This window comes from Rattus norvegicus, chromosome 17 (genome assembly GCF_036323735.1).
Source record: "Rattus norvegicus strain BN/NHsdMcwi chromosome 17, GRCr8, whole genome shotgun sequence".
NCBI classification, from domain to species: domain Eukaryota; kingdom Metazoa; phylum Chordata; class Mammalia; order Rodentia; family Muridae; genus Rattus; species Rattus norvegicus.
This window is the reverse complement of record NC_086035.1, coordinates 11,587,535-11,659,623: the sequence shown is the minus strand read 5'-3', so window position 1 is coordinate 11,659,623 and position 72,089 is coordinate 11,587,535. Positions and strand designations below refer to the sequence as shown.

Sequence of the window (72,089 nt, the reverse complement as noted above, 5' to 3'; positions counted from 1 at the left end):
GTTGATGTCCATCCCAGGGGCAGCTTATACCATGAAAGCTTATACACAGGTGCAGGAAGTGCTGGTGGGTGGTTGGTTCATGTCCAAGCTTATCGTGTATAACTATACAAAATAGTTCTACTGACTTGTATCATGGTTGTTTCCAAGGGCACTGAACAGAACAGAATATGTAATCGATCTTGCCATTAGAAAATTTCCTAGTAATAACAGAAACACATGAGAAAGTTTTTTGTTTTTATCATGAAAGGCTAGCCAGGTAAGTGTTACCTAGGTTTTAACATTTCACTTAGGTCTCAACATTCCATGTGACATCGTCACTTTGTCTTTTCTCAAATTAGATGCTGCTTTCCAACATGACTGCTTCCTTCTACAAACTCACTTTACCTTCATTGTTTGGGATTAAATGTGTGCACTAAGTGTGTGCCTATATTCCATCCAGAAGCATTAAAAGTGTGTCATTCCAGCTGGATCCCATAGACCTAGAAGGCCTTTGGATGCGATCCCTTGCCAGAGAGAGCAGCCATGTTGCTGGATTAGACTTCCTGTACACGGGTTGCTAATGTTGTCTTCCTGTGGAGCTGCGCCTTCACAGTCCACACTGTTCTCAGTCCTTCCAAGCCTGTATAGGACTGCCCGTTAAGCCATCTTTACAGCATGCAGTCACTTTCCTACCCCACAGTCTTCCACATTCCTCAAAAATCAAACAAACAAAACATCCCAGCAAGGTCACGGTCACATTGACATCTTCTGGGTCCACTGGCATAACCATGTGATTGTTCTTGTTTGGGGCATTTCTAGTGTCATTTCTGTAGCTGTATAAAATACCTAGCAGAATCAATTTAGGAACCATGGAGTTTATTTTGTATTACACTTCTTGATTAAAGACCATCATTGTAAGGAAGTAAAGGCCAGATTTTCAAGCAGCTAATTACACCACATTCCTAGTCAAGAACAGAGAGAAATGGCTGCACCCATGCTGCCAGCTTGCTCGCTCTTGCTCTCCCCTGTCCTTTGGAGATCAGGACAACGTGTGCAATGAATGGTGCCACCCACAACGGTCTACAACTTCTCACTTGATTAGGAATTCAGACAGTGGTCCCACAGGCCAATTGACCTAGGTAGCCCTTCAACAGAGACTACTTTGTGTGTGACTCTAGGCCAGTGGTTCTCAACCTTCATAATGCTGTGACCCGTTAATACAGTTCTTCGTGTTGTGGTGACCCACCCCCAACCAAAAAATTAATTTTGGTACTACTTTATAACTATAATTTTGCTACTGTTATGAATCATAATATAAATATCTGTATTTTCTGATGGTGTTAGTCAACCTCATCAAAAGAATCATTCAAAAACCAGAAGAGTCACAGCCCACAGGTTGAGAACCACTTGTCTAGACTGTCAAGGTGACAAAACTAGCCATCACATGGAGAGTGGCATTCAGGTCAGTTCCAGCTCAGGGCTCTCTGAGCCATGTTTTCTTCAGCAACAGAAACTTACTCTCTACCTCTAGGGGATGGCGGAGAGTGGTCGCGGACATCAGAAATAAGCTGTACATGTTGGATCTCTCTTAGATAATTCCCACCAGCAACTTAAAAGAGAGCTTTTATGTGTAAGAAGGTGAGATATTTTTTGGTTGGTCCTTTGCTCTTGAAGGGACCACCATCAGCCCAGGTGAAAAAAAGTTATGAAAACTATATGTCTATAATTTATATGCAGAATTACATTTGTTATAGTTTATGTAAATAGCTAATAGTATGATTGTTTGTGTCCTTTACAAACACACTTGTTATCTTACCTTTGACCATATACTTAGGCTCTTCTATGAGCAGATCATAACTTAGATAACTCAATTATATTAACCTACATTCAGCCACATGGCTGGTTATCTGTGCTCAGGTAACATTCATCTGTCTCCTCACATTTTCCTGGGTGCCTCTTCCTACACCTGCACTATCCCAGAATTCTTTCTGCCTCCAGATGTCCCTTCTCCCCTTTTCTGCCTAAGCTCTAGGCCATAGGCTTTTTAAGTGACAGGGTGATGCATCCAAACAATATACAAGAAATTCTCTTTACAATTCTCTTTTTTAGTCCAAGAAGAGGCTCTTTTTCCATCAGATATAAATTGAATACACTTACAACAATGAAGAGACAATTATGGAAACTGTTACATAAAAATTACATTCATAATGTTTAGTCCATAGTATTTGGCAACTTCAAAAATATTCTAATATCTTCCTATTTTGGCATGTTTAAAGTTTTATATTTAATTCAATTACTATCCTAATTTGTATTACCATCCTAAAAACTATCTTCTTATACCTAGAACATCTTCTCAAATCCTAAATAACTTAAGTTTATATTAGGAGTATTATTGTTTAGTCTTCAACCCTATCAGAGACTTGAGAAGGAATAAATATTACCTGAGCATGCAGGGGGCATTGGGACGCAGCTTCCAAAAATTATAGAAATGGCAGAGACAGCTGACAGCCTGGACAGTGCCCAGTAGTCTCTGTAACGTTGGAGCATCTATCTTCAGCCTTCTGGCCCATAATATTTGATAGACATCTTGTGAAGCAGGAATTATGAAGGACTTACTCACCCTGTCTTGGCAGAAGTTGGCAGTTGACTTCCCTGAGCCCTCTTCTCCTCTGTAGACAGATTTGTCTGTAGGTGGAGCATGGGCCTTTTCTTTGCCCAGTGGCTGGCCTGCCACAGTTGAAGCGACTCTATATGGAGGCTATTGGTGCTCATCCTCTGCTTTGAAGTGCAATGGGGTACTGTTGAGAGTTGACATGTCTCAGTGTCAAAATGATCTGAAATTCATACATTGTGTTTCAATGCCATGTTCCATGAGTCTCCGAGGTTTCTGAAGGTCATCTACTCAGAGGATATGTGACCAAGCAAATATCGCCTGTCTCCAGCTCCCTATTCTCTGTTCAATGCAGGCTGCATATTCCTGTGATAACCTAGACTAATATCTAACACGACTATGAGTTTAAGCGTCTGGACATTCACTTGCACTATTTAATCATCCTAAACAGTTTGGAATAACAGCTGTTAAAAAAGCTGGGACTACACCTTGCATATTTAAATGAGTTCTATAGACATTTGCCCATCTAAGAGTTAAACATACATTTATTATTTTGTAACAAATTAATCTTAAATTTATATCAATATAAAAAGATTTAATGTGGGGGCACTCAAGCAGCAGGTCCACTGCGGTCCAGACACCGCCCGGACATGAAGGGACCTGGTCAAAAGCTCCCTGCACCCAAATCCCGTGGGAGTGAGAGCTAAACCTTCAGAGAGGCAGACACACCTGCGCAGCCAGAAGAGACCTCACTCTGCCCCCATTTCTGACTCGAGATGAAAACAGTTAATGCCATCTGCGACCCCGGTGCATAGGGTTCTGGGAAAGGGCGGCACAGGCCCTCCTGGTTGCCGCCTTCATGGGGAGCTCAAAAGCAGCCCCCCAGGAGCAACTTAGGCCAAAGGACCAGAGGTAAGACCAATTTTTCTGCTCTAAGCGACCTGCCTGGTGGACTCTGGACACACTCCTACAGGAACAGCTGAAGACCAAGAGACAGGAAAGACTAAAGGCCTGAAAGCAGAACACTCTGTTCCCATAACTGGCTGAAAGAAAACAGGAAGACTGTTCCACAGCACTACTGACACACAGGCTTATAGGATGGTCTACCACTGTCAGAAATAGCAGAACAAGGTAACACCAGAGACAACCTGATGGCAAGGGGCAAGCGCAGGAACCTGAGCAACAGAAACCAAAAGACTACATGGCATCATCAGAGCCCAATTCTCCCACCAAATCAAACACAGAATATCCAAACACACCAGAAAAGCAAGATCTTGATTTTAAATCACATTTGATCATGATGATGGAGGACTTCAAGAAAGGCATAAAGAACACCCTTGGAGAAACGCAGGAAAACATAAAAAAACAAGTAGAAGCCTATAGAGAGGAATCACAAAAATCCCTGAAAGAATTCCAGGAAAACACAATCAAACAAGTGAAGGAATTAAAAATGGAAATAGAAGCAATAAAGAAACCACAAAGGGAGACAACCCTGGAAATAGAAAACCAAAGGAAGAGACAAGGAGCCGTAGATACGAGCAGCACCAACAGAATACAAGAGATAGAAGAGAGAATCTCAGAAGGAGAAGATTCCATAGAAATCATTGACTCAACTGTCAAAGATAATGTAAAACGGAAAAAGCAACTGTACCAAAACATAGAGGAAATCCAAGACTCAATGAAAAGATCAAACCTAAGGATTATAGGTATAGAAGAGAGTGAAGACTCCCACCTCAAAGGATCAGTAAATATCTTCAACAAAATCATAGAAGAAAGCTTCCCTAACCTAAAGAAAGAGATGCCCATAAACATACAAGGAGCCTACAGAATTCTAAATAGATTGAACCAGAAAAGAAACTTCTCCTCTCACACTACATTCAAAACACCAAATACACAAAACAAAGATAGAATATTTAAAGCAGTAAGGGAAATAGGTCAAGTAACATATGAAGGCAGACCTATCAGAATCACACCAAACTTCTCACCAGAGACTGTGAAAGCCAGAAGATCCTGGACAGATGTCATACAGTCCCTAAGAGAACACATATGCCAGCCCAGGTTACTGTATCTAGCAAAACTCTCAAATAACATAGATGGAGAAACCAAGATATTCCATGACAAAGCGAAATTTATTCAATATCTTTCTACAAATCCAGCCCTACAAAAGACAGTATATGGTAAAGCCCAACATAAGGAGGCAAGCTACACCCTAGAAAAAGCAGGAAACTAATCGCCTTGGCAACAAAACAAAGAGAAGAAAAGCACACAAACATAATCTCACATCCAAATGCGAATATAATAGGAAGCAACAATCACTATTCCTTAATATTTCTCAACATCAATGGACTCAAATCCCCAATAAAAAGACATAGATTAACAAACTGGATACACAATGAGAACCCTGCATTCTGCTGCCTACAGGAAACACACCTCAGAGACAAAGACAGACACTATCTCAGAGTGAAAGGCTGTAAAACAACTTTCCAAGCAAATGGTCTGAAGACGCAAGCTGGAGCAGCCATTCCAATATCGAATAAAATTGATTTTCAACCAAAAGTCATCAAAAAAGATAAGGAAGGACACTTCATATTCATCAGAGAAAAAATCCACCAAGATGAATTCTCAATCCTAAATATCTATGCTCCAAGTACAAGGGCAATTACCTACAGAAAAGAAATCTTACTAAAGCTCAAAGAACACATTGCACCTCGCACAATAATAGTAGGAGGTTTCAACACCCCACTCTCATCAATGGACAGATCATGGAAACAGAAATTAAAGAGTGACATAGACAGACTAAGAGAAGTCATGAACCAAATGGACGTAACAGATATTTATAGAACATTCTATCCTAAAACAAAAGGATATACCTTCTTCTCACCACCTCGTGGTGCTTTCTCCAAAATTGACCATATAATTGGTCATAAAACAGGCCTGAATAGATACAGAAAGATAGAAATAATCCCATGCGTCCTATCAGACCACCACAGACTAAATAAGGGAAGAACGCCCACATATACGTGGAAATTGAACAATGCTCTACTCTACGACAACCTGATCAAGGAAGACATAAAGAATGAAATTAAAGACTTCTTAGAATTTAATGGAAATGAAGGTACAACATACCCAAACTTATGGGACACAATGAAAGCTGTGCTAAGAGGAAAACTCATGACCGGAAGTCCCACACCGGCGGATCCCGGACCGCAGCAGCTCTCTGCTCCCAAACCCCGTGCAGAGAGTCCTCACCGCCTGATCAAGTGGGCACTCCTGAGGCTGCAGAGCGGAGGAGACCTCCAACACTGCCCACCCCTGCCCACATCCCTGGCCCAAGAGGCAACTGTATAAGGCCTCTGGGTTCCCGTAGGGGAGGGCCCGGGAGCGGCAGGACCCCTGCGCCTGAGACACTGCCGGAACCTGAAGGAAACAGACCGGATAAACAGTTCTCTGCACCCAAATCCCGTGGGAGGGAGAGCTGAACCTTCAGACAGGCGGACACGCCTGGGAAACCAGAAGAGACTGCACTCTGTGCACATCCAGGCGCCAGAGGAAAACACCAAACGCCATCTGGAACCCTGGTGCACGGAGGCTCCTGGAAAGAGCGGCGCAGATCTTCCCGGTTGCTGCCACAGCGGAGAGGACTTAGGCAGTACCCCACGAGCAAACTTGAGCCTTGGAACTGCAGGTAGGACCAACTTTTCCCCTGCAAGAAACCTGTCTGGTGAACTCAGGACACACAGAGGCAAAATTCCTCTAGGGCCGGGCACTTCCTGTGTTTACCGGAAGTCCCACACCGGCGGATCCCGGACCGCAGCAGCTCTCTGCTCCCAAACCCCGTGGGAGAGAGACCTCACCGCCTGATCAAGTGGGCACTCCTGAGGCTGCAGAGCGGAGGAGACCACCAACACTGCCCACCCCTGCCCACATCCCTGGCCCAAGAGGCAACTGTATAAGGCCTCTGGGTTCCCATAGGGGAGGGCCCGGGAGCGGCAGGACCCCTGCGCCTGAGACACTGCCGGAACCTGAAGGAAACAGACCGGATAAACAGTTCTCTGCACCCAAATCCCGTGGGAGGGAGAGCTGAACCTTCAGACAGGCGGACACGCCTGGGAAACCAGAAGAGACTGCACTCTGTGCACATCCAGGCGCCAGAGGAAAACACCAAACGTCATCTGAAACCCTGGTGCACGGAGGCTCCCGGAAGGAGCGGCACAGATTTTCCCGGTTGCTGCCACAGCGGAGAGGACTTAGGCAGTACCCCACGAGCAAACTTGAGCCTTGGAACCACAGGTAGGACCAACTTTTCCCCTGCAAGAAACCTGCCTGGTGAACTCAAGACACAGGCCCACAGGAACAGCTGAAGACCTGTAGAGAGGAAAAACTACACGCCCGAAAGCAGAACACTCTGTCCCCATAACTGGCTGAAAGAAAACAGGAAAACAGGTCTACAGCACTCCTGACACACAGGTTATAGGACAGTCTAGCCACTGTCAGAAATAGCAGAACAAAGTAACACTAGAGATAATCTGATGGCGAGAGGCAAGCGCAGGAACCCAAGCAACAGAAACCAAGACTACATGGCATCATCGGAGCCCAATTCTCCCACCAAAGCAAACACGGAATATCCAAACACACCAGAAAAGCAAGACCTAGTTTCAAAATCATATTTGATCATGATGCTGGAGGACTTCAAGAAAGACATAAAGAACTCCCTTAGAGAACAAGTAGAAGCCTACAGAGAGGAATCGCAAAAATCCCTGAAAGAATTCCAGGAAAACACAATCAAACAGTTGAAGGAATTAAAAATGGAAATAGAAGCAATCAAGAAAGAACACATGGAAACAACCCTGGACATAGAAAATCAAAAGAAAAGACAAGGAGCTGTAGATACAAGCTTCACCAACAGAATACAAGAGATGGAAGAGAGAATCTCAGGAGCAGAAGATTCCATAGAAATCATTGACTCAACTGTCAAAGATAATGTAAAGCAGAAAAAGCTACTGGTCCAAAACATACAGGAAATCCAGGACTCAATGAGAAGATCAAACCTAAGGATAATAGGTATAGAAGAGAGTGAAGACTCCCAGCTCAAAGGACCAGTAAATATCTTCAACAAAATCATAGAAGAAAACTTCCCTAACCTAAAAAAAGAGATACCCGTAGGCATACAAGAAGCCTACAGAACTCCAAATAGATTGGACCAGAAAAGAAACACCTCCCGTCACATAATTGTCAAAACACCAAACGCACAAAATAAAGAAAGAATATTAAAAGCAGTAAGGGAAAAAGGTCAAGTAACATATAAAGGGAGACCTATCAGAATCACACCAGACTTTTCGCCAGAAACTATGAAGGCCAGAAGATCCTGGACAGATGTCATACAGACCCTAAGAGAACACAAATGCCAGCCCAGGTTACTGTATCCTGCAAAACTCTCAATTAACATAGATGGAGAAACCAAGATATTCCATGACAAAACCAAATTTACACAATATCTTTCTACAAGTCCAGCACTACAAAGGATAATAAAGGGTAAAGCCCAACATAAGGAGGCAAGCTATACCCTAGAAGCAAGAAACTAATCATCTTGGCAACAAAACAAAGAGAATGAAAGCACACAAACATAACCTCACTTCCAAATATGAATATAACGGGAAGCAATAATCACTATTCCTTAATATCTCTCAATATCAATGGCCTCAACTCCCCAATAAAAAGACATAGATTAACAAACTGGATACGCAATGAGGACCCTGCATTCTGTTGCCTACAGGAAACACACCTCAGAGACAAAGACAGACATTACCTCAGAGTGAAAGGCTGGAAAACAATTTTCCAAGCAAATGGTCAGAAGAAGCAAGCTGGAGTAGCCATTCTAATATCAAATAAAATCAATTTTCAACTAAAAGTCATCAAAAAAGATAAGGAAGGACACTTCATATTCATCAAAGGAAAAATCCACCAAGATGAACTCTCAATCCTAAATATCTATGCCCCAAATAAAAGGGCACCTACATATGTAAAAGAAACCTTACTAAAGCTCAAAACACACATTGCACCTCACACAATAATAGTGGGAGATTTCAACACCCCACTCTCATCAATGGACAGATCATGGAAACAGAAATTAAACAGAGATGTAGACAGACTAAGAGAAGTCATGAGCCAAATGGACTTAACGGATATTTATAGAACATTCTATCCTAAAGCAAAAGGATATACCTTCTTCTCAGCTCCTCATGGTACTTTCTCCAAAATTGACCATATAATTGGTCAAAAAACGGGCCTCAACAGGTACAGAAAGATAGAAATAATCCCATGCGTGCTATTGGACCACCACGGCCTAAAACTGGTCTTCAATAACAATAAGGGAAGAATGCCCACATATACGTGGAAATTGAACAATGCTCTACTCAATGATAACCTGGTCAAGGAAGAAATAAAGAAAGAAATTAAAAACTTTTTAGAATTTAATGAAAATGAAGGTACAACATACCCAAACTTATGGGACACAATGAAAGCTGTGCTAAGAGGAAAACTCATAGCGCTGAGTGCCTGCAGAAAGAAACAGGAAAGAGCATATGTCAGCAGCTTGACAGCACACCTAAAAGCTCTAGAACAAAAAGAAGCAAATACACCCAGGAGGAGTAGAAGGCAAGAAATAATCAAACTCAGAGCTGAAATCAACCAAGTAGAAACAAAAAGGACCATAGAAAGAATCAACAGAACCAAAAGTTGGTTCTTTGAGAAAATCAACAAGATAGATAAACCCTTAGCCAGACTAACGAGAGGACACAGAGAGTGCGTCCAAATTAACAAAATCAGAAATGAAAAGGGAGACATAACTACAGATTCAGAGGAAATTCAAAAAATCATCAGATCTTACTATAAAAACCTATATTCAACAAAACTTGAAAATCTTCAGGAAATGGACAATTTCCTAGACAGATACCAGGTATCGAAGTTAAATCAGGAACAGATAAACCAGTTAAACAACCCCATAACTCCTAAGGAAATAGAAGCAGTCATTAAAGGTCTCCCAACCAAAAAGAGCCCAGGTCCAGACGGGTTTAGTGCAGAATTCTATCAAACCTTCATAGAAGACCTTATACCAATATATCCAAACTATTCCACAAAATTGAAACAGATGGAGCCCTACCGAATTCCTTCTATGAAGCCACAATTACTCTTATACCTAAACCACACAAAGACCCAACAAAGAAAGAGAACTTCAGACCAATTTCCCTTATGAATATCGACGCAAAAATACTCAATAAAATTCTGGCAAACCGAATTCAAGAGCACATCAAAACAATCATCCACCATGATCAAGTAGGCTTCATCCCAGGCATGCAGGGATGGTTTAATATAAGGAAAACCATCAACGTGATCCATCATATAAACAAACTGAAAGAACAGAACCACATGATCATTTCATTAGATGCTGAGAAAGCATTTGACAAAATTCAACACCCCTTCATGATAAAAGTCCTGGAAAGAATAGGTATTCAAGGCCCATACCTAAACATAGTAAAAGCCATATACAGCAAACCAGTTGCTAACATTAAACTAAATGGAGAGAAACTTGAAGCAATCCCACGAAAATCAGGGACTAGACAAGGCTGCCCACTCTCTCCCTACTTATTCAATATAGTTCTTGAAGTTCTAGCCAGAGCAATCAGACAACAAAAGGAGATCAAGGGGATACAGATCGGAAAAGAAGAGGTCAAAATATCACTATTTGCAGACGACATGATAGTATATTTAAGTGATCCCAAAAGTTCCACCAGAGAACTACTAAAGCTGATAAACAACTTCAGCAAAGTGGCTGGGTATAAAATTAACTCAAATAAATCAGTTGCCTTCCTCTATACAAAAGAGAAACAAGCCGAGAAAGAAATTAGGGAAACGACACCCTTCATAATAGACCCAAATAATATAAAGTACCTCGGTGTGACTTTAACCAAGCAAGTAAAAGATCTGTACAATAAGAACTTCAAGACACTGAGGAAAGAAATTGAAGAAGACCTCAGAAGATGGAAAGATCTCCCATGCTCATGGTTTGGCAGGATTAATATAGTAAAAATGGCCATTTTACCAAAAGCAATCTACAGATTCAATGCAATCCCCATCAAAATACCAATCCAATTCTTCAAAGAGTTAGATAGAACAATTTGCAAATTCATCTGGAATAACAAAAAACCCAGGATAGCTAAAGCTATCCTCAACAATAAGAGGACTTCAGGGGGAATCACTATCCCTGAACTCAAGCAGTATTACAGAGCAATAGTGATAAAAACTGCATGGTATTGGTACAGAGACAGACAGATAGACCAATGGAATAGAATTGAAGACCCAGAAATGAACCCACACACCTATGGTCACTTGATTTTTGACAAAGGAGCCAAAACCATCCAATGGAAAAAAGATAGCATTTTCAGCAAATGGTGCTGGTTCAACTGGAGGGCAACATGTAGAAGAATGCAGATCGATCCATGCTTATCACCCTGTACAAAGCTTAAGTCCAAGTGGATCAAGGACCTCCACATCAAACCAGACACACTCAAACTAATAGAAGAAAAACTAGGGAAGCATCTGGAACACATGGGCACTGGAAAAAATTTCCTGAACAAAACACCAATGGCTTATGCTCTAAGATCAAGAATCGACAAATGGGATCTCATAAAACTGCAAAGCTTCTGTAAGGCAAAGGACACTGTGGTTAGGACAAAACGGCAACCAACAGATTGGGAAAAGATCTTTACCAATCCTACAACAGATAGAGGCCTTATATCCAAAATATACAAAGAACTCAAGAAGTTAGACCGCAGGGAAACAAATAACCCTATTAAAAAATGGGGTTCAGAGCTGAACAAAGAATTCACAGCTGAGGAATGCCGAATGGCTGAGAAACACCTAAAGAAATGTTCAACATCTTTAGTCATAAGGGAAATGCAAATCAAAACAACCCTGAGATTTCACCTCACACCAGTGAGAATGGCTAAGATCAAAAACTCAGGTGACAGCAGATGCTGGCGAGGATGTGGAGAAAGAGGAACACTCCTCCATTGTTGGTGGGATTGCAGACTGGTAAAACCATTCTGGAAATCAGTCTGGAGGTTCCTCAGAAAATTGGACATTGAACTGCCTGAGGATCCAGCCATACCTCTTTTGGGCATATACCCAAAAGATGCCTCAACATATAAAAGAGACACGTGCTCCACTATGTTCATCGCAGCCTTATTTATAATAGCCAGAAACTGGAAAGAACCCAGATGCCCTTCAACAGAGGAATGGATACAGAAAATGTGGTACATCTACACAATGGAATATTACTCAGCTATCAAAAACAACGAGTTTATGAAATTCGTAGGCAAATGGTTGGAACTGGAAAATATCATCCTGAGTGAGCTAACCCACTCACAGAAAGACATACATGGTATGCACTCATTGATAAGTGGCTATTAGCCCAAATGCTTGAATTACCCTAGATCCCTAGAACAAACGAAACTCAAGACGGATAATCAAAATGTGAATGCTTCACTCCTTCTTTAAATGAGGAAAAAGAATACCCTTGGCAGGGAAGGGAGAGGCAAAGATTAAAACAGAGACTGAAGGAACACCCATTCAGAGCCTGCGCCACAGGTGGCCCATACATATACAGCCACCCAATTAGACAAGATGGATGAAGCAAAGAAGTGCAGACCGACAGGAGCCGGATGTAGATCGCTCCTGAGAGACACAGCCAGAATACAGCAAATACAGAGGCGAATGCCAGCAGCAAACCACTGAACTGAGAATAGGTCCCCCGTTGAAGGAATCAGAGAAAGAACTGGAAGAGCTTGAAGGTGCTCGAGACCCCAAAAGTACAACAATGTCAAGCAACCAGAGCTTCCAGGGACTAAGCCACTACCTAAAGACTATACATGGACTGACCCTGGACTCTGTCCCCATAGGTAACAATGAATATCCTAGTAAGAGCACCAGTGGAAGGGGAAGCCCTGGGTCCTGCTAAGACTGAACCCCCAGTGAACTAGACTATGCGGGGAGGGTGGCAATGGGGGGAGGTTTGGGAGGGGAACACCCACAAGGAAGGGGAGGGGGGAGGGTGATGTCTGTCCGGAAACCGGGAAAGGGAATAACACTTGAAATGTATATAAGAAATACTCAAGATAATAAAAAAAAAAAAAGAGGAAAGCTCATAACTCTGAGTGCCTGCAGAAAGAAAAAGGAGAGAGCACATATCAGCAGCTTGACAGCACACCTAAAAGCTCTAGAACAAAAAGAAGCAAATACAACCAGGAGGAGTAGAAGGCAGGAAATAATCAAACTCAGAGCCGAAATCAGCCAAGTAGAAACAAAAAGGACTATACAAAGAATCAAGAGAACCAAAAATTGGTTCTTTGAGAAAATCAACAAGATAGATAAACCCTTAGTCAGACTAAGGAGAGGACACAGAGAGTGTGTCCAAATTAACAAATTGAGAAATGAAAAGTGAGGCATAACTAGGGAATCAGACAAAACTCAAAAAATCATCAGACCCGACTACAAAAGGCTATATTCAACAAAACTTGAAAATGTGCAGGAAATGAATTTCCTAGACAGATACTAGGAACCCAAGTTAAATCAGGAACAGACAAACCATTTAAACAACCCGATAACTTCTAAGGAAATGAAAGCAGTCATTAAAGGTCTCCCAAGCAAAAAGAGCCCAGGTCCAGATGGGTTCAGTGCAGAATTCTATCAGACCGTCATCGAAGACCTCATACCAATACTATCCAAACTATTCCACAGAATTGAAAAGATGGAGCGCTACCGAATTCGTTCTCTGCATCCACAATTACACTTATACCTAAACCACACAAAGACCCAACAAAGAAAGAGAACTTCAGACCAATTTCCCTTATGAATATCGATGCAAAAATACTCAGTAAAATTCTGGCAAACTGAATCCAAGAGCACATCAAAACAATCATCTGTAATGATCAAGTAGGCTTCATCCCAGGCATGCAGGGATGGTTTAATATATGGAAAACCATCAACGTAATCCACTATATAAACAAACTGAAAGATAAAAACCACATGATCATTTCATTAGATGCTGAGAAAGCATTTGACAAAATTCAACCCCCCTTCATGATAAAAGTCCTGGAAAGAATAGGAATTCAAGGCCCATAACTAAACATAGTAAAAGCCATATACAGCAAACCAGTACCTAACATTAAACTAAATGGAGAGAAACTTGAAGCAATCCCACGAAAATCAGGGACTAGACAAGGCTGCCTACTCTCTCCCTACTTATTCATGAAGTTCTATCCAGAGCAATCAGACAACAAAAGGAGATCAAAGGGATACAGATTGAAAAAGAAGTCAAATATCACTCTTTGCAGATGATATGATAGTATATTTAAGTGATCCCAAAAGTTCCACAGGAGAACTACTAAATGTGATAATCACCTTCAGCAAAGTGGCTAGGTATAAAAATTAACTCAAATAAATCAGTAGCCTTCCTCGACACAAAAGTGAAACAAGCTGAGAAAGAAATCAGGGAAATGACACCCTTCATTATAGTCCCAAATAATATAAAATACCTCGGTGTGACCTTAACCAAGCAAATGAAAGATCTGTATGATAAGAACTTTAAGCCTCTGAAGAATGAAATTGAGAAAGATCTCAGAAGATGGAAAGATCTCCCATGCTCATGGATTGGCAGGATTAATATAGTAAAAATGGCCATTTTACCAAAAGCGATCTACAGATTCAATGCAATCCCCATCAAAATTCCAACCCAATTCTTCAAAGAGTTAGACAGAACAATTTGCAAATTCATCTGGAATAACTAAAAACCCAGGATAGCTAAAACTATCCTCAACAATAAAAGAACTTCTGGGAGATTTACTATCCCTGAACTCAAGCAGTATTACAGAGCAATAGTGATAAAAAAAACTGCATGGTACTGGTACAGAGACAGACAGATAGACCAGTGGAATAGAATTGAAGACCCAGAAATGAACTCACACACCTATGGTCACTTGATTTTTGACAAAGGAGCCAAAACCATCTAATGGAAAAAAGATAGCATTTTCAGCAAATAGTGCTCATTCAACTGGAGGTCAGCATGTAGAAGAATGCAGATCGATCCATGCTTTTCACCCTGTACAAAGCTTAAGTCCAAGTGGATCGAGGACCTCCACATCAAACCAAATACACTCAAACTAATAGAAGAAAAGACAGGGCAGAATCTCGAACACATGTGCACTGGAGAAAATTTTCTGAACAAAACACCAATGGCTTATGCTCTAAGATCAAGAATCGACAAATGGGATCTCATAAAACTGCAAAGCTTCTGTAAGGCAAAGGACACTGTGGTTAGGGCAAAACAGCAGCCAACGGATTGGGAAAAGATCTTTACCAATCCTACAACAGATAGAGGGCTTATATCCAAAATATACAAAGAACTCAAGAAGTTAGACCGCAGGGAGACAAATAACCCTATTAAAAAATGGGGTTCAGAACTAAACAAAGAATTCACAGCTGAGGAATGCCAAATGGCTGAGAAACACCTAAAGAAATGTTCAACATCTTTAGTCATAAGGGAAATGCAAATGAAAACAACCCTGAGATTTCACCTCACACCAGTGAGAATGGCTAAGATCAAAAACTCAGGTGACAGCAGATGCTGGCGAGGATGTGGAGAAAGAGGAACACTCCTCCACTGTTGGTGGGATTGCAGACTGGTACAACCATTCCGGAAATCAGTCTGGAGGTTCCTCAGAAAATTGGACATTGAACTAGCTGAGGACCCAGCTATACCTCTCCTGGGCATATACCCGAAAGATGCCCCAACATAAAACAAAGACTCATGCTCCACTATGTTCATAGCAGCCTTATTTATAATAGCCAGAAGCAGTAAAGAACACAGATGCCCGTCAACAGAGGAATGGATACAGAAAACGTGGTACATATACACTATGGAATATTACTCAGCTATAAAAACAATGACTTTATGAAATTCATAGGCAATTGGGTGGAACTGGAAAATATCATCCTGAGGGAGGTAACCAATCACAGAAAAACACACATGGTATGCACTCATTGATAAGTGGATATTAGCCCAAATGCTCAAATTGCCCTAGATGCACAGAATACATGAAACTCAAGAAGGATGACCAAAATACAAATGCTTCACTCCTTTAAAAGGGGAACAAGAATACCCTTGGGAGAACATAGGGAGACAAAGTTTAGAAAAGAGGCAGAAGGAACACCCATTCAGAGCCTGCCCCACATGTGGCCCATACGTATACAGCCAGCAAACTCGATCAGATGGATGAAGCAAAGAAGTGCAGGCCGACAGGAACCAGATGTAGATTTCTCCTGAGAGACACAGGAAGAATACAGCAAATACATAGGCAAATGCCATCATTAAACCACTGAACTGAAAATGGGATCCCCGTTGAAGGAATGTTAGAAAGGAGTGAAAGAGCTTGAAGGGGCTTGAGACCCCATATGTACAACAGTGCCAACCAAGCAGAGCTTCCAGGGACTTAGCCACTACCCAAAGACTATACATGGACTGACCCTGGGCTCCAACCTCATAGGTAGCAATGAATAGCCCAGTAAGAGCACCAGTGGAAGGGGAAGCCGTTGGTCCTGCTAAGACTGAGCCCCCAGTGAATGTGATTGTTGGGGGGAGGGCGGTAATGGGGGGGAGGATGGGGAGAGGAACATCCATACAAATGGGGAGTTGAAGGGGTAAGGGGGATGTTGGCCCAGAAACCGGGAAAGGGAATAACAATCAAAATGTAAATAAGAAATACCCAAGTTAATAAACACGAAAAAAAGGATTTAATGTAAACTTTACACCTGTATTAATACACAAAATACCAATGTAACAAAATATAATTTTTCATCAAAGTTTAAAGGTCTCTACCAATGTACGATTATAAGTATAAAATATTTTTCGGTTTAAGTGTAGGTTTAATAATCTACCCCAATTATTTAATTTCTTAAAATATTTCTGTGTCTTCATTTTTTCTTCTCCTCCCCCTTCCATTTAGGAAAGAAGGAAATATGTAGGAGAGGAAAGGGAAGATAGAATTGCCTGAGGCCAGGCTCCCTGTTTCATTTTCTCCACTTTCAATCATCCTCTAAAATGACAGTATATCTATAATTCATAAAATGACCAGAACCATTTACCCCCAGCTTAATGGCCTGAGATGATGGTCTTCTGATAATTGCAAAAAATTCCTTTTTAGGGTCCAAGAACATTAAAAATTGGTTAATCTTATGAAAGCTAACTGTAGCTGGATTTGTTGTCCAATCTCTGTGTGTTGAGAAAGTTTAGGGTTTAATTAAAGTCCTGACTGGACCAGTCTAAAAGGCTGGATGAACTAAGGATATCTGGGATTAGCATTCCTTCCTGAAACCGTTGTAGATGCAATTCTCTGGAAACAGCATCAGTTTGGGGCAGGATCAGTCAGGGAGCTGGAACGGCAGGTCTCAGTACCTCAGCATCTCTGAAGGTAAATCCTGTCAAGGTTGCGCTCCTGGTCTTCTATGCTTTATTCTGTAAACCTTACAAGCAACACATAGAGCCAGGTGGGAGATTCACCGGAAGATGCAGAGAGCACCTGTGCTTTGGCCAAGTCCCTTCTGCTGTGTGAACAAGTCCTGTGAGAAGGCCTGTTCTGCTGGTCTCCTGGAAAGACAAAGGCTGGGGGCCTAGCATGGCGAGATGTGAGGTCACAGTGCATCTTCTCCAAAGGTCATTCGATTCTTCTGCTTTGAACTCAAGGCTTTCAAGCAACCACTGCATGGGGCCTTCGTGACTGTTCTTTCTTTCTTTTTCTCTCTTGTAAGCCAAGGAAGAAGAGCCTCAGCAGGGGCGAGATATTTAGGGTTGCGGTTGGATAGTAAAATGTTTACCTTTCTAAGTCTAAGGCACTTTGCTGAGGTAGCTGACCTGCCTTTTGAGTTCTTCTGAGGCCAGAAACTGTAGTCTCTGGCGTTTAGCACCTCAGAGCAAAGCAGGGTGATTGAGTAATGCAGCCTTTGTTCTGTCTTTACAGAAACTGCTCAGCTCTAGCTGCCAGCATGCTAGTTGAAGTCACAGGAAGAACAATGGACATGTTCAAAAGTTATTTTAGCTTTTATTCCTAAGTTCCTTAGTTCTCCACCATGTTTCTACAAAAATTCTCCTTTCAAAAATTCTAAAGACTCTCCAAAAAGTTCTCTAAGAAAGTTTTCTCCTGATCTCTGAAAAGGTCTCTCTGCTCTTTTCTTCTCCTCATCTTGCTCCTTCTGCCTGCTCTGATGCTCCAGTCATAATGCTCTCACTCCCACTGCTATGCCTTTCCTTCTCAGTTCTTCTTGAGTTCTGTAAGAAAAAGGGATCCCTTCTTTTTGTCCTCAGCACTTATATGTGTTTCTCAATACGTGATAACATCATAAGAAGTTCACAAGTTTACATATAAATTCAATCCATATATTGAGTAAGTTCAGAGCGGAATGTTTACATGCATATCCATTAGGAGTAATTACCTAGCCCAATGTTATCTGTCACAAGCTCAGCAGGTTCATTGAAAATTAAAATCCATCATTCTGTAACTAAGTCATTAGTGATGTTTCATGTAGATCAACCCAGTCAGCATTTTAAAACCTTCCGTCCTTGCACCTATAGTAAATTGTTTGTTCCCTTTTGTGACCTTTGGCTCATTGTTTCACAGCCTCTTGGAACGGGCTCTGAGCTGTAGGTGAGTGCTCCTTACCTCAGCAGCAATTGCCTCAGGATACCTGAACACTGACTGGCAGAGCTCACATTGCAGATTCAATTGTCCGAGAAGACTAAATAGCAGTCTTATTGCAAAAGCGCTTAATAATTACTAATATTAGAATTTTAGGAATTCTTAATCATCAAGAATTAAGACATCATCTATCAGCATGTCTGTCTATACAGCGTGTCTGTCTACACAGCATCACTACAAGGCAGTACATCTCTGTATTTCTGCAGACATCTGCTCAAAAGCATGGCTAATACTGAGTGGATGTTATATCTATTTAACCATAGCAGGAAAAGCATATTAATAGCAGGAATCTTTCCTAAAATATAATCTTCTTGGCCTTGCCTAGAGAAGCAAGTCCATCATTAACTTCATAGTCCACGACAGAACCATCTCAGGAAGATCACCTGCTAGCTGTTAACTTCTCCTTGATGGCTCCTGGCAAACCACCATCCTCCTGGTGCCTAATTTGTGACTTGCAAAGGCACTGGGCTCCTGGTGCCTCTCTAGCCCCATCCACACAGCCTACACAAAGGTCAGATTAGAGCAAATGAAAAGGCGTGGTGAAGTAGCCCTTAGGTCGAGCCTTGTATGGTTGGTTTCTCACCCCTCTAAATCCTTAAGACTTCCTGTTATTTCCATAATTACAGGATTATTAACACAACAGTGATGGGACTGGAGATGAGGGGACTTCAAATGGCACTGTCCCCTCCCTGTGGAGGTGTGTGTCTTCCAGAAGCAGATGCACATGTTTCCTGTTGTCTAACACTGTAGTTATAACCTGAGAGAAAATGTGTACGAAGAAGTAATGCCTACCTTGGAAAACAGAGTTTTCAGAAACCATGAATTGCTAGGAAAAAAAAGTGTAATTTTTCATGTGGTAAATTTCCTGTCAGGATAGGTGTAGAAAAGCTTTTGCTTTCCTAGATAATTCACTATTGCAGAGACAGTGCCAGAGAGAGTGGACAGGGGTGCCTGGTACATCTGGTGGGTATACCCTGTGGTGACAGACATTGGCTTTGGTCACAGCCTCTCTGGAGAGATGGCCCTGGCTGTTTTAGTCTGCCCATTTGTCTGTGGAAGGTTGGCTGTGTACCTTGGGAGTGTTTCCTTGTGTTTTGTGTCTTTCTGCAGTGGCAGTCCTGTAGAGGCAGACATGCCTACCCATAGGAGCCTGGGGTGGGTCTTTGTGCAAACTTTTCTTTGAGGCTGTCCTGGCATGGCCAACCCCCACTTTCTCCTGTAGAATAGGCCTGACCGAGATCGTTAAGTCCTGAGCCTCAGCTACGTGTGAGGCAGAAAAACCCTGCTCATGACTGAGCCTTGACTGATGAGGCCTTGAGTTTTTGCAGGGAGTTCTCCTGCACTTTACTTTTACCTGACATAGTTTGTCATCAATCCTTTTATCCTGTCCCCAAATGTCTTCTCTGCAAGAGTGGAGGAATTTCTTTCTTGAGTATCTGACTTGTAAGCTTGGGCAGGTCTCCTCCGTAAAAGGTGTCTGTCTTGCCTGGGGCCCCTCTAGCTTTCTTTGTTGTCAGGTAGATCAAGGATATGACTAGTCCATTATTCTTCATATTTAATATTCTTGGGCACATTGCCTCCTCTTGAATAGTAAGGGTACATGTCCTTGGAGGGTATTTTGCTGTTAGTGGACGTAGACTTGACGCTAGACTGTGAGGCTTGAGAGGCTAGGATATCTGCCGCCAGCAGCCCCTCTTCAGGTCTTCAGTGCGGAACTTTGAGGTGGGTTTGTCTGAGTCTCTGAAAGTCTGTAGGTGGTGTCTCTCTGTGAGGGCTCCACAGTGCTCTGTCTGTGGGGTTTTGCATGCATGACTGTGGGGGCCTGGGTAGACTTCTGAGGATCCATATGTGGATTAAATCAACAGGTCTCCCCAGGAGGAACGTGATGAGTGTCAGTGGATTTCTAAGAGGACTTGTACAGATCTTAAGTCACTACTGTTTCATACTATTTTCCGCATGTCTGGTGATATCTGTGAGGCAGTGTGTGCTTGTGTGTCTGTGTGTGTGTGTGTGTGTGTGTGTGTGTGTGTGTGTATGTGTGTGTGTGTGTGTGTGTGTGTGTGTGTGTTGTGTGTGTGTGTGTATGGGGGAAGATCTCCGGAACTCTAGGATGTCAATCTCTCAGGGTCATGAAAGTCGTCTTGGAATGTCTGTCATTCCCCTCAAGAACCCTGGGACCCAGTCTGAGAATTTCCTGTACCCAAATGTGACTCCTGAGCTCCTGAGGTACCACACAGTTTCTTCCTCAAGGTCCTGGCTTCCCTCTGGACTCTGGGACACGCTGAGGCTGCTGCCACTGATACAGTGTTGGCTCAGAAGAGGATTGTGTGATTCTCTATGAGTTCTGTGTTGGGGGAAATTTTGGGTCTCTTCCTGCCAAGGATTCTGTAGCAATCTCTGTGGCGTTCTCCATGGAGGTGTCTCGGTAGACGTTCCAGTTCTATCATGACCCATGTGGTTGTCGAGAACTGTCAGGAATTCTGGGGTATTTCCCAGTGTAGATTGTGTCAGAGCCCGTGTAGTGACCTCTTTGGGAGTGTTATCAGTGAACATTACTGTGGAGGTCTCTGTGAGGTTCTCCAGGCCCACATTATGGTCCATTATGGTTGACGGGGATAAGCTGGGCAGAATGTGTTCTGCTGGTTGCGTGGTCTCTTAACACCACTGTCTCTAGCACTTGTACCCTCAGGTATTGCTTGTAACCCCAATCAAGAACCTTGCAGGCAGGCATACAAAGGCTCATAGTCAAGAGCACAGATTCTGGGACTTGGGCAAGTGGCAAAACTACACTGGTTTATTAGAGGAACTGGGCAAACCCTTATAATCACGTCCCAGCGTTTCATTGGCTCTCGGGCAGCTGGATATGACACTGTTTCCTCAGTGGATCGCTCCATCATCTGATCCAGCATCATCAGCCTCTACCTGTGCTGGCAGATTCTAGGTTGGCTCAGGGAGGAAGTATCAGAGGCACATATGCCAGCATTGCAACTGGGCCTGCTTGGATAAGTTCCTCCTCCACTCAAGAACCCTGGGACCCACTCTGAGAATTTCCTGTACCCAAATGTGACTCCTGAGCTCCTGAGGTACCATATAGTGCCTTCCTCAGGGCCCTGGCTTCACTGTGGCCTCTGGGACACGCTGAGGCTGCTGCCAGTGATACACTGCTGGCTCAGAAGTGGACTGTTGGTCCCATATCCACCCATAGGAGCTGCTGGGTCTCACCCAAGGACCTCGGGAACACGTGTTGGCACTGGGCCCGCGGCTGAGTCCTGTACGTTCGTGGCACCACAGGGAACAGGGTTTTCTATCAGGGAATAAACGCTTCCATGGGAGCTGTCCCCTGGTTGCTCTCTTCAGGGAACAGTGCAGGGCTCACTGGAGATTGGCTATCCTCCTATTCAGTTACCCCCATGTGTTTACAAAGACTGAGGTAAGGAAACCTGGGCAAGTAGCTGAGGGGGTCCTAACAGAGACACTTCTTTGCCTGCGCAGAGTTCCAGAGAGCACCTGTGCTTTGGCAAAGTCCCTTCTGCTGTGTGGGCAAGTCGTGTGAGAAGGCCTCTTCTGCTGTTGTCCTGGAAAGATAAAGGCTGGGGGCCTAGCATGGCAAGCTGTGAGGTCACAGTGCATCCCCAGCACCCTTCTCAGGTGTCCTTTCCTTGGGACTAATGCTGGCACAGTGTGTGTGTGTGTGTGTGTGTGTGTGTGTGTGTGTGTGTGTGTGTGTGTGTGTCCGGAGTCCTCCGGGCTGTGAGTGACACAGAGAATATCTAGCTTGGCTTTTCCCCCATCTCAGTGTCTAGAATTCAGGAAGCCTGATCATGCGGATGATCAGATGTGCTGTTAGACAATCTTCTGGGACTGCTTTCTGGGTTGGCATCCAGACACTGGAAAGATAAAGGGCTCCTCCAGCTTGCGGTGGAGCGCCAGCGGACGGGTCCCTGAGAGTCCATAGTCTGTACTGGAAGCACAGGGGCTGAACCTACATGCACGGAACCTTTCAGGTCATCCTCCTGCTGCATGACCCCCTGCCTGGGCCCCGAACATTTTATTTTCTACCTCCCTCCATAGGCTCAATTAATGCATGAAGTCATTCAAATGTCACTGAACCGACCCTGTGGAGAGCTGTCTTCTCCAGAAGAAGATGGAGATGTTCCCTGTGGTCAAGCCCTGCAGACACAACCTCCAGAGTAATGATGCACAAGAGGAACTAATGCCTACCTTGGGAAGCAGTCAATTAGCACTCGGACACCATGGTTTTGTTTTCTTTTTTCTTTTTTCTTTTGTTTTTGTTTTTGAAAAGACTAGTTTTTCATGGGGAAATTTCCTATCCCGATAGGTGTAGAAAAGCTTTTGCTTTTCTAGACAGCTCACTTCTGCACAGGCAGTGCCAGGGAGAGTAGACAGGGGTGCCTGGGTAACATGGTGGCTGTAACCTGTGCTGACAGGCTTGAGTTCTGATCACAGACTCTCTGAGCAGCTGGGCCTGGCAGGTGTAGTCCATCCATTTGTCTGTGGAAGGTTGGCTGTGTACCTTGGGAGTGTTTCCTTGTGTTTCGTGTCTTTCTGCAGTGGCAGTCCTGTGGAGGCAGACATGCCTGCCCATAGGAGCCTGGGGTGGGTCTTTGTGCAAACTTTTCTTTGAGGCTGTCCTGGCATGGCCAACCCCCACTTTCTCCTGGAGAATAGACCAGACCGAGATCGTTAAGTCCTGAGCCTCAGCTACCTGTGGGGGCAGAAACACCCTGCTCATGACTGAGCCTTGACTTAGGGAAGGGACTGATGAGGCCTTGTGTTTGTGCAGGAAGTTCTCCTGAGCTTTACTTTTACTTGACATAATGTGTGTCATAAAACTTTTTATCCTGTCCCCAAATGTTTTTTCTGGAAGAGGGGAGGAATTGTTTTCACGAGTATCTGACCAGCAGGCTTGGGCAGGTCTCATCTGTGAAAGGTGTCTATCTTGCCTGGGGCCCCTAAAGCCCTCTTTGTATTTAGTTAGATCATAGATATGGCTAGTCCATGGTTCTTCAGATTTAATATTCTTGGGCACATTCCCTCCTCTTGAAAAGTAAGGGTACATGTCCCTGGAGGATGTTTTGCTGGTAGTGGACCTAGTCCTGAAGCCTGACTGTGAGGCCTGAGAGGCTAGGAGATCTGCCTCCAGCAGGACCTCTGGGCCACAGTCTTGAAAGATCATGCCAGGGCTACAGTCCTGCAGGAAGACAGCAGTAACAGAATGTTCTGGCTCCTGGGAAATGGCTCTGGAAGGGGACTGTTTTTCATTGACTTTCAGGGATTCTATACCTTTCAGATGTTCTTTACTCTGAGTGGGTGACATTTCCCTGGCTTCTGCATTGAGAGCCCATTCACAGGACCCCTCCTCCTCCAGCTCCCTTTTATCTCTGCTAGTTGTTGGGCAGGCGTCTACAATGGTCCCCTGAACTGACAGCCCATGGGAGAGGTCTAAATCTGCACCCTCACTCTCCTGTGAGGCATGGTCACTCTTGAGTAGGTTTGGACCTGGCACTGGGTTGTCATTCCGAGGTCCTAGAACTGTGTCGCTGTGCCGGTCTCTGACTACAAGGCTGCGTGTCCTGTACAAGGAAGCCACTCTGCTCTTCTGGACATTTGAAGGGGACTCAGAGGGGCATAATTTGTCACTAGGACGAGTTCCACTTGGAAATTCAAGGTTGAGGGCAGAGGGAGGGGTTTGACTCTGGAAAACTGTTTTTCTTTTCAGATCTCCTTCTGAACCTTTCTGAAAAGGGTCTCCCAGGACAGCAGCAATTTTTGTAACAGAGTCGTCCCTAGATTTCAAAGATGTCTGAGAGGGACTTGGGGGTTGTGGAAGTGACAAAGCTACAGACTTGTTCACCTTGAAGAGTTGTAGGGCCCTGAGGCCTCTGAGGGGCAAGATCCATCTGTGCCTCACCAGGTGTTTTGAAACATGAGTCTCCAGCACCTGCTGGACGTCAGGATCTAGCAAGGGAGACCCAGGAGAAGTATCCTTGAAGGTGGACCCATCATTCAACGACTTCTGCTTCTCCGTTTCGATATTTGTTTCTGGTTTTTCAATTTCTGAGTTGTCCAAATGGGTCTCTGAGTTTTCACGAGGGACCACCATGTGGTCCCCCGGAATTCCAGGGCAAGTGCCCACAGGCACCATACTGTCATTGTCATGGCTGTGCTCACTGAAGTGGTTCCTCAGTGTGTCTTGTAGCTGCTGCTCTCCTGGTCCTCCTGGCTGGGGACCTGCTGAGTTGCTTCTTGGCTGTCTCACAGAGTTCTCCACCTCTGTCACAGCGATCGAGTCTAGAACTGTGCCCAGTGATCCCTCTGTGATCCCATCAGTATCTCTCAGAGGTCTTCCCGGACCGTTTGTCAGATCGCAGCATGGGTCCTTCCCTGTCTGGAGTATCTCTGGACCTTTTGCTGAGACCCTCTGTGCATGCGGGCTGCTTTTTCCTGCCAGTGCTGAGGAACATGAAGTCCCTCGATTATCTTCTGCATGACCCATCCCTGGGAGTTTGTCCTCAGACTTCATGAGATAAGTAGATAGCTGGATCTTTTGGTCCTCATGTTTCCAGAACCTGGTTTTTAAGTGTTGCTCTAGGTGCTCTTTGAGCTGGGGGTCAGTGAAATCCTTCAGGAGGTGGAGAACAGAGTCTTGTCCCTGGGAAGCTAAACTGGTGGAAATGAGTTGATGAGAGACTTCCTGTGACATTTTCACTACACTAGGTAAATCGCTCCTACTTTCTTGGTTCTTCTTCAAAAGGTGCTGTTCTAGGTGTTGAACAGCAACTGGGAAAATAAGTTGGGATCTTGAATCTATGGGGCAGGAAGCCCTGAAATCCCTAGTTGGAGGTGGATCGGGTTGTAGGCTTGGGAGGGAGGTTGGGTCAGGGGCCAGGGTTTTGACTCCAGACCCTGGTGGAGAATGGGGGCACGGCACGTTTGTAGTCAAAGGATTGGAAGGGACCAAGTGTTGAAGCAAGGGCTTTGGAGAGAAGAGCAGTGGAGCTGCATTCCTCTCAGCTTGTCTTAAGTTGTAAGGAGAGAGTTCATTGAAAAAGATGGCAGGGGAGTCGAGTGGTGAGCCCACCATGCTGACAGTAGCCATAAGGGACTCACTGTGAAGAAAGGGGAGGCCCCAGTAAAGCTGCCTGCAGTCCTTCTGAGACTTGTTCCATAAGACCCTGGGGGAAAAGAGCTGATGGAGACCTGACAGCTGCTCTGACTTGCAGGTGATGGCCTGCTCGCTGCTCCAGGACTGCAGCATATCACCCACACAGCTCAAGGCGTGGTCAAAGCTCTCCCTTCCTTGCTCTTTCCAGAGCTTCAGTTCTACCCTCTTGCTAATCTGCAGCTCCAGTATCTTCTGCACATCAGGCCTGATGAACGGGGGTACTCCAGCCTCTAGCTGCCTGTATCCAGGGTCTGTCCACAATGAGGCCTATTGGAAGCTGAAATGGAGATCCTCTTGCAGGGTCTCATCCTGTGACCACTTAGAATGACACCAGGTCCTGGCAGCCGCCTTGTACCAGGAAGAGCTTGTACGAGACATGTTTGAGTGCTCAAGGCCTGGGGGGCTTGCCATGGGACAAGGCAAAGCTGGAGGAGATGTGCTTCGTGAGGTCACTAGTTGTGTTTTCCACTCACATTGACGAGGAGGAGGAGGAGGAGGAGGAGGAGGAGGTGGAGGAGGAGGAGGAGAAGGAGAAGGAAGAGGAAGAGAGAGAGGAGGAGGAGATGGAGGAGGAGGAAGAGGAAGAGGAGGAGGTGGAGGAGGAAGAGAAAGAGGAGGAAAAAGAGGAAGGGGAGGAGGAGGAAGAGGAGGAGGAGGAGGAGGGGGAGGAGAAGGAGAAGGAAGAAGAAGAGGAAGAGGAGGAGGTGGAGGAGGAAGAGAAAGAGGAGGAAAAAGAGGAAGGGGAGGAGGAGGAAGAGGAGGAGGAGGAGGAGAAGGAAGAGGAAGAGAGAGAGGAGGAGGAGATGGAGGAGGAGGAAGAGAGAGAGGAGGAGGAGGAGGGGGAGGAGGAGGAAGAGGAAGAGGAGGAAGAGGAAGAGGAGGAGGAAGAGGAAGAGAGGGAGGAAGGGAAAGAGGAGGAGGAGGAAGAGGAGGAGGAGGAGGAGGAGTCATGCTTTGGTCTGTCTTGGATGTTTCGACATACAGTGGTGCAGAGTACGTGTTTCCATTCTGAAACCGAAGAAAGAGGGCACAGTGAGGAAATATGAGATCAAGGTGGGACTGAAGCCAATCTAGCAGATGCCAAACTGCATGTCCATGTGTGACGGCACAGGGCTCTTCAACTCTCCCACGCCTTCCAGCTTTTTTACTGCAATGATATTATCCCCCTTGTGTCGATTCCATACCCTGCGCACAGCCGTCCAGGGGCAAGTATTCCTTAATTCTGGCCTTTAACTCTTGTGGTCCCCAATACAACCCAGTCATAGGCCTCATAGCTTCATGCAATGGCCTCTCGGTGCCTCCATGTGAGGTTGTCCCTAGGACAGGCAGGCCCGTCCACAACACCTTTCTTTAACCTCAGAGGGTGATTCCACAGCCCCGTTACTCATGTATCCTTCATGGTTTTAAAGGAAGAATTACACAGCCAATGAGGCCATGTTCTTCTGCCTCCTTGGGATAGAACCAGGACTGTCCTTGAATCTCACTTGTATAAACTTTGGATTCCTGATGCTCTTTAATAACTGGTAATTTGCTTTTTCCCCTCAATATTTTGTTTGTTCACTTTGCATTCTGATCACAGCCCCCCTTTCTCTCATGTTCCCAGTCATGCCCTCACAAATCCCTCTTTCTCTATAGTAATCCCTCTCCTGCTCCTCAGAGAAGAGGAGGCCCTCCCTGGGTACCATCCCACCTCAGGACATCTAGTTCCAGAAGGACTAGACACATGCTCTCCCACTGAGGTCCAATTAGATGGTCCACCTAGGGGAAAGGGATCCAACTGTAGGCAATAGAATCTGTGACAGCCCCTGTGTCAATTGTTAGTGGACCCACATGAAGACCACACCCCACATCTGTTACAAATGTGTAGGGATCCTAGGTCCAGCTTCTGCAAGCTCTCTTGCTGGTGGTCAGTCTTTTTGAGCCCCGGGAACAGAGAATCCTTTAGGTCTTTTCATAAGTTGCAGAATTAGTTTGGGTAAAAGGTCTCATCCTGAGGGCATCACTCCCTTTCATCCATTTTTTTTATCCTTTTCAGCACCGAGGCTACAACATCAAACTTCCTGTGCTCTTTTCTTCCTCAAAGTATACATTTTATATTTCTTTTTGCCCCACTTGTTCTTTTTTTCACTGAAGATCTGCTAACGGTAATCACTAAGAACCACACAACAAAATCATTATTAAACTCTATGAAAGCTCTAGTCCAAAACCCTTCAATTTAGCTTCAGCCGAGACAGAAAGCAACCTTTCTCCCGATACTATGACAAGAATTGTCTGTCTCTAGCCTGGTTTGTAAAGCTAATGTTTGTTCACCAGATGTAATTTATGTCTCAGAGGCTTAATGCTGGATAAGCTCACTTTTTTACGATCTCTCTGAACTCTGGCTGGCTGATTCAACTCAATTGTTCAGACTCAAACTCTTTTCTATTGGGGTCTAGTAAGTGCCACAGAACTACACGGACACCAGTCTCAGTCAGACAGGGATAGTTTATTAAGCATATGCCCCAGGACTAGTCCATCAGGGTCATTGTCTAATTCAGAAGCTGGACCATGATCCCTTTTATAAGCCTCAAATCTACAAACACATGTGTCAAGTTATCCCACCAATCAGGATTTAGGGATAGGGGATTTCCTTAGGAACATTTCTCTTTTGTACATTTATCCTGTTCCCGTTGCCTGGGGAATTCCACAGTGGCAGGGGACTTGCCTTGTCTAGAATTCATGTCCTAAGTTGTCTACCAGGATGGGACTTGTCTAGCATTCGTGTCTTAACTTGCCAACCAAGATTCAATTACCCACATACATGTGTCTTCCTGCCAAGTAGAATGTGAGTTCGCAGGGAGGTCTTGGGAACTTAAACTTTACTTGACCACTACTCAAAATGGAAGTCTCATATCAAATTGTCTCTTATGTTGGTGCAGGTGTTTCTCTTATGTTGATGTCCATCCCAGGGGCAGCTTATACCATGAAAGCTTATACACAGGTGCAGGAAGTGCTGGTGGGTGGTTGGTTCATGTCCAAGCTTATCGTGTGTAACTATACAAAATAGTTCTACTGACTTGTATCATGGTTGTTTCCAAGGGCACTGAACAGAACAGAATATGTAATCGATCTTGCCATTAGAAAATTTCCTAGTAATAACAGAAACACATGAGAAAGTTTTTTTGTTTTTAGCATGAAAGGCTAGCCAGGTAAGTGTTACCTAGGTTTTAACATTTCACTTAGATCTCAACATTCCATGTGACATCGTCCCTTTGTCTTTTCTCAAATTAGATGCTGCTTTCCAACATGACTGCTTCCTTCTACAAACTCACTTTACCTTCATTGTTTGGGATTAAATGTGTGCACTAAGTGTGTGCCTATATTCCATCCAGAAGCATTAAAAGTGTGTCATTCCAGCTGGATCCCATAGACCTAGAAGGCCTTTGGATGCGATCCCTTCCCAGAGAGAGCAGCCATGTTGCTGGATTAGACTTCCTGTACACGGGTTGCTAATGTTGCCTTCGTGTGGAGCTGCGCCTTCACAGTCCACACTGTTCTCAGTCCTTTCAAGCCTGTATAGGACTGCCCGTTAAGCCATCTTTACAGCATGCAGTCACTTTCCTACCCCACAGTCTTCCACATTCCTCAAAAATCAAACAAACAAAACATCCCAGCAAGGTCACGGTTGCGGCAGCCATACACCACTTCTGCTACCAACTTCTCTCTTATTTTTCTGTTGCTGTGAAGAGACACAATGACCAAAGCACCTTAGAAAACAAGGCGTTTAATGTGGTGGCCCTTGATTTCAGAGAGGGAGTGAGTCCATGATCATTAAGGAGGGGAACATGGCGTCAGGCAGGCAAACATAGCAGTGAATTGGTAGTTGATAACTTACTGACCTATGAACAAGACATAGAGGGGATAGGGCTGCGGCACAATGGGAATGGGGTGGCCTTTTGAAATCTCAAAGCCCTCCTCAAATGAAATACTTCTCTAACAAAGCCACACCTCCTAATCCTTCCCAAACTGTTTCACCAACTGAGGACTAAGCATTGACATAGATGAGGCTACGGGACCAGTATTATTCAAACCACCACAATACTGGGTTGTTTTGCCCCGTGTCCACATAGCAAGTAGATAAGAGCTGCTGTCCTTACAATGTTGAACCTTTTTATCTATGTGAACGTGAACCAGTTTTCCATTTCTTCTTTGATTCCTTCAGACACAGTGTTTTTTCCTCAAATAGATCTTGTGTGTGTTTAGATTTTTATTTGAATACTTAATTTGGAGCTAACAGGATTGGTTTTCCATTTATTTCATATGTTCATAGAAGGAACTGACTGCTTTTTATATATTAATCTTAAAACCTCTCAACTCTGCGTCTGTTTGTTTGTTGGCCACTTATCCCTTCAAGACGTTTTCTTGCTGATTCTAACAGAGTTTCTGTCTGGAAGTATTCTTGTCTGCAAGAGAGAAAACTTTCCTCCTTTTCAAACTATGCACTTTCTATTTGGTTTTCTTGTCTCTAGTTCAATAACTAAGCGTTTCAGTGTGATGCCGAAGGAGCTCTTTTTTTTTTTTAATGATTTGTTTACCTAAGAAAACTCTGTCATCTGTCAGCGTTGCCCTTTGTCAAAATGAAGAATACGGTTTCTAAACTGCTCAGTGTTTGTGCCATTGACATCTTTTGAGTCTATTGGCATAACCATGTGATTCTCCCTGTTTGGGGCATGTTCTACTTTCATTTCTGTAGCTGTGACATAATACCTGGCAAAATCAATTTACGAGACAAAGGAGGTTATTTTTGTATTGTACTTCTTGATTAAAGATCATCATTGTGAGGAACTAAAGGCCAGATTTTCAAACAGCTGATCACACCACACTCCTAGTCGATAACGGAGAGAAATGGCTGCACCCATGCTGCCAGCCTCTCGCTCTAGCTCTCCCCTAACTTGGAGTTCAGGACAACGTGTGCAGGGAATGGTGCCACCCACAATGGTCTATGTCTTCTCACTTTATTAGGAATCCAGACAGTGGTCCCACAGGCCAATTGATGTAGGTAACCCTTCAACAGAGACTGCACTCTGTATGACTCTAGGCCAGTGGTTCTCAACCTTCTTAATGCTGCCACCCTTTAATACAGTTCTTCGTGTTGTGGTGACCCTCCCAACCATAAAATTACTTTTGTTACTACCTTATAACTATAATTTTGCTACTGTTATGAATCACAATATAAATATCTGTATTTTCTGATGGTCTTAGTAAACCTCATTGAAAGAATCATTCAACAACCTGAAGAGTCACAGCCCACAGGTTGAGAACCACTTCTCTTAGACTGTAAGTTGACAAAACTAGCCATTACATGGAGAGGGCATTCAGGTCAGTTCCAGCTCAGGGGGTCTCTGAGCCTTGTTTCCTTCAGCAACAGAAACTTATTCTCTACCTCTAGACGATGGGGGGTGAGGGGTGGAGGACAACAGCAATAAGCTGTACATGTTGGATGTCTATTAGATATTTCTCAGCAACATCTTAAAAGAGAGCTTTTATGTCTAAGAAAGTAAGGTTTTTGTTAGTTGGTCTTAGGGACCATCATCTGCCGAGGTGGAAAGAAGTCATGAAAACTATATGTGTATAATTTATATGTAGAATTACATTTATTACAGCTATAGGAAAATATTTAATAGTATGATTGTTTGTGGCCTTTACAGACACCCTTGTTATCTTACCTCTGACCATATACTTAGGCTCTTCTATGAGCAGATCATAACTTAGATAACCCAATAATTTTAACTTATATTCAGCCACATGGCTGGTTATCTGTCTCCTCACATCTTCCTGGGTGGATCTTCCTACACCTGCTGTATCCCAGAATTCTTTCTGCCTCCAGATGTCCCACCTCCCCTTTTCTGCCTAAGCTCTAGGCCTGAGGCTTTTTAATTGACAGGGTGATGCAACCAAACAATATACAAGAAATTCTCTTTACAATTCTCTTTTTTAGTCCAAGAAGAGGCTTTTTGTCCATCAAATAGAAATTGATTACACTTACAACAATGAAGAGACAATTATGGAAACTGTTACATAAGATTTACATTCATAATGTTTAGTACATAGTATTTGGTAACTTCAGAAAATATTCTAATATCTATCCTATTTGGCATGTTTTAAGTTTTATATTTAACTCAATTTCTATCCTAATTTGTATTACCATCCTTAAAACTATCTCCTTATTCCTAGAACACCTTCTCAAATCCTAAATATCTTAAGTTTGTATTAAGAGTATTATTATTTAGTCTTCAACCCTATCAGAGACTTGTGAAGGAATAAATATTACTTCAGCATGCAGGGGGCATTGGGACGCAGCTTCCAAAAATTATAGAAATGGCAGAGACAGCTGACAGTCTGGATAGTGCCCAGTAGTCTCTGTAACATTGGAGCATCTATCTTCAGCCTTCTGGCCCATAATATTTGATAGACATCTTGTGAAGCAGGAATTATGAAGGACTTACCCTGTCTTGGCAGAGGTTGGCAGTTGACTTCCCTGAGCCCTCTTCTCCTCTGTAGACAGATTTGTCTGTAGGTGGAGCATGGGACTTTTCTTTGCCCAGTGGCTGGCCTGCCACAGTTGAAGCGACTCTATATGGAGGCTATTGATGCTCATCCTCTGCTTTGAAGTGCAATGGGGTACTGTTGAGAGTTGACATGTCTCAGTGTCAAAATGATCTTAAATTCATAAATTGTGTTTCAATGCCATGTTCCATGAGTCTCCGAGGTTTCTGAAGATCATCTACTCTGAGCATATGTGACCAAGCAAATGTCACCTGTCTCCAGGTACCTTTTCTCTGTTCTATGCAGGCTGCATATTCCTGTGATAACCTAGACTAATGTCTAAAAAGACTATGAGTTTAAGCGTTTGGACATTAACATGCATTATTTAATCATCCTAAACAGTTTGGAATAACAGCTGTTAAAAAAGCTGGGACTACACCTTGCATATTTAAATGAGTTGTATAGACATAATGACCATCTAAGAGTTAAACATACATTTATTATTTTGTAACAAATTAATCTTAAATTTTATATCAATTTAAAAATATTTAATTTGGGGACATTCAAGCAGCAGGTCCTCTGCGGTCCAGACAATGCCCAGACCTGAAGGGACCCAGTCAAATCCTCCCTGCACCCAAATCCCGTGGGAGTGAGAGCTAAACCTTCTGAGAGGCACACACGCCTGGGCAGCCAGAAGGGACTACACTCTGCCCATATTTCTGACTCCAGAGGAAACTGCTAACAAAATCTAGTACCCCCCGGTACACGCGGGCCCTGGGAAAAGGCTGCACAGGCCCTCCTGGTTGCTGCCCTCATGGAGAGCTCAAAAGCAGCCCCCCAGGAACAATTTCAGACAAAGGACCAGAGGTAAGACCAACTTTTCTACTCTAAGCGACCTGCCTTGTGGACTCTGGCCACACTCCTACAGGACCAGCTAAAGACCAGTAGACAGGAAGGACTAAAGGCCTGAAAGCAGAACACTCTCTTCCCATAACTGGCTGAAAGAAAACAGGATGGTCTAGCCACTGTCAGAAATAGCAGAACAAGGTAACACCAGAGACAACCTGATGGCGAGATGCAAGCACAGGAACCCAAGCAACAGAAACCAAGACTACATGGCATCATCGGAGCCCAATTCTCCCACCAAATCAAACACAGAATATCCAAACACACCAGAAAAGCAAGATCTTGATTTTAAATCACATTTGATCATGATGATGGAGGACTTCAAGAAAGACATAAAGAACTCCCTTGGAGAAACGCAGGAAAACATAAAAAAACAAGTAGAAGCCTATAGAGAGGAATCACAAAAATCCCTGTAAGAATTCCAGGAAAACAAAAACAGGTGAAGGAATTAGAAATGGAAATAGAAGCAATAAAGAAAGCACAAAGGGAGACAACCCTGGATATAGAAAACCAAAGGAAGAAACAAGGAGCCATAGATACAAGCAGCACCAACAGAATGTGAGAGACAGAAGAGAGAATCTCAGAAGCAGAAGATTCCATAGAAATCATCGACACAAGTGTCAAAGATAATGTAAAACGGAAAAAGGAACTGGTCCAAAACATGCAGGAAATCCAGGACTCATTGAGAAGATCAAACGTAAGAATAATAGGTATAGAGGAGAGTGAAGACTGCCAGCTCAAAGGACCAGTAAATATCTTCCACAAAATCACAGAAGAACACTTCCCTAACCTAAAGAAAGAGATGCTAATAACCATACAAGAAGCCTACAGAACTCCAAATAGATTGAACCAGAAAAGAAACTCCTCCTGTCACACTATAGTCAAAACACCAAATGCACAAAACAAAGAAAAAATATTAAAAGCAAAAGGGAAAAAGGTCAAGTAACATATGAAGGCAGACCTATCAGAATCACACCAGACTTCTCACCAGTGTTTCCAGAAGATCCTGGACAGATGTCATACAGACCCTAAGAGAACACAAATGCCAGCCCAGGTTACTGTATCCAACAAAACTCTCAATTAACATAGATGGAGAAAACAAGATATTCCATGACAAAACCAAATTTACACAATATCATTCTACAACTCCAGCCCTACAAAGGATAATAAATTGTAAAGCCCAACGTAAGGAGGCAAGCTACACCCTAGAAAAAGCAAGAAACTAATCATCTTGGCAACAAAACAAAGAGAAGAAAAGCACACAAACATAATCTCACATCCAAAAACGAATATAACATGAAGCAACAATCACTATTCCTTAATATCTCTCAACATCAATGGACTCAAATCCCCAATAAAAAGACATAGATTAACAAACTGGATACACAATGAGGACTCTGCATTCTGCTGCCTACAGGAAACACACCTCAGAGACAAAGACAGACACTATCTCAGAGTGAAAGGCTGGAAAACAACTTTCCAAGCAAATGGTCAGAAGAAGCAAGCTGGAGTAGCCATTCTAATATCGAATAAAATAGATTTTCAACCAAAAGTCATCAAAAAAGATAAGGAAGGACACTTCATATTCATCAAAGGAAAAATCCACCAAGATGAATTCTCAATCCTAAATATCTGTGCTCCAAATAAAAGGGCACCTATATACAGAAAATAAACCTTGCTAAAGCTCAAAGCACACATTGCATCTCACGCAATGAGAGTAGGAGATTTCAACACCACACTTTCATCAATGGACAGATCATGGAAACAGAAATTAAAGAGTGACATAGACAGACTAAGAGAAGTCATGAACCAAATGGACGTAACAAATATTTACAGAACATTCTATTCTAAAACAAAAGGATATACATTCTTCTCGGCACCTCATGGTACTTTCTCCAAAATTGACCATATAATTGGTGATAAAACAGGCCTCAATAGATACAGAAAGTTAGGAATAATCCCATGTGTCCTATCTGACCACCACAGGCTAAATAAGGGAAGAACGCCCACATATACATAGAAATGAACAATGCTCTACTCTATGAAAACCTGGTCAAGGGAGAAATAAAGAAAGAAATTAAAGACTTCTTAGAATTTAATGGAAATGAAGGTACAACATACCCAAACTTATGGGACACAATGAAAGCTGTGCTAAGAGGAAAACTCATAGCTCTGAGTGCCTGCAGAAAGAAACAGGAGAGAGCACATATCAGCAGCTTGACAGCACACCTAAAAGCTCTAGAACAAAAAGAAGCAAATACAACCAGGAGGAGTAGAAGGCAGGAAATAATCAAACTCAGAGCCGAAATCAGCCAAGTAGAAACAAAAAGGACTACACAAAAAATCAAGAGAACCAAAAATTGGTTGTTTGAGAAAATCAACAAGATAGATAAACCCTTAGCCAGACTAGTGAGAGAACACAGAGAGTGTGTCCAAATTAACAAAATGAGAAATGAAAAGGGAGACATAACTAGGGAAACAGGAAATTCAAAACATCTTCATATCCTACTACAGAAGCCTACATTCAACAAAATTTGAACATCTGCAGGACATGAATTTCCTAGACCGATACCAGGTACCGAAGTTAAATCAGGAATAGATAAACCATTTAAACAACCGCATAACTCCTAACGAAATAGAAGCAGTCATTAAAGGTCTCCCAAGCAAAAAGAGCCCAGGTCGAGACGGGTTCAGTGCAGAATTCTATCAGACCTTCATAGAAGATGTCATACCAATACTATCCAAACTATTCCACAAAATTGAACAATGGAGCGCTACCGAATTCCTTCTATGAAGCCACAGTTACTTATACCTAAACCACACAAAGACCCAACAAAGAAAGAGAACTTCAGACCAATTTCCCTAATGAATATCGATGCAAAAATACTCAATAAAATTCTGGCAAATCAAATCCAAAAGCACATCAAAACAATCATCTATCATGTTCAAGTAGGCTTCATCCCAGGCATGCAGGGATGGTTTAATATATGGAAAACCATCAGCGTGATCCACTATATAAACAAACTGAAAGATAAAAACCACATGATCATTTCATTAGATGCTGAGAAAGCATTTGACAAAATTCAACACCCCTTCATGATAAAAGTCCTGGAAAGAACAGGAATTCAAGGCCCATACCTGAACATAGTAAAAGCCATATACAGCAAACCAGTAGCCAACATTAAACTAAATGGAGAGAAACTTGAAGCAATCCCACTAAAATCAGGGACTAGACAAGGCTGCCCACTCTCTACCGTCTTACTCAATGAAGTTCTTGAAGTTCTATCCAGAGCAATGAGACAACAAAAGGAGATCAAAGGGATACAGATTGAAAAAGAAGTCAAATATCACTCTTTGCAGATGATATGATAGTATATTTAAGTGATCCCAAAAGTTCCACAGGAGAACTACTAAATGTGATAATCACCTACAGCAAAGTGGCTAGGTATAGAAATTAACTCAAATAAATCAGTAGCCTTCCTCGACATAAAAGAGAAACAAGCCGAGAAAGAAATCAGGGAAATGACACCCTTCATAATAGTCCCAAATAATATAAAATACCTCGGTGTGACTTTAACCAAGCAAGTGAAATATCTGTATGATAAGAACTTCAAGCTTCTGAAGAAAGAAATTGAAGAAGATCTTAGCAGGTGGAAAGATCTCCCATGCTCATGAATTGGCAGGATTAATATAGTAAAAATGGCCATTTTACCAAAAGCGATCTACAGATTCAATGCAATCCCCATCAAAATACCATTCCAATTCTTCATAGAGTTAGACAGAATAATTTGCAAATTCATCTGGAATAACAAAAAAAGCCAGGATAGCTAAAACTATCCTCAACAATAAAAGGACTTCTGGGGGAATCACTATCCCTGAACTCAAGCAGTATTACAGAGCAATAGTGATAAAAACTGCATGGTATTGGTACAGAGACAGACAGATAGACCAATGGAACAGAATTGAAGACCCAGAAATGAACCCACACACTGATGGTCACTTGATTTTTGACAAAGGAGCCAAAACCATCCAATGGAAAAATGATAGCATTTTCAGCAAATGGTGCTGGTTCAACTGGAGGTCAGCATGTAGAAGAATGCAGATGGATCCATGCTTATCACCCTGTACACAGCTTAAGTCCAAGTGGAACAAGGACCTCCACATCAAACCAGATACACTCAAACTAATAGAAGAAAAACTAGGGAAGCATCTCGAACACATGGGCACTGGAAAAAATTTCCTGAACAAAACACCAATGGCTTATGCTCTAAGATCAAGAATCGACAAATGGGATCTCATAAGACTGCAAAGCTTCTGTAAGGCAAAGGACACCGTTCTTAGGACAAAACAGCAACCAACAGATTGGGAAAAGATCTTTACCAATCCTACAACTGATAGAGGGATTATATCCAAAATATACAAAGAACTCAAGAAGCTAGACTGTAGGGAGACAAATAAGCCTATTAAAAATGGGGTTCAGAGCTAAACAAAGAATTCACAGCTGCGGGATGCCGACTGGATGAGAAACACCTAAAGAAGTGTTCAACATCTTTAGTCATAAGGGAGAGGCAAATCAAAACAACCCTGAGATTTCACTTCACACCAGTGAGAATGGCTAAGATCAAAAACTCAGGTGACAGCAGATGCTGGCGAGGATGCGGAGAAAGAGGAACACTCCTCCACTGTTGGTGGGATTGCAGACTGGTACAACCATTCTGGAAATCAGTCTGGAGGTTCCTCAGAAAATTGGACATTGAACTAGCTGAGGACCCAGCTATACCTCTCTTGGGCATATACCCGAAAGATGCCCCAACATAAAACAAAGACTCATGCTCCACCCTGTTCATAGCAGCCTTATTTATAATAGTCAGAAGCTGGAAAGGTCCCAGATGCCCGTCAACAGAGGAATGGATACAGAAAACGTGGTACATCTACACAATGGAATATTACTCAGCTATCAAAAACAATGACTTTATGAAATTCGTAGGCAAATGGTTGGAACTGGAAAAAATCATCCTGAGTGAGGTAACCCAATCACAGAAAAACACACATGGTATGCACTCATTGATAAGTGGCTATTAGCCCAAATGCTTGAATTACCCTAGATGCACAGAACACATGGAACTCAAGAAGGATGATCAAAATGTGAATGCTTCACTCCTTCTTTAAAAGGGGAACAAGAATACCCTTGGGAGAGAATAGGGAGGCAAAGTTTAGAAAAGAGGCAGAAGGAACACCCATTCAGAGCCTGCCCCACATGTGGCCCATATATAGATAGCCAGCAAACTAGATAAGATGGATGAAGCAAAGAAGTGCAGGCCAACAGGAACCAGATGTAGATCTCTCCTGAGAGACACAGCCAGAATACAGCAAATACAGAGGCAAATGCCATCATTAAACCACTGAACTGAGAATGGGATCCCCGTTGAAGGAATGTTAGAAAGGAGCGAAAGGGCTTGAAGGGGCTCGAGACCCCATATGTACAACAATGTCAACCAAGCAGAGCTTCCAGGGACTTAGCCACTACCCAAAGACTATACATGGACTGACCCTGGACTCCAACCTCATAGGTAGCAATGAATAGCCTAGTAAGAGCACCAGTGGAAGGGGAAGCCCTTGGTCCTTCCAAGACTGAAGCCCCAGTGAACGGGATTGTTGGGGGGAGGGGGACAATGGGGGGAGGATAGGGAGGGGAACACCCATACAAAAGGGGAGTTGAAGGGGTTAGGGGGATGTTGGCCCAGAAACCGGGAAAGGGAATAACAATCGAAATGTAAATAAGAAATACCCAAGTTAATAAACATGAAAAAAGGATTTAATGTAAACTTTACACCTGTATTAATACACAAAATACCAATGTAACAAAATATAATTTTTCATCAAAGTTTAAAGGTCTCTACCAATGTACGATTATGGGTATAAAATATTTTTCGGTTTAAGTGTAGGTTTAATAATCTACCCCAATTATCTAATTTCTTACAATATTTCTGTGTCCTTATTTTTTCTTCTCCACCCCCTTCCCTTTAGGAAAGTAGGAAGTATGTAGGAGAGGAAAGGGAAGATAGAATTGCCTGAGTCCAGGCTCCCTGTTTCATTTTCTCCACTTTCAATCATCCTCTAAAATGACAGCATATCTATAACTCATAAAATGACCAGAACCATTTACCCCCAGCTTAAGGGCCTGAGATGATGGTCTTCTGATAATTGCAAAAAATTCCTTTTTAGGGTCCAAGAACATTAAAAATTGGTTAATCTTACGAAAGTTAACTGTAGCTGGATTTGTTGTCCAATCTCTGTGTGTTGAGAAAGTTTAGGGTTTAATTAAAGTCCTGACTGGACCAGTCTAAAGGATGGACCAAGGATATCTGGGATTAGCATTCCTTCCTGAAACCGTTGTAGACGCAATTCTCTGGAAACAGCATCAGTTTGGGGCAGGATCAGTCAGGGAGCTGGAACCGCAGGTCTCAGTATCTCAGCATCTCTGAAGGTAAATCCTGTCAAGGTTGGCCTCTTGGTCTTGTATGCTTTATTCTGTAAACCTTACAAGCAACACATAGAACCAGGTGGGAGATTCACCGGAAGATGCAGAGAGCACCTGTGCTTTGGCCAAGTCCCTTCTGCTGTGTGAACAAGTCCTGTGAGAAGGCCTGTTCTGCTGGTCTCCTGGAAAGACAAAGGCTGGGGGCCTAGCATGGCGAGATGTGAGGTCACAGTGCATCGTCTCCAAAGGCCATTCGATTCTTCTGCTTTGAACTCAAGGCTTTCAAGCAACCACTGCATGGGGCCTTCGTGGCTGTTCTTTCTTTCTTTTTCTCTCTTGTAAGCCAAGGAGGAAGAGCCTCAGCAGGGGCGAGATATTTAGGGTTGCTGTCAGATAGGAAAATGTTTACCTTTCTAAGTCTAAGGTGCTCTGCTGCGGTAGCTGACCTGCCTTTTGAGTTCTTCTGAGGCCAGAAACTGTAGTCTCTGGCGTTTAGCACCTCAGAGCAAAGCAGGGTGATTGAGTAATGCAGCCTTTGTTCTGTCTTTACAGAAACTGCTCAGCTCTAGCTGCCAGCATGCTAGTTGAAGTCACAGGAAGAACAATGGACATGTTCAAAAGTTATTTTAGCCTTTATTTCTAAGTTCCTTAGTTCTCCACCATGTTTCTACAAAAATTCTCCTTTCAAAAAATTCTAAAGACTCTCCAAAATGTTCTCTAAGAAAGTTTTCTCTTGGTCTCTGAAAAGGTCTCTCTGCTCTTTTCTTCTCCTCATCTTGCTCCTTCTGCCTGCTCTGATGCTCCAGTCATAATGCTCTCACTCCCACTGCTATGCCTTTCCTTCTCAGTTCTTCTTGAGTTCTGTAAGAAAAAGGGATCCCTTCTTTTTGTCCTCAGCACTTATATGTGTTTCTCAATACATGATCACATGGTAAGAAGTTCACAAGTTTACATATAAATACAAACCATATATTGAGTAAGTTCAGAGCGGAATGTTTACATGCATATCCATTAGGAGTAATTACCTAGCCCAATGTTATCTGTCACAAGCTCAGCAGCTTCATTGAAAGTTAAATGTTGCAGTTTTTTGCAGTTTCCTCTCCAACCCGAATCGGCCAGTACAAAGAAAACGCAACTCAATTAATATGAAAACAATCTAGCGTCTAGATTGGGCAGATCCACCCTACACTGTCCTATTCCTAGCTCCCAAATCCCTCATCCCTTGCACCTTTTATTTGCCAGGTCTCCAGGTTCTCCTTCTCCCAGGACAACTCTCTCCCAGTTCTTTCCTGTCTCCTCCCCGGACTCCTCCCCCTCCTGACTCCTCCCCTCTGCTGACTCCTCCCCTCTCGCTCCCGACTCCTCCCTCTGCCCAAATCTCAAGCTCTTGCTTTTATTTTACAAATTCAGAGAGAACTCCAAGGCAAACCACAACATTTCCCCCTTTTTGTCCAGTTAAAAAACCTTTTCCCTATACATATGTGAACTAAGTATCATTACCATTCTGCAATTTATAAGACCAACAATACACTCATCACCCAGTCCATCAATTTTGTTCATTTACCATGTCATCTATACTAAAAACTATACCTGACTATATCCTGGTTCTAGATCCTATGCCACCTGAAAACCACCCTAACAGATTTATCATCTCTCTCAATACTAAACCGCTTGGGTTGTCTATGAGACTACCAGTCTCCAACCACATCAGAAATCCAAGAATGATTAATATTACCTGAAAATATGGGAAGCACAAAACATGGCTTCCAAGCTTAGCCAATTTATAGAGACTGCTGATCACCTGGACAGTCCCCCTATTCCTTAATATGTCAGAGCATCAGTCTTCAGCCTTCTGGCCCAGGATCATCTGACAGACCTTTGTAATGCAGATTTTGAAGGGCTGATCACCCTGCCTTGGCAGAGATTATCAGTCAACTATTCTGCATAATTTGTCCTTTTCTGAACAGTGTTTTGTCTGTAGATGAATTGAAGCAATTTGCTCAGTGGCTGTGTCACCACGATTTGAGCAACTCCACTGATGCTCAATTTCTTCTTTGAGTCTAAGGGGTCCTGTCAGGGGCAGACAGGTCTCTAGTCAAATCATCTAGACCCTCTAAATGTCCATAAATGGGTTATTCTGTGGACTTCTGACGCCCTTGAAGATTTCCTGTCTACATAGGCGTTTCTGAACTGTTAAGCATAGACTACCGTTGGCCCTCTCTAATTGAAGTATTTCCAAAACCCATCTAAACTGACTCAGAACCATGATTTTGCTATCTGGCCTTTAGCTGGTACTGGTTAATCAACTAAAAATAATGTATAATAGCAGTTATAGGACTGGGTCTAAGACTTGTATTCTTAGATGCATAGTGGAGGCACAATGCTTATGTTAAAGTAGCAATATTAATCTCAATTATAAATCAATAAGAAAGTATACCAATGAAAACCTCACATTTGTGTAAAATGCATTCTATACCAATGAAAAGATTGCAGCTTCAACTTTGTATCAATTACAAACATTTCTATCAATGTCAGATATAGCTGTAAAATTGTGTTTAAGAGTAAGTTTGCTAATCTATCCCTGTTTGTCTATTTCTCTAACTTCTATGTATTACTATATCACACCCCCCCCTTTTTTTAAACTAAGAAGGATAGAAAAGAGGAAAGGAAAGGTAGCAATCCCTGAGTTTACATTCTCTAGTTCCCCCTGCCCAAAGCTACATTTGTATAGTATCCCTTGAAAGAAAACATATCCACAGCTCTTAGAATAACCAGAACCATCCACCCCAACCGAAGGAACTGGGACGACGATCTTCCTCGTCTGTTTCCAGCTGAATTGGGGTGAAGAATTCCCTTCTGGGGCCCAAGGGGAATTAGGAAGAGTTGGCTTTGTCGAAGTAGAGCTAGCTGGGATTTGCCTGCCAGTCACTCTGTGCTGAGAAAGTTCATCGCTTAGCTGACCTCTTGACTATGACAGTCTGAAGGGCTGGATAAGTAAGCTGGCCATTCTGGAAAAGTTCTGAAAGCAGGCCTTTAAATGAAGCAGCTTCAGTGTCATTGAGGGAGAATCAAACACGAAGTTGGACTGGAAGGTCCCGGAATCTCAGCATCCCAGAGTGTGGAACATTTCAGGGCTGTCTTTCTCTTCTTTCATCCTGCAGCACACAAACTTTACAAGCATCATATAGTTCTGTAAGCGCATCCACATGGAGTAAGCAGGGTGCACAGCTTAGAAAATAAAGATCAACAAAGAAAGGTGACTGCCTTTCTTCAGGTTAGTTTGATCATATAATCAAACTGTAACATAATTTTGTCATACATGCCATTTTACAGGATGCATGTAATAACAAGTTATGAGAAATTCGTACTCAAAATGTTACTGGCTGTTTATAGACACTTTAGCCAGTTCATACACGGAGACCTAGACATCCTCATATATACATCACCTATTTGTTGATTGTCTTAGTCTCCCTTTTCTTCTGTGTTGCCGAGGACTTCAGGAGGTCTCCCCTTGTCATGTCTGATCTTTATCAGCCTGGAAGGAACCCACAGCTTTTCTTCTCCTGTAGAAACATAGGCATAACCCCTTCCTCAGCGTAACACATTTCCCATTTTCCATTCTGACGTCAGAATATCCTTAATATAAGCAGGCTGGTTTAGTTCAGTAGTCTTATCCACAAGCCAATGTCTTTCAGCAGCTGTGCTGTTTTGTTTATCAGCATTTAAAAAATTTAAGGTTAATAAAGCACTGTGTAGCCTATCTCTGGGAGTTTTTGTTGCCCCTTTTTGCCTGTTAAGCATCTCCTTTAGACTTCGATTAGATCTCTCCACAATCGCTTGTCCTGTAGGATTGTGTGACATACCTGTAACATGTTTTATATTATAATATTCAAAGAAGTGCTTAATCTTGTTAGAGATATGTGCTGGACCATTGTCCGTTTCAATTTGTATGGGTATTCCCATTATAGCCATAACTTCTAACAAATGTGTAATTACAGAATCAGCCTTTTCTGACGCTAAGGCAGTTGCCCATTGAAATCCTGAATATGTATCTATAGTATGGTGTATGTATTTCAACTTACCAAACTCTGTAAAATGGAGAACATCCATTTGCCAAATTTCATTTCTTTGGGTGCCCTTAGGGTTAGTTCCTGTAGGCAATGGAGTTTGATTATATAACGAGCAAGTAGGACATTGCCTCACAATCTCCTTGGCTTGTTGCCAAGTGATAGAGAATTCTTTCTTTAAGCCTTTGCTGTTAACATGGTGTTTTTTATGGAATTCTGAAGCCTCTAGTACACTTCCTATCAGTAGCTGGTCAATTTCATTATTACCTTGCACCAGAGGGCCTGGCAGACCTGTATGGGATCTTATGTGTGTTTTATATATAGTGGGTAACTCCTATTTCTGATCTTTTGTTGTAGCTGAATAAATAGTGATGTCAATACAGAATAATCCTGAATAAGTTCAGCAGTCTCTATGTGTAAAACAACCCTTTCTGCATATTGAGAGTCAGTTATTATATTAAGAGGCTCTTGAAAATCTGACAACACCATGAGTATTGCATACAATTCAGATTTTTGAACTGACTCATAGGGACTCTCAGTCACCTTGCTTACATTTTCTGATTTATATCCTGCCTTTCCTGACTTACTGGCATCAGTGTAAAATGTAGGGGCTCCAGATATTGGAGTTCCCTTTATTATACGAGGGAGGATCCAGTTAGTTCGTTTTATGAACTGAAGTCGCTTGCTTTTAGGGTATCTGTTGTTAATCTCTCCTAAGAAGTTACTGCATGCTCTTTGCCAATGTTCATTTTGTACCCACAAAGAGGCAATTTCTGCATTAGTAAAAGGTACCACAATTTCAGCCGGATCCATTCCAACTAATTGTCGAAGTCTCAATTTTCCTTTAAGTATCAATTCAGAGACCTTCTCAATGTAGGTTTTCAGTTTCTTACTCTGTTTATGTGCTAAAAATATCCATTCTAAGATATAATCTTCCCTCTGCATGAGGATTCCTGTAGGGGAATGAGTAGAGGGTAAGATGACTAATATGCAGGCCATCTTTGGATCAATACGATCTAGATGTGTGTCCTCCAATTTCCTTTCTACCAAAGCTAGCTCTTTCTCAGCCTCAGCTGATAGTTTCCTTGGGCTATTGAAATCTTTATCGCCTTGTAACGTTTGAAATAAATTGCTCAACACTTGAGTGGTCAAGCCAATCACAGGCCTCAACCAGTTAATATCTCCCAGTAGTTTCTGAAAATCATTAAGTGTCCTTAATTGATTTCTTTTGATTTGCACCTTTTGTGGCCTAATCCTTTGTAGACTTATTTTATACCCTAGATAATTAATAGAATTCCCTCTTTGTATTTTCTCAGGGGCGATTCGTAATCCCCAGCAAGGTAAGGTTTTTTTCACTTCATCAAACATTCTTTCCAGGATATTTATATCTGAATCAGACAATAAAATGTCATCCATGTAATGATAAATAATAGATTGGGGAAATTGTTTGCGAATCATCTCCAATGGCTGCTGTACAAAATATTGCCACAAGGTAGGGCTATTCAACATTCCTTGTGGCAGGACTTTCCATTGATATCTTTTTATGGGGCGACCTCTATTGAGGGTAGGCACTGAAAAGGCAAACCTTTCCTTATCGCCTTCATGTAGAGGAATAGTGAAAAAACAATCTTTTAAGTCAATCACTATAATAGGCCGCTCCTTAGGCAACAAAGAAGGCAGTGGGATCCCAGGCTGTAGGGAACCCATCGGCTGAATAATCTTATTAATTGCTCTGAGATCTGTCAACACCCTCCATTTGCCAGACCTTTTTTTAATGACAAATACTGGAGAATTCCAAGGGCTGGTGGACTCCTCTATATGCTGAGCCTCCAGCTGCTCCTGGACTAGCTGTTCTAATGCCTGTAGTTTTTCTTTTGTCATAGACCACTGATCAATCCAGATGGGTTGGTCAGTCAGCCACCTTAGTGGCAAGGCTGTTGTTGTCTTAACAGCAGTGGCTCCATGGGGTAGCACTAAATTGTCAGCCTCTGCTGTATCTTGCTTATGGACAGCTTGGACAGTCTCTAACTGTCCTTGATAACATTCCCTGACTGATTTAAAGTTTTTATTAGGAGCCTGATGAATTTCAGGGCCAGACCCTGAAACTGAGGGCATATTAATTTGAGTTTTCCACTGCTGTAGTAGATCTCTTCCCCATAAGTTAATGCCACGTTATCAGCCAGGTAGGCCCTTAATTTTCCTACCTGACCTTCTGGTCCTATACATTTAAGCCACCTGGTGCTTTGTTTTATTTGGGATAAAGTGCCAACACCTTGAAACTGCATATCCACTCCTTGAAGTGGTCAACTAGTGGGCCAAGATTTTGGAGAGATGATGGTAACATCTGCTCCAGTGTCAACCATTCCTTCAATTTCAATATTGTTTACCAGTATTTTTAGTTTTGGCCTTGGGTCCTCTATAGACGTTTGACAAAATATTCGTTTTTCGCTCCCTTTGAGGCTTTTGGAATTGTCCATAGGACTTCCCTCAGCCTCCTCTGGTCCCAGAACATCTATTTTTGCAGTCGTGCCGTTTAATTGTTCTGAGGAAGAGAACTCTCCCTGCCTGGCATTGGGGCCTGCGAGAGGCCCCCCTGGGAGTTTTTTGGCAGGATTCGGCCCCATCTGTCTGTTATTGCTCTACATTCCTTAGTCAAATGTCCACCTCTGCCACATCTTTGACGCATTCCAGGAGGCATAGTCCCCCTTTTGGTATTACTTTGGTTTTTCTTGCAGTAATATCTGAGATGACCCTGCTCACCACAATTAAAACATTTGAAATCTTGGGTCATCTCTAGCTGCCCAGTGGCAGCTTCTCCTATCACAGTTGTATCAGGAGAACAAGAGCCAACAATAGCTGTATATCTAATCCACTCATCTATTGGTGCGGACCTCGCCTTCAGTGGTCTGATTACTTCCCTGCATTCAGTATTTGCATTTTCAAAGGCTAAAGACTCAATTATCGCCTTTCTTGCTGCTGAAGCTGATACACTCCTTTCCACAGCTGAGGTAAGCCTTTGTAAAAAGTCAGGGAAGGTTTCTTTAGGACCTTGTATGACTTGAGTGAATGTTTCAAGTCTTTTCCCTGATTCTGCGACTTTGTCCCAGGCCTTTAAGGCTGACAGTCGACACCATACCATAGTTTCTTCATCATATACAGCCTGCACCTCTACTTCAGCAAAGCGGCCTTCACCAAGCAGTTGATCTGTGGAAATCTCTCTGCCCCTAGCTCTATTTTGTCGTGCTATCTCCCTCACTTCTTCTCTCCACCACGAAATCCATTGTAAATTTTCAGCAGGGTCTAGAATTGCTCTTACCATATCTTTCCAGTCTTGGGGGATTACTCTATTTTTAATAGCCCAAGAAATCAAGATTTGTTTTAACAAATGGTGAATGCATTCCAAAATTAGTTACGCTTTCCTTAAATTTCCTCAATTCTAACACATCCATGGGTTGCCATTCAAATTCTTCATAACCCTGTGGATGATCATCGTCTGGAGGCCTTTGTTGTACACTAACTGGATAGACTAAAGTTTGTTTCCTAATAACCTTAGGTTGGCTTTCCCTAATTTTATCTTCTGTCTCTACCTGAGTTTTTTCTTTAGTTGTAATTTTAAATTCCTCTCTTAAAGTCTGTACCCATGCTTCATATCTCTCCTTCTGTCTTTCCCCCTGTTCCTTGAGTTCCTGAATTCTCTGTTCAAGGCCTTGCTTCCACACTTTGAATTTTTCTTTATATTGTACTTCTAATAATCTGCTATCCGTTATCTTTTGATTGATTAATTTTAAAACGTTATTCTCCAAGTCTTGCTTCCAAACATCATTACTTTCTCTCTGCTGTTCAGTATGACCTGTGAGCTGTTGTATGTTCTGTTCTAACATCCTGTTTCTAGTTCCTGTCTACCACCTTCATTTTCATCTTTCTGTCTCTTATTCTGATCGGTAATTTCCTGTGTCTTCAATTCTAGTGTTCCTTCTAGGTTACATTGCCAAGACTTAATTTTCTCTTTCTGTTGTTCATGTTGTTCCATAATTACCTGGATCTTCTGCTCTAAGCCCTGCTTCCATAATCTTAGCTTCTCTTTATGTTGTAATTCTGATATTGCAGCCTCTGCCTTATTTTGATTTGCTAGTTTTAGTAAGTTATCCTCTAGACTTTGCTTCCAGATTCTATCTCTATCTCCCTGCTGTTCAATTTGATCTATGAGTTGTTGAATTCTTTTTTCTATTGTCTCTTCTAGCTCCTGTTGCCAAGACTTAAGCTTATCTCTCTGTTGTTCAGAGTCATCTATAAATTTCAGAAATTTCTGTTCTAGTATTACTTATAACTTCTTTTCTAAGGCTAGAAATTTGCTATTTAGGGCCCCGTCTTTTGAGAAGATATAGTAAATCAGAAGAATGAATATTGCAATACCGGTAAATGATAGTGTCTATTTCCTCAAAATTCACAACTGTCAGACCATTCAAAATATCATTCCATAAGGCCCAAAAGATATTCATTGTGTTTCTCATCTTTAAGTATCAAAAGGTTATATATCTCTCTTACATCAAAGTAGTACCTGATCCGAAGCCCTTTATACCTTTTTCTCCCTCTGCCTCAGAACATGTGCAGTCCTCTCGATTCTTTGTTCCCAGGGAGGGGCCTCTCTGGGTTGTCTCTGGCTTTGCTTGGTCGTGTGGTGATCTCAGGAATCCTGTTCAATGTGCCGGCCAGAAAACTCCCTCACAGACAGTTGTGCTCTAGGTTCTCCTATCCCTTTCCTCGATTCTAGATGATGCCCTCGGCTGTAGCTCTCTGTCTGGGGTTTGGGGCAGGGAGCCTCTCTGCAGTTCTCCGTAGACCCCTCAGACCCAGTCAACTCCCAATCCACCAGTACTCCTGCCTAGATCTCTATCAGAGCCCTATTCTGGGGGTGAGAGGGAAGTAAATTTTTTTTTATTAACTTGAGTATTTCTTATTTACATTTCCAGTGTTATTCCCTTTCCCGGTTTCCAGGCAAACATCCCCCTAATCCCTCCCCCTCCCCTTCTGTATGGGTGTTCCCCTCCCCATCCTCCCCCCATTGCCGCCCTCCCCCCAACAATCACGTTCACTACGGGTTCAGTCTTAGCAGGAACAAGGGCTTCCCCTTCCACTGGTGATCTTACTAGAATATTCATTGCTACCTATGAGGTCAGAGTCCAGGGTCAGTCCATGTATAGTCTTTAGGTAGTGGCTTAGTCCCTGGAAGCTCTGGTTGCTTGGCATTGTTGTTCACAAGGGGTCTTGAGCTCCTTCAAGCTCTTCCAGTTCTTTCTCTGATTCCTTCAACGGGAGTCCCGTTCTCAGTTCAGTGGTTTGCTGCTGGCATTCGCCAATGTATTTGCTCTATTCTGGCTGTGTCTCTCAGGAGCGATCTACATCCGGCTCCTGTCAGCCTGCACTTCTTTGCTTCATCCATCTTGTCTAATTGGATGGCTGTATATGTATGGGCCACCTGTGGGGCAGGCTCTGAATGGGTGTTCCTTCTGTGTCTGTTTTAATCTTTGCCTCTCTATTCCCTGCCAAGGGTATTCTTGTTCCCCTTTAAAAGAAGGAGTGAAGCATACATATTTTGATCATCCGTCTTGAGTTTCATTTGTTCTAGGCATCTAGGGTAATTCAGGCATTTTTATCTCAGGTTAGTTGAGTTCTAATGGATAAGTTGGGCGCCATTTTGTTGCAGTTTGTTGCAGTTTCCTCTCCAACCCGAATCGGCCAGTACAAAGAAAACGCAACTCAATTAATATGAAAACAATCTAGCATCTAGATTGGGCAGATCCACCCTACACTGTCCTATTCCTAGCTCCCAAATCCCTCATCCCTTGCACCTTTTATTTGCCAGGTCTCCAGCTTCTCCTTCTCCCATGACAACTCTCTCCTTGCTCTTTCCTTTCTCCTCCCCTGACTCCTCCCCTCCTGACTCCTCCCCTCCTGACTCCACCCCTCCTGACTCCTCCCCTCTCCTGACTCCTCCCCTCTCGCTCCCGACTCCACCCTCTCCCCAAATCTCCAGCTCTTGCCTTTATTTTACAAATTCAGAGAGAACTCCAAGGCAAACCACAACAGTTAAAGTCCATCATTCTGTAACTAAGTCATTAGTGATGTTTCATGTAGATCAACCCAGTCAGCATTTTACCTTCTGTCCTTGCACCTATAGCAAATTGTTTGTTCCCTTTTGTGACCTTTGGCTCATTGTTTCACAGCCTCTCGGAACGGGCTCTGAGCTGTAGGTGCCTGCTCCTTACCTCAGCAGCAATTACCTCAGGATACTTGAACACTGACTGGCGGAGCTCACATTGCAGATTCAATTGTCCGAGAAGACTAAATAGCAGTCGTATTGCAAAAGCGCTTAATAATTGCTAATTAAGAATTTTAGGAATTCTTAGTCATCAAGAATTAAGACATCATCTATCAGCGTGTCTGTCTATACAGCGTGTCTGTCTACACAGCATCACTACAAGGCAGTACATCTCTATTTCTGCAGAAATCTGCTCAAAAGCGTGGCTAATACTGAGTGGATGTTATATCTATCTATTTAACCATAGCAGGAAAAGCATAGCAGGAATCTTTCCTAAAATGTAATCTTCTTGGCCTTGCCTAGAGAAGCAAGTCCATCATTAACTTCATAGTCCACGACAGAACCATCTCAGGAAGATCACCTGCTAGCTGTTAACTTCTCCTTGATGGCTCCTGACAAACCACCATCCTCCTGGTGCCTAATTTGTGACTTGCAAAGGCACTGGGCTCCTGGTGCCTCTCTAGCCCCATCCACGCGGCCTACACAAAGGTCAGATTAGAGCAAAGGAAAAGGCGTGGTGAAGTGGCCCTGACTCGGGGCCTTGTAGGGTTGGCTTCTCAGCCCCTCTAAATCCTTAAGACTTCCTGTTTATTTCCATAATTACAGGATTATTAACACAAGAGTGATGGAAGTGGAGATGAAGTGACTTCAAATGGCACTGTCCCCTCCCTCTGGACCTGTGTGTCTTCCAGAAGCAGATGCACACGTTTCCTCTTGTGTAACAGTGTAGTTATAACCTGAGAGAAAATGTGTACGAAGAAGTAATGCCTACCTTGGAAAACAGAGTTGTGGATTCTGGGATATTTCCCAGTGTAGATTGTGTCAGAGCCCGTGTAGTGATCTCTTTGGGAGTGTTATCAGTGAACATTACTGTGGAGGTCTCTGTGAGGTTCTCCAGGTCCACATTATGGTCCATTATGGTTGACGGGGATAAGCTGGGCAGAATGTGTTCTGCTGGTTGTGTGGTCTCTTAACACCACTGTCTCTAGCACTTGTACCCTCATGTATTGCTTGTAACCCCAATCAAGAACCTTGCAGGCAGGCATACAAAGGCTCATAGTCAAGAGCACAGATTCTGGGATTTGGGCAAGTGGCAAAAGTACACTGGTTTATTAGAGGAACTGGGCAAACCCTTATAATCACGTCCCAGCGTTTCATTGGATCTCGGGCAGCTGGATATGACACTGTTTCCTCAGTGGATCGCTCCATCATCTGATCCAGCATCATCAGCCTGTACCTGTGATGGCAGATTCTAGGTTGGCTAAGGGAGGAAGTATCAGAGGCACATATGCCAGCATTGCAACTGGGCCTGCTTGGATAAGTTCCTCCTCCACTCAAGAACCCTGGGACCCACTCTGAGAATTTGCTTTACCCAAATGTGACTCCTGAGCTCCTGAGGTACCATATAGTGCCTTCCTCAGGGCCCTGGCTTCACTGTGGCCTCTGAGACATGCTGAGGCTGCTGCCAGTGATACACTGCTGGCTCAGAAGTGGACTGTTGGTCCCATATCCACACATAGGAGCTGCTTGGTCTCACCCAAGGACCTCGGGAACATGTGTTGGCACTGGGCCCGCGGCTGAGTCCTGTACATTGTGTGGCACCACTGGGAACAGGGTTTTCTATCAGGAAATAAACGCTTCCGTGGGAGCTGTGCCCTGGTTGCTCTCTTCAGGGACCAGAGCAGGGCTCACTGGAGATTGGCTATTCTCCTATTCAGTTACCCCCATGTGTTTACAAAGACTGAGGTAAGGAAACCTGGGCAAGTAGCTGAGGGGGTCCTAACAGAGACACTTCTTTGCCTGCGCAGAGGTCCAGAGAGCACCTGTGCTTTGGCAAAGTCCCTTCTGCTGTGTGGGCAAGTCGTGTGAGAAGGCCTCTTCTGCTGGTCTCCTGGAAAGACAAAGGCTGGGGGCCTAGCATGGCGAGCTGTGAGGTCACAGTGCATCCCCAGCACCCTTCTCAGGTGTCCTTTCCTTGGGACTAATGCTGGCAAAGTGTGTGTGTGTGTGTGTGTCCGGAGTCCTCCGGGCTGTGAATGACACAGAGAATATCTAGCTCTGGCTTTTCCCCCATCTCAGTGTCTAGAATTCAGGAAGCCAGAACATGCGGATGATCAGATGTGCTGTTAGACAATCATCTGGGACTGCTTTCTGGGTTGGCATCCGGACACTGGAAAGATAAAGGGCTCCTCCAGCTTGCGGTGGAGCGCCAGCGGACGGGTCCCTGAGAGTCCATAGTCTGTACTGGAAGCACAGGGGCTGAACCTACATGCACGGAACCTTTCAGGTCATCCTCCTGCTGCATGACCCCCTGCCTGGGCCCCGAACATTTTATTTTCTACCTCCCTCCGTAGGCTCAATTAATGCCTGAAGTCATTCAAATGTCACTGAACCGACCCTGTGGAGAGCTGTCTTCTCCAGAAGAAGATGGAGATGTTCCCTGTGGTCAAGCCCTGCAGACACAACCTCCAGAGTAATGATGCACAAGAGGAACTAATGCCTACCTTGGGAAGCAGTCAATTAGCACTCGGACACCATGGTTTTGTTTTTGTTTTTGAAAAAAATAGTTTTTCATGGGGAAATTTCCTATCCCGATAGGTGTAGAAAAGCTTTTGCTTTTCTAGACAGCTCACTTCTGCACAGGCAGTGCCAGGGAGAGTAGACCGGGGTGCCTGGGAAACATGGTGGCTGTAACCTGTGCTGACAGGCTTGAGTTCTGATCACAGACTCTCTGAGCAGCTGGGCCTGGCAGGTGTAGTCCATCCATTTGTCTGTGGAAGGTTGGCTGTGTACCTTGGGAGTGTTTCCTTGTGTTTCGTGTCTTTCTGCAGTGGCAGTCCTGTGGAGGCAGACATGCCTGCCCATAGGAGCCTGGGGTGGGTCTTTGTGCAAACTTTTCTTTGAGGCTGTCCTGGCATGGCCAACCCCCACTTTCTCCTGTAGAATAGGCCTGACGGAGATCGTGAAGTCCTGAGCCTCAGCTACCTGTGGGGGCAGAAACACCCTGCTCATGACTGAGCCTTGACTTAGGGAAGTGACTGATGAGGCCTTGTGTTTGTGCAGGAAGTTCTCCTGCACTTTACTTTTACTTGACATAATGTGTGTCATAAAACTTTTTATCCTGTCCCCAAATGTTTTTTCTGGTAGAGGGGAGGAATTGTTTTCACGAGTATCTGACCAGCAGGCTTGGGCAGGTCTCGTCTTTGAAAGGTGTCTATCTTGCCTGGGGCCCCTAAAGCCCTCTTTGTATTTAGTTAGATCATAGATATGGCTAGTCCATGGTTCTTCAGATTTAATATTCTTGGGCACATTCCCTCCTCTTGAAAAGTAAGGGTACATGTCCCTGGAGGATGTTTTGCTGGTAGTGGACCTAGTCCTGAAGCCTGACTGTGAGGCCTGAGAGGCTAGGAGATCTGCGTCCAGCAGGACCTCTGGGCCACAGTCTTGAAAGATCATGCCAGTGGTACAGTCCTGCAGGAAGACAGCAGTAACAGAATCTTCTGGCTCCTTGGAAATGGCTCTGGAAGGGGACTGTTTTTCATTGACTTTCAGGGATTCTATACCTTTCAGATGTTCTTTACTCTGAGTGGGTGACACTTCCCTGGCTTCTGCATTGAGAGCCCAGTCACAGGACCCCTCCTCCTCCAGCTCCCTTTTATCTCTGCTAGTTGTTGGCCAGGCGTCTACAATGGTCCCCTGAACTGACAGCCCATGGGAGAGGTCTAAATCTGCACCCTCACTCTCCTGTGAGGCATGGTCACTCTTGAGTAGGTTTGGACCTGGCACTGGGTTGTCATTCCGAGGTCCTAGAACTGTGTCGCTGTGCCGGTCTCTGACTACAAGGCTGCGTGTCCTGTACAAGGAAGCCACTCTGCTCTTCTGGACATTTGAAGGGGACTCAGAGGGGCATAATTTGTCACTAGGACGAGTTCCACTTGGAAATTCAAGGTTGAGGGCAGAGGGAGGGGTTTGACTCTGGAAAACTGTTTTTCTTTTCAGATCTCCTTCTGAACCTTTCTGAAAAGGGTCTCCCAGGACAGCAGCAATTTTTGTAACAGAGTCATCCCTAGATTTCAAAGATGTCTGAGAGGGACTTGGGGGTTGTGGAAGTGACAAAGCTACAGCCTTGTTCACCTTGAAGAGTTGTAGGGCCCTGAGGCCTCTGAGGGGCAAGATCCATCTGTGCCTCACCAGGTGTCTTGAAAGATGAGTTTCCAGCACCTGCTGGACGTCAGGATCTAGCAAGGGAAGCCGAGGAGAAGTATCTTTGAAGGTGGACCCATCATTCAACGACTTCTGCTTCTCCGTTTTGATATTTGTTTCTGGTTTTTCAATTTCTGAGTTGTCCAAATGGGTCTCTGAGTTTTCACGACGGACCACCATGTGGTCCCCCGGAATTCCAGGGCAAGTGCCCACAGGCACCTTACTGTCATTGTCATGGCTGTGCTCACTGAAGTGGTTCCTCAGTGTGTCTTGTAGCTGCTGCTCTCCTGGTCCTCCTGGCTGGGGACCTGCTGAGTTGCTTCTTGGCTGTCTCACAGAGTTCTCCAACTCTGTCACAGCGATCGAGTCTAGAACTGTGCCCAGTGATCCCTCTGTGATCCCATCAGTATCTCTCAGAGGTCTTCCTGGACCGTTTGTCAGATCGCAGCATGGGTCCTTCCCTGTCTGGAGTGTCTCTGGACCTTTTGCTGAGACCCTCTGTGCATGCAGGCTGCTTTTTCCTGCCAGTGCTGAGGAAGATGAAGTCCCTCGATTATCTTCTGCATGACCCATCCCTGGGAGTTTGTCCTCAGATTTCATGAGATAAGTAGATAGCTGGATCTTTTGGTCCTCATGTTTCCAGAACCTGGTTTTTAAGTGTTGCTCTAGGTGCTCTTTGAGCTGGGGGTCAGTGAAATCCTTCAGGAGGTGGAGAACAGAGTCTTGTCCCTGGGAAGCTAAACTGGTGGAAATGAGTTGATGAGAGACTTCCTGTGACATTTTCACTACACTAGGTAAATCGCTCCTACTTTCTTGGTTCTTCTTCAAAAGGTGCTGATCTAGGTGTTGAACAGCAACTGGGAAAATAAGTTGGGATTTTGAATCTATCGGGCACGAAGCCCTGGAATCCCTAGTTGGAGGTGGATCGGGTTGTAGGCTTGGGAGGGAGGTTGGCTCAGGGGCCAGGGTTTTGACTCCAGACCCTGGTGGAGAACGGGGGCACGGCACGTTTGTAGTCAAAGGATTGGAAGGGACCAAGTGTTGAAACAAGGGCTTTGGAGAGAAGAGCAGTGGAGCTGCATTCCTCTCAGCTTGTCTTAAGTTGTAAGGAGAGAGTTCATTGAAAAAGATGGCAGGGGAGTCGAGTGGTGAGCCCACCATGCTGACAGTAGCCATAAGGGACTCACTGTGAAGAAAGGGGAGGCCCCAGTAAAGCTGCCTGCAGTCCTTCTGAGACTTGTTCCATAAGACCCTGGGGGAAAAGAGCTGATGGAGACCTGAGAGCTGCTCTGACTTGCAGGTGATGGCCTGCTCGCTGCTCCAGGACTGCAGCATATCACCCACACAGCTCAAGGCGTGGTCAAAGCTCTCCCTTCCTTGCTCTTTCCAGAGCTTCAGTTCTACCCTCTTGCTAATCTGCAGCTCCAGGATCTTCTGCACATCAGGCTTGATGAACGGGGGTTCTCCAGCCTCTAGCTGCCTGTATCCAGGGTCTGTCCACAATGAGGCCTCTTGGAAGCTGAAATGGAGATCCTCTTGCAGGGTCTCATCCTGTGACCACTTAGAATGACACCAGGTCCTGGCAGCCGCCTTGTACCAGGAAGAGCTTGAAGGAGACATGTTTGAGTGCTCAAGGCCTGGGGTGCTTGCCATGGGACAAGGCAAAGCTGTAGGAGATGTGCTTCGTGAGGTCACTAGTTTTGTTTTCCACTCACATCGATGAGGATGAGGAGGAGGAGGAGGAGGAGGAGAAGAAGGAAGAGGAAGAGGAAGAGAGAGAGGAGGAGGAGGTGGAGAAGGAGGAAGAGGAAGAGAAGGAGGAAGAGGAGGAGGAGGAGAAAGAGGAAGAGAGGGAGGAAAGGAAAGAGGAGGAGGAAGAGAGGGAGGAAGGGAAAGAGGAGGAGGAGGAAGAGAGGGAGGAAGGGAAAGAGGAGGAGGAGGAGGAAGAGAGAGCAGAGGAAAAGGAGGAGGAGGAAGAGGAGGAGAAGGAGGAGGAGTCATGCTTTGGTCTGTCTTGGATGGAGAGCAGAACACTGGATCTTGAGGATAGGATGGGGAGGTTGGTCCACATGGTCGTGGTAAAGGATGCATTTTTGGCATTGTCGTCACTGGTGGGGTAGAATCACATGTAAGTGTTTGTGATTCCTTACAAGTAAGGGAATTTAGCAGGGTAGGTGACAAAGTTGAATCTTTGTGCAGCAAGTGTTCCTTGACCAGAGGGAAGGAGGCCACTAGAGGCAAGTTGGCCATAGACTGCTCTGTGGAATGCCTAGGTGGCTGGTGGTCTTCGGCAGCTTCTGGTCTGGATCCTTGAGCCGAGGCATCTCTTCTTAAGAGCTGGCAAAAGCTGATGATGTCAGTAAGCAGCCTGCAGGAGACAGGACATAAGGTTGCAGCTTGGAGCATTCAGCACCAGGAGGTGGACAAGCTGAGCAGGAAAGGCCACCTGCAGCCACAGCTCCACACTCGAATTAAACAGTAGCACTGTGCACGCACCCCACCTTCCCAGAGGGCCCCTGGTCCCATGGTCAGCCCTTGCCCTTTGTCCCGAGTGATCTCCTCACAGGCATGGGCGTGAGGAGCCAGGAAGCACTGGAGACTTCTCACCTCTGCAGGAGCAAAAGCAGGCCCCTGTCATCCTTCCCTCTCTTCCTGCTGTAGCCTCTGTAAGCTAGAAATACAGATGGGGTGATTGTGGGTAAAGGAGGGAACTGAGAGCCTACGGGAGCCTGAATGCAATGTCCCTTCTGTGGAAATGATCAACTAAACAGGAGCTCAAGCTTCCCTGAACAAGGCCACAGGCCCCAAAGCACTAAGTGCTGGGCACATGTGGGATAGGACCTGACCATAGACCGGAGGCTTCCATTTCCACCGAGCTCCATGGACTTCATGATGTCCCTGTGGAGAGGAGGGAGGTCCAGTGTAGTGGAAGAGGAAAGTGTCTTAGAGAAGTGAAGTAACCCATTTGCCTGCAGACGCATGCAGCATGTTTCTGGTCCGACCCACACCACCCTCCTGACCGCAGCCAACCATGGTCGTCCCTGGCTTTATTCTGAGCACAGCACCTCGGCAATGTCTTCACTTCTGATTCCTTCCATGCAGCCACAGCCGCATGGTCTGCAACTCTTTTGGTGTCATCCCTTGGGGACAGGGTAGATGAAGTCACCTGTCCAGGGGAAGGAAGGAGCCTACCTTTCAAGGTCCTGATTTTCTTCCTGGCCTTGTTGTGGTCCCTCTTCACCACCTAATAGACAGAGATAACAGACACCACCTGCGGCCCCATTCACACCCCTGTGATGAGGGGTAAGTCTGTATTCTTTTCCCTTGAAAATCCCAAGTGTGGACGGTCTCCGTGAGACCCACCACGGATGTCATTGGTCAGTGTTCTTTCACCTCAGTAAGCTGAAGCTCAGCTCCGAACTGCCTTGTCATTTCCTGAGGCCAGATGTGACTCAAGTCCTGATCCTATGTCCAGGAGTGCATCACCCTCTTCACATGAGCTCAGCTGACCAAGACAATGTTGTGTGAGCATTAATGTGAGGAGGGGGACAGAGGAACCAGTGTTCAGAACGTTTCTTAGTGGAGCCTATCCATCCCAGGTCCACAGTTCCGTGACCACTGAGACATAGTGCTTCTTTCTGCTCTAGGAGGTCTGAGAGCAGATATCACGCAGCCCTCTCTCCCCGTCCTACCCGTGAGTTCTCATGCGGATGTGGTTCCCGTCTGCTGAGATGCCCTGTCCGCCACCTCCCTATTGGATTTGGAAAGTGTTTCCCTAATAGAGAAGGCTGTGTGGTGTGGATGGAAGGCAGTCTTACCCTTTTGGTGGTGGTGGAGGCGCCCTCTGCAGGTGAGGGTGAGGTGAGTGGGAAGAAATGTATCCACAGGTGGAAGAGGCCCAGTCCACAGGCGAAGGCCAGGATCATGTCCATTGCCCACGTCGTGAAGCTGAGGCTGATCCATTCGGTTGGAGGAAACGGAAGTGAAGGTACTTCCATGGCACCGTCGTGCCCTACAAGTGCCTGGCACTCCGTGAAGGTAGTGCGTGGCCTTGTACTGGATGCCTGAGCGAATGTTTTAATTTGTCATTCCTTCAGGCTGCATCAGGGAGAGAAGGTTCTCTGACTGAATCACACTGTTGCCCTCAGGCAACTGATCTCTGATGGTTCGCTCTGGGTGTTAGCAGCTGCTCCCAGGCCTACATCACAGAGCTCCTGCTTACCTGTCACAAAGGGCCCCTGAGATTGGGGGAGGGGCAATGGGAAGAGGGGACCACCAATCTCCCTATTCTCCATCTCTCTTCCTTGTCCTCCATCTATCAGCCTCCACAAGTCTTCTGTCCTCCACAGCTTTTCATAGCTCTGTTTCCACCTGCATACCCTGTCAAAGACAGTCTTGCCCACTTTCTGTTTCTCTCTATCCACCGAGAGAGGCCTGCTCACCTTCTGTCCCCACCCCCTCATTCCAAGGGAAGGGCTTGTCCACATTCTGTGGGCTTTTGAAACCACAAAAACACCCCCAGTGACACACCTCCTAATCCTTCCCAAACTGTTCCACCAACTGGGAAGTAAACATTCAGACAGATGAGCCTTTGGGAGTTCATTCAAACCCCCACATTCCCCTTTGTCCCTCCATAGGCTTACAGCTCTATCATAAAATGCCCTCATGTTGTGGAAATTATTTAAATCCTGGCCTTTGTTTCTACCCTTCCTTTGGTTTGTGAATTCCCGGGAGAAATAGACAATGTTTATATTTATAATAAGCATTAACATAAGAGCTGGGTAGATGAGGTCTGCCCTCCATGCTGTTTGAATCTACTTTCCTATCGATATTATTACTATTTACTATATTTCATCTGGGCTGCTCTTAACTCCAATTGACCAGCCCTCAGGGCCACATTCACATAGCTCACCTCACTCATGGCGGCTCCTCCCTCTGAGTTCTCCACTCCTCTTCCCTTATGTTCGTTCTTGGAGCCCAGGCCTGTGAAACCTAAACTGTTAGCACCTTTATATCCCCATCAGAAGTAGTGTGGGTGCAGGGTCACTCAGCATCTTAGGTCTTTCCTGCAGATGCCATCTCTTGTGACAGCAAGTATAGGGGGCTCAAATTAGGGTTAGAATACAGGCAGCATTAGGCTAACCCACTGTATACTTAGTCAAACTTAAAAGTCTCCATAGACTTTCACAGTCTGACTATTGTTCAAAGTTCAAAGTCTCTTCTGAGACTCATGACAATCTCTTCACTGCAACCCTTATAAAACCACAGTTACGTGTTTCGACATACAGTGGTGCAGAGTACGTGTTTCCATTCTGAAAGCAAAGAAAGAGGGCACAGTGAGGAAATACGAGATCAAGGTGGGACCGAAGCCAATCTAGCAGATGCCAAACTGCATGTCCATGTGTGACGGCACAAGGCTCTTCAGCTCTCCCACGCCTTCCAGCTTTTTTACTGCAATGCAATTATCCCCCTTGTGTTGATTCCATACCCTGCGTACAGCCCTCCAGGGGCAAGTATTCCTTAACTCTGGCCTTCAACTCTCAGGATCCTCAACACAAACCAGGCATAAGCCTCATAGCTTCCTGCAATGGCTTCTTGGTGCCTCCATGTGGGGTTGTCCCTACACCTTTCTTTAACCTCAGAGGGTGATTCCACAGCCCCGTTACTCATGTATCCTTCATGGTTTTAAAGCAAGAATTACACGGCCAATGAGGCCATGTTCTTCTGCCTGCTTTGGATAGAACCAGGACTGTCCTTGAATCTCACTTGTATAAACTTTGGTTTCCTGATGCTCTTTGAAATCAGGTAATTCGGTCTTTCCCCCTCAATATTTTGTTTGTTCACTGTGCATTCTGATCACAGCCCCCCTTTCTCTTATCTTCCCAGTCATGCCCTCACAAATCCCTCTTTCTCCATTAATCCCTTTCATGCTCCTCAGAGAAGAGGAGGCCCTCCCTGGGTACCATCCCACCTCAGGACATCTAGTTCCAGAAGGACTAGACACATGCTCGCCCACTGAGGTCCAATTAGATGGTCCACCTAGGGGAAAGGGATCCAACTGTAGGCAATAGAATCTGTGACAGCCCCTGTGTCAATTGTTAGTGGACCCACATGAAGACCACACCCCACATCTGTTACAAATGTGTAGGGATCCTAGGTCCAGCTTCTGCATGCTCTCTGGCTGGTGGTCAGTCTTTTTGAGCCCCGGGAACAGAGAATTCTTTAGCTCTTTTCATAAGTTGCAGAATTAGTTTGGGTAAAAGGTCTCATCCTGAGGGCACAACTCCCTTTCATCCATTTCTCTTTATCCTTTTAGGCACCAAGGCTACAACATCAAACTTCCTGTGCTCTTTTCTTCCTCAAAGTATACATTTTATATTTCTTTTTGCCCACTTGCTCTTTTTTCACTGAATACCTGCTAATGATTATCACTGAGAACCACACAACAAAGTCATTATTAAACTCTATGAAAGCTCTAGTCCAAAACCCTTCAATTTAGCCTCAGCTGAGGATAGAAAGCAACCTTTCTCCCGATACTATGACACGAATTGTCTCTAGCCTGGTTTGTAAAATTAACTTTTGTTCACCAGATATAACTGATCTTTCAGAGGCTTACTGCTGGATAAGCTTACTTTTTTACGATCTCTCTGAACTCTGGCTGGCTGATTCAACTCAACTGTTCAGACTCAAACTCTTTTCTGTTGGGGTCTAGTAATTGTCACGGAACTACACGGACACCAATCTCAGTCAGACAGGGATAGTTTATTAAGCATAAGCCCCAGGACTAGTCCATCAGGGTCATTGTCTAATTCAGAAGCTGGACCATGATCCCTTTTATACGCCTCAAATCTACAAACACATGTGTCAAGTTATCCCACCAATCAGGATTTAGGGATAGGGGATTTCCTTAGGAACATTTCTCTTTTGTACATTTATCCTGTTCTCGTTGCCTGGGGAATTCAACAGTGGCTGGGGACTTGCCTTGTCTAGTATTCATGTCCTAAGTTGTCTACCAGGATGGGACTTGTCTAGCATTCGTGTCTTAACTTGCCAACCAAGATTCAATTACCCACATACATGTGTCTTCCTGCCAAGTAGAATGTGAGTTCGCAGGGAGGTCTTGGGAACTTAAACTTTACTTGACCACTACTCAAAATGGAAGTCTCATATCAAATTGTCTCTTATGTTGGTGCAGGTGTTTCTCTTATGTTGATGTCCATCCCAGGGGCAGCTTATACCATGAAAGCTTATACACAGGTGCAGGAAGTGCTGGTGGGTGGTTGGTTCATGTCCAAGCTTATCGTGTGTAACTATACAAAATAGTTCTACTGACTTGTATCATGGTTGTTTCCAAGGGCACTGAACAGAACAGAATATGTAATCGATCTTGCCATTAGAAAATTTCCTAGTAATAACAGAAACACATGAGAAAGTTTTTTGTTTTTATCATGAACGGCTAGCCAGGTAAGTGTTACCTAGGTTTTAACATTTCACTTAGGTCTCAACATTCCATGTGACATCGTCACTTTGTCTTTTCTCAAATTAGATGCTGCTTTCCAACATGACTGCTTCCTTCTACAAACTCACTTTACCTTCATTGTTTGGGATTAAATGTGTGCACTAAGTGTGTGCCTATATTCCATCCAGAAGCATTAAAAGTGTGTCAATCCATCTGGATCCCATAGACCTAGAAGGCCTTTGGATGCGATCCCTTGCCAGAGAGAGCAGTCATGTTGCTGGATTAGACTTCCTGTACACGGGTTGCTAATGTTGTCTTCCTGTGGAGCTGCGCCTTCACAGTCCACACTGTTCTCAGTCCTTCCAAGCCTGTATAGGACTGCCCGTTAAGCCATCTTTACAGCATGCAGTCACTTTCCTACCCCACAATCTTCCACATTCCTCAAAAATCAAACAAACAAAACATCCCAGCAAGGTCACGGTCACATTGACATTTCTGGGTCCACTGGCATAACCATGTGATTGTTCTTGTTTGGGGCATTTCTAGTGTCATTTCTGTAGCTGTGATAAAATACCTAGCAGAATCAATTTAGGAACCATGGAGTTTATTTTGTATTACACTTCTTGATTAAAGACCATCATTGTAAGGAAGTAAAGGCCAGATTTCCAAACAGCTAATTACACCACATTCCTAGTCAAGAACAGAGAGAAATGGCTGCACCCATGCTACCAGCTTGCTCGACCTAGCTCTCCCCTGTCCTTTGGAGATCAGGACAACGTGTGCAGGGAATGGTGCCACCCACAACAGTCTACATCTTCTCACTTGATTAGGAATTCAGACAGTGGTCCCACAGGCCAATTGACCTAGGTAGCTCTTCAACAGACACTACCTTGTGTGTGACTCTAGGCCAGTGGTTCTCAACCTTCATAATACTGTGACCCGTTAATACAGTTCTTCGTGTTGTGGTGACCCACCCCCAACCAAAAAATTAATTTTGGTACTACTTTATAACTATAATTTTGCTACTATTATGAATCATAATATAAATATCTGTATTTTCTGATGGTGTTAGTCAACCTCATCGAAAGAATCATTCAAAAACCGGAAGCGTCCCAGCCACAGGTTGAGAACCACTTGTCTAGACTGTCAAGGTGACAAAACTAGCCATCACATGTAGAGGGCATTCAGGTCAGTTCCAGCTCAGGGCTCTCTGAGCCATGTTTTTTTCAGCAACAGAAACTTACTCTCTACCTCTAGGGGATGGCGGAGAGTGGTCGCGGACATCAGAAATAAGCTGTACGTGTTGGATCTCTCTTAGATAATTCCCACCAGTACTTAAAAGAGAGCTTTTATGTGTAAGAAGGTGAGATATTTTTTGGTTGGTCTTTTGCTCTTGGAGGGACCACCATCAGCCCAGGTGAAAAAAAGTCATGAAAACTATATGTCTATAATTTATATGCAGAATTACATTTGTTATAGTTTTAGGTAAATAATTGATAGTAGGACTGTTTGTGTCCTTTACAGACACACTTGTTATCTTACCTTTGACCATATACTTAGGCTCTTCTATGAGCAGATCATAACTTAGATAACTCAATTATATTAACCTACATTCAGCCACATGGCTGGTTATCTGTGCTCAGGTAACATTTATCTGTCTCCTCACATTTTCCTGGGTGCCTCTTCCTACACCTGCACTATCGCAGAATTCTTTCTGCCTCCAGATGTCCCTTCTCCCCTTTTCTGCCTAAGCTCTAGGCAATAGGCTTTTAATTGACAGGGTGATGCATCCAAACAATATACAAGAAATTCTCTTTACAATTCTCTTTTTTAGTCCAAGAAGAGGCTCTTTTTCCATCAAATATAAATTGAAGACACTTACAACAATGAAGAGACAATTATGGAAACTGTTACATAAGATTTACATTCATAATGTTTAGTCCATAGTATTTGGCAACTTCAAAAATATTCTAATATCTTCCTATTTTGGCATGTTTAAAGTTTTATATTTAATTCAATTACTATCCTAATTTGTATTACCATCCTATAAACTATCTTCTTATACCTAGAACATCTTCTCAAATCCTAAATAACTTAAGTTTATATTAGGAGTATTATTGTTCAGTCTTCAACCCTATCAGAGACTTGAGAAGGAATAAATATTACCTGAGCATGCAGGGGGCATTGGGACGCAGCTTCCAAAAATTATAGAAATGGAAGAGACAGCTGACAGCCTGGATAGTCCCCAGTAGTCTCTGTAACGTTGGAGCATCTATCTTCAGTCTTCTGGCCCATAATATTTGATAGACATCTTGTGAAGCAGGAATTATGAAGGACTTACTCACCCTGTCTTGGCAGAGGTTGGATGTTGACTTCCCTGAGCCCTCTTCTCCTCTGTAGACAGATTTGTCTGTAGGTGGAGCATGGGCCTTTTCTTTGCCCAGTGGCTGGCCTGCCACAGTTGAAGCGACTCTATATGGAGGCTATTGATGCTCATCCTCTGCTTTGAAGTGCAATGGGGTACTGTTGAGAGTTGACATTTCTCAGTGTCAAAATGATCTTAAATTCATAAATTGTGTTTCAATGCCATGTTCCATGAGTCTCTGAGGTTTCTGAAGGTCATCTACTCAGAGGATATGTGACCAAGCAAATATCGCCTGTCTCCAGCTCCCTATTCTCTGTTCAATGCAGGCTGCATATTCCTGTGATAACCTAGACTAATATCTAACACGACTATGAGCTTAAGCGTCTGGACATTCACTTGCACTATTTAATCATCCTAAACAGTTTGGAATAACAGCTGTTAAAAAAGCTGGGACTACACCTTGCATATTTAAATGAGTTCTATAGACATTTGCCCATCTAAGAGTTAAACATACATTTATTATTTTGTAACAAATTAATCTTAAATTTTATATCAATATAAAAAGATTTAATGTGGGGGAACTCAAGCAGCAGGTCCACTGCGGTCCAGACACCGCCCGGACCTGAAGGGACCTGGTCAAAAGCTCCCTGCACCCAAATCCCGTGGGAGTGAGAGCTAAACCTTCAGAGAGGCAGATACACCTGGGCAGCCAGAAGAGACCTCACTCTGCCCCCATTTCTGACTCGAGAGGAAAACACTTAACGCCATCTGGGACCCCGGTGCATAGGGTTCCGGGAAAAGGCGGCACAGGCCCTCCTGGTTGCCGCCCTCATGGGGAGCTCAAAAGCAGCCCCCCAGGAGCAACTTAGGCCAAAGGACCAGAGGTAAGACCAATTTTTCTGCTCTAAGCGACCTGCCTGGTGGACTCTGGACACACTCCTACAGGAACAGCTGAAGACCAAGAGACAGGAAAGACTAAAGGCCTGAAAGCAGAACACTCTGTTCCCATAACTGGCTGAAAGAAAACAGGAAGACTGTTCCACAGCACTACTGACACACAGGCTTATAGGATGGTCTACCACTGTCAGAAATAGCAGAACAAGGTAACATCAGAGACAACCTGATGGCAAGGGGCAAGCGCAGGAACCTGAGCAACAGAAACCAAAAGACTACATGGCATCATCAGAGCCCAATTCTCCCACCAAATCAAACACAGAATATCCAAACACACCAGAAAAGCAAGATCTTGATTTTAAATCACATTTGATCATGATGATGGAGGACTTCAAGAAAGGCATAAAGAACACCCTTGGAGAAATGCAGGAAAACATAAAAAAACAAGTAGAAGCCTATAGAGAGGAATCACAAAAATCCCTGAAAGAATTCCAGGAAAACACAATCAAACAAGTGAAGGAATTAAAAATGGAAATAGAAGCAATAAAGAAAGCACAAAGGGAGACAACCCTGGATATAGAAAACCAAAGGAAGAGACAAGGAGCCGTAGATACAAGCAGCACCAACAGAATACAAGAGATAGAAGAGAGAATCTCAGAAGGAGAAGATTCCATAGAAATCATCGACACAAGTGTCAAAGATAATGTAAAACGGAAAAAGCAACTGGTCCAAAACATAGAGGAAATCCAAGACTCAATGAAAAGATCAAACCTAAGGGTTATAGGTATAGAAGAGAGTGAAGACTCCCACCTCAAAGGACCAGTAAATATCTTCAACAAAATCATAGAAGAAAGCTTCCCTAACCTAAAGAAAGAGATGCCCATAAACATACAAGGAGCCTACAGAATTCTAAATAGATTGAACCAGAAAAGAAACTCCTCCTGTCACACTACATTCAAAACACCAAATGCACAAAACAAAGAAAGAATATTTAAAGCAGTAAGGGAAAAAGGTCAAGTAACATATGAAGGCAGACCTATCAGAATCACACCAAACTTCTCACCAGAGACTATGAAAGGCAGAAGATCCTGGACAGATGTCATACAGTCCCTAAGAGAACACATATGCCAGCCCAGGTTACTGTATCCAGCAAAACTCTCAATTAACATAGATGGAGAAACCAAGACATTCCATGACAAAACCAAATTTATGCAATATCTTTCTACAAATCCAGCCCTACAAAAGACAGTATATGGTAAAGCCCAACATAAGGAGGCAAGCTACACCCTAGAAAAAGCAAGAAACTAATCGTCTTGGCAACAAAACAAAGAGAAGAAAAGCACACAAACATAATCTCACATTCAAATACGAAAATAATAGGAAGCAACAATCACTATTCCTTAATATTTCTCAACATCAATGGACTCAAATCCCCAATAAAAAGACATAGATTAGCAAACTGGATACACAATAAGAACCCTGCATTCTGTTGCCTACAGGAAACACACCTCAGAGACAAAGACAGACACTATCTCAGAGTGAAAGGCTGTAAAACAACTTTCCAAGCAAATGGTCTGAAGAAGCAAGCTGGAGCAGCCATTCCAATATCGAATAAAATTCATTTTCAACCAAAAGTCATCAAAAAAGATAAGGAAGGACACTTCATATTCATCAAAGGAAAAATCCACCAAGATGAATTCTCAATCCTAAATATCTTTGCTCCAAGTACAAGGGCAACTACCTACAGAAAAGAAACCTTACTGAAGCTCAAAGAACACATTGCACCTCGCACAATAATAGTAGGAGGTTTCAACACCCCACTCTCATCAATGGACAGATCATGGAAACAGAAATTAAACAGAGCATAGACAGACTAAGAGAAGTCATGAACCAAATGGACGTAACAGATATTTATAGAACATTCTATCCTAAAACAAAAGGATATACCTTCTTCTCACCACCTCATGGTGCTTTCTCCAAAATTGACCATATAATTGGTCAAAAAACAGGCCTGAATAGATACAGAGAGATAGAAATAATTCCACGTGTCCTATCAGACCACCACGCGCTAAATAAGGGAAGAACGCCCACATATAAGTGGAAATTGAACAATGCTCTACTCTACGACAACCTGATCAAGGAAGACATAAAGAATGAAATTAAAGACTTCTTAGAATTTAATGGAAATGAAGGTACAACATACCCAAACTTATGGGACACAATGAAAGCTGTGCTAAGAGGAAAAAGCTCTGAGTGCCTGCAGAAAGAAACAGGAGAGAGCACATATCAGCAGCTTGACAGCACACCTAAAAGCTCTAGAACAAAAAGAAGCAAATACAACCAGGAGGAGTAGAAGGCAGGAAATAATCAAACTCAGAGCCGAAATCAGCCAAGTAGAAACAAAAAGGACTATACAAAGAATCAAGAGAACCAAAAATTGGTTCTTTGAGAAAATCAACAAGATAGATAAACCCTTAGTCAGACTAAGGAGAGGACACAGAGAGTGAGTCCAAATTAACAAATTGAGAAATGAAAAGTGAGGGATAACTAGGGAATCAGACGAAATTCAAAAAATCATCAGACCCGACTACAAAAGGCTATATTCAACAAAACTTGAAAATGTGCAGGAAATGAATTTCCTAGACAGATACCAGGAACTGAAGTTAAATCAGGAACAGACAAACCATTTAAACAACCCGATAACTTCTAAAGAAATGAAAACAGTCATTAAAGGTCTCCAAAGCAAAAAGAGCCCAGGTCCAGATGGGTTCAGTGCATTAATCTATCAGACCGTCATCGAAGACCTCATACCAATACTATCCAAACTATTCCACAGAATTGAAACAGATGGAGCACTACCAAATTCCTTCTATGCAGCCACAATTACACTTATACCTAAACCACACAAAGACCCAACAAAGAAAGAGAACTTCAGACCAATTTCCCTTATGAATATCGATGCAAAAATACTCAGTAAAATTCTGACAAACTGAATCCAAGAGCACATCAAAACAATCATCTGTAATGATCAAGTAGGCTTCATCCCAGGCATGCAGGGATGTTTTAATATATGGAAAACCATCAACGTAATCCACTATATAAACAAACTGAAAGATAAAAACCACATGATCATTTCATTAGATGCTGAGAAAGCATTTGACAAAATTCAACCCCCCTTCATGATAAAAGTCCTGGAAAGAATAGGAATTCAAGGCCCATAACTAAACATAGTAAAAGCCATATACAGCAAACCAGTACCTAACATTAAACTAAATGGAGAGAAACTTGAAGCAATCCCACGAAAATCAGGGACTAGACAAGGCTGCCTACTCTCTCCCTACTTATTCATGAAGTTCTATCCAGAGCAATCAGACAACAAAAGGAGATCAAAGGGATACAGATTGAAAAAGAAGTCAAATATCACTCTTTGCAGATGATATGATAGTATATTTAAGTGATCCCAAAAGTTCCACAGGAGAACTAGTAAATGTGATAATCACCTTCAGCAAAGTGGCTAGGTATAGAAATTAACTCAAATAAATCAGTAGCCTTCCTCGACACAAAAGAGAAACAAGCTGAGAAAGAAATCAGGGAAATGACACCCTTCATTATAGTCCCAAATAATATAAAATATCTCGGTGTGACCTTACCGAGCAATGAAAGATCTGTATGATAAGAACTTTAAGCCTCTGAAGAATGAAATTGAGGAAGATCTCAGAAGATGGAAAGATCTCCCATGCTCATGGATTGGCAGGATTAATATAGTAAAAATGGCCATTTTACCAAAAGCGATCTACAGATTCAATGCAATCCCCATCAAAATACCATTCCAATTCTTCATAGAATTAGACAGAACAATTTGCAAATTCATCTGGAATAAATAAAAACCCAGGATAGGTAAAAATATCCTCAACAATAAAAGAACTTCAGGGAGATTTACTATCCCTGAACTCAAGCAGTATTACAGAGCAATAGTGATAAAAAAAACTGCATGGTACTGGTACAGAGACAGACAGATAGACCAGTGGAATAGAATTGAAGACCCAGATATGAACCCACACACTGATGGTCCCTTGATTTTTGACAAAGGAGCCAAAACCATCTAATGGAAAAAAGATAGCATTTTCAGCAAATAGTGCTCATTCAACTGGAGGTCAGCATGTAGAAGAATGCAGATCAATCCATGCTTTTCACCCTGTACAAAGCTTAAGTCCAAGTGGATCGAGGATCTCCACATCAAACCAAATACACTCAAACTAATAGAAGAAAAGGCAGGGCAGAATCTCGAACACATGGGCACTGGAGAAGATTTTCTGAACAAAACACCAATGGCTTATGCTCTAAGATCAAGAATCGAAAAGTGGGATCTCATAAAACTGCAAAGCTTCTGTAAGGCAAAGAACACTGTGGTTAGGGCAAAACAGCAGCCAACGGATTGGGTTAAGATCTTTACCAATCCTACAACAGATAGAGGGCTTATATCCAAAATATACAAAGAACTCAAGAAGGTAGACCGCAGGGAGACAAATAACCCTATTAAAAAATGGGGTTCAGAACTAAACAAAGAATTCACAGCTGAGAAATGCCAAATGGCTGAGAAACACCTAAAGAAATGTTCAACATCTTTAGTCATAAGGGAAATGCAAATGAAAACAACCCTGAGATTTCACCTCACACCAGTGAGAATGGCTAAGATCAAAAACTCAGGTGACAGCAGATGCTGGCGAGGATGTGGAGAAAGAGGAACACTCCTCCACTGTTGGTGGGATTGCAGACTGGTACAACCATTCCGGAAATCAGTCTGGAGGTTCCTCAGAAAATTGGACATTGAACTAGCTGAGGACCCAGCTATACCTCTCCTGGGCATATACCCGAAAGATGCCCCACATAAAACAAAGACTCATGCTCCACTATGTTCATAGCAGCCTTATTTATAATAGCCAGAAGCAGTAAAGAACACAGATGCCCGTCAACAGAGGAATGGATACAGAAAACGTGGTACATATACACTATGGAATATTACTCAGCTATAAAAACAATGACTTTATGAAATTCATAGGCAATTGGGTGGAACTGGAAAATATCATCCTGAGGGAGGTAAACAATCACAGAAAAACACACATGGTATGCACTCATTGATAAGTGGATATTAGCCCAAATGCTCAAATTGCCCTAGATGCACAGAATACATGAAACTCAAGAAGGATGACCAAAATGCAAATGCTTCACTCCTTTAAAAGGGGAACAAGAATACCCTTGGGAGAGCATAGGGAGACAAAGTTTAGAAAAGAGGCAGAAGGAACACCCATTCAGAGCCTGCCCCACATGTGGCCCATATGTATACAGCCAGCAAACTCGATCAGATGGATGAAGCAAAGAAGTGCAGGCCGACAGGAACCAGATGTAGATTTCTCCTGAGAATCACAGCCAGAATACAGCAAATACATAGGCAAATGCCATCATTAAACCACTGAACTGAGAATGGGATCCCCGTTGAAGGAATGTTAGAAAGGAGTGAAAGAGCTTGAAGGGGCTTGAGACCCCATATGTACAACAATGCCAACCAAGCAGAGCTTCCAGGGACTTAGCCACTACCCAAAGACTATACATGGACTGACCCTGGTCTCCAACCTCATAGGTAGCAATGAATAGCCTAGTAAGAGCACCAGTGGAAGGGGAAGCCCTTGGTCCTGCTAAGACTGAACCCCCAGTGAATGTGATTGTTGGGGGGAGGGCGGTAATGGGGGGGAGGATGGGGAGGGAACATCCATACAAATGGGGAGTTGAAGGGGTTAAGGGGATGTTGGCCCAGAAACCGGGAAAGGGAATAACAATCAAAATGTAAATAAGAAATACCCAAGTTAATAAACACGAAAAAAAGGATTTAATGTAAACTTTACACCTGTATTAATACACAAAATACCAATGTAACAAAATACAATTTTTCAACAAAGTTTAAAGGTCTCTACCAATGTAAGATTATAAGTATAAAATATTTTTCGGTTTAAGTGTAGGTTTAATAATCTACCCCAATTATTTAATTGCTTAAAATATTTCTGTGTCTTCATTTTTTCTTCTCCACCCGCTTCCCTTTAGGAAAGAAGGAAGTATGTAGGAGAGGAAAGGGAAGAGAGAATTGCCTGAGGCCAGGCTCCCTGTTTCATTTTCTCCACTTTCAATCATCCTCTAAAATGACAGTATATCTATAATTCATAAAATGACCAGAACCATTTACCCCCAGCTTAATGGCCTGAGATGATGGTCTTCTGATAATTGCAAAAAATTCCTTTTTAGGGTCCAAGAACATTAAAAATTGGTTAATCTTATGAAAGCTAACTGTAGCTGGATTTGTTGTCCAATCTCTGTGTGTTGAGAAAGTTTAGGGTTTAATTAAAGTCCTGACTGGACCAGTCTAAAAGGCTGGATGAACTAAGGATATCTGGGATTAGCATTCCTTCCTGAAACCGTTGTAGATGCAATTCTCTGGAAACAGCATCAGTTTGGGGCAGGATCAGTCAGGGAGCTGGAACGGCAGGTCTCAGTACCTCAGCATCTCTGAAGGTAAATCCTGTCAAGGTTGCCCTCCTGGTCTTCTATGCTTTATTCTGTAAACCTTACAAGCAACACATAGAGCCAGGTGGGAGATTCACCGGAAGATGCAGAGAGCACCTGTGCTTTGGCCAAGTCCCTTCTGCTGTGTGAACAAGTCCTGTGAGAAGGCCTGTTCTGCTGGTCTCCTGGAAAGACAAAGGCTGGGGGCCTAGCATGGCGAGATGTGAGGTCACAGTGCATCTTCTCCAAAGGTCATTCAATTCTTCTGCTTTGAACTCAAGGCTTTCAAGCAACCACTGCATGGGGCCTTCGTGGCTGTTCTTTCTCTCTTTTTCTCTCTTGTAAGCCAAGGAAGAAGAGCCTCAGCAGGGGAGAGATATTTAGGGTTGCGGTTGGATAGTAAAATGTTTACCTTTCTAAGTCTAAGGCACTTTGCTGAGGTAGCTGACCTGCCTTTTGAGTTCTTCTGAAGCCAGAAACTGTAGTCTCTGGCGTTTAGCACCTCAGAGCAAAGCAGGGTGATTGAGTAATGCAGCCTTTGTTCTGTCTTTACAGAAACTGCTCAGCTCTAGCTGCCAGCATGCTAGTTGAAGTCACAGGAAGAACAATGGACATGTTCAAAAGTTATTTTAGCTTTTATTCCTAAGTTCCTTAGTTCTCCACCATGTTTCTACAAAAATTCTCCTTTCAAAAATTCTAAAGACTCTCCAAAAAGTTCTCTAAGAAAGTTTTCTCCTGA

General features: G+C 43.6%; 1 protein-coding gene across 1 annotated transcript; it reads right to left on the bottom strand.

The window, feature by feature from the left end:
- Positions 1-50,811: 50,811 nt before the first annotated feature.
- Positions 50,812-59,736, bottom strand: LOC134482811 (spermatogenesis-associated protein 31A3-like). Its single transcript, XM_063276998.1, has 2 exons — positions 56,688-59,736; positions 50,812-56,448 (listed from the first exon to the last, which is right to left on the bottom strand). Exon 2 carries the CDS (start codon positions 56,328-56,330, stop codon positions 52,464-52,466), a length of 3,867 nt encoding a protein of 1,288 aa, XP_063133068.1. The 5' UTR covers positions 56,331-56,448; positions 56,688-59,736; the 3' UTR covers positions 50,812-52,463.
- Between the last annotated feature and the right edge of the window lie 12,353 nt (positions 59,737-72,089).

What these genes read in the sequence shown, in the direction of transcription:
- LOC134482811 (XM_063276998.1), bottom strand. Translation starts at nt 56,330, where the DNA reads ATGGCCAACTTGCCTCTAGTGGCCTCCTTCCCTCTGGTCAAGGAACAC.